The sequence below is a fragment of the Bubalus kerabau genome, chromosome 8, assembly GCF_029407905.1.
Source record: "Bubalus kerabau isolate K-KA32 ecotype Philippines breed swamp buffalo chromosome 8, PCC_UOA_SB_1v2, whole genome shotgun sequence".
Lineage (NCBI taxonomy): Eukaryota > Metazoa > Chordata > Mammalia > Artiodactyla > Bovidae > Bubalus > Bubalus kerabau.
In genome coordinates this window covers 3,892,327-3,964,415 of record NC_073631.1, presented here as the reverse complement: position 1 = coordinate 3,964,415, position 72,089 = coordinate 3,892,327, and the positions used below count along the sequence as shown (strand labels likewise).

Here is a 72,089-nt window from a genome sequence, read left to right as displayed (position 1 = left end):
TTCATTAGAAATATTTTTAAATAATTGAAACTTAAAGAGATAATATAATTATTAAAGTAAAAATGTACTACATTTTAATACTTTTCATTTTACAGGGAACTCTGCTTAAGTGTCAGTCTTCAAAGGCTATGAAGTAATAATGATCTATTTAAGCAGAAATGTTACAAATAAAATTTATAGCTCATGAGTTGAGAATTCTTTAGCTTCAGTGAAGCATTGAAAGAAAAAAAATTGCATGGCACATTTAAAGGATAGATTTTAATTGCATATTTATTTCATTCAGATTAGATACTTGAAGAGTACCATGGCTACATCAGTTTCTCTCAGTCCATAAGAAGATAAATTCTTAAAAGCAGAGTGACTATTTTTAAAAGATGCTACGAAGACCTACAATTCCAGTAATAACAGACAAGGTGATTCAGACAAATTATCTCACCAAGGACAACTAGCACACCTGGGCATGATGGTTAGTTCTGTGTGTCAATATGACTGGGTCCTGAGGTGGCCACACATTCAGTCAAACATTATTTCTGCATGTGTCTGTGAAAGTATTTCTAGGTAAGGTTAACCTTTGAATCAGTAGACTTAGTAAAGCAGGTGGGTGGGTCTCATCCAACCCAGTGGATCCCTGAATAAAAAGCTTAAGAAGAAAGAATTCTCTCTCTCTGCAATTTTTTTTTTTTTTTTTTTTTTTTGAGCTGGAACATCAGTCCTTTCCTGCTGTCAGACTCAGACCAGGACTGGAATTTACACCATTAGGTCTCCTGGGTTCTCCAGATTGATGACTGCATATCTGGACTTCTCAGTCTGTATAATATATGCACTGCTGCTGCTAAGCCGCGTCAGTCGTGTCCGACTCTGTGCGACCCCACAGACGGCAGCCCAACAGGCTCCTCCGTCCCTGGGATTCTCCAGGCAAGAACACTGGAGTGGGCTGCCATTTCCTTTTCCAATAATATATACACTAGGCAAGTAAAAATAAAATGTGCACAGAAGTATTAAATGCATCATCAGACAGCTAACAAAATAGAGAATGACTGGGTCAAAGGCTTCCCTGGTGATGCAGAGGTTAAAGCATCTGCCTGCAATGCGGGAGACCTGTGTTAGATCCCTGGGTTGGGAAGATCCCCTGGAGAAGGAAATGGCAACCCACTCCATTATTGCCTGGTAAATCCCATGGACAGAGGAGCCTGGTGGGCTACAGTCCACAGGGTAGCAAAGAGTCGGACACGACTGAGGGACTTCAGTTTCACTTTACTGGGTCAAGAGTCAGAGCAAGGAAAAATTTAAATATTTTTAAAAACAGTTAACCAGAAACAAGTTTATTCAAGTGAGAAATTGAACACAGAGTAGATGGTCTTACCTCACCATTCTGCAGTGAGATATACAAAGGCCTAAGGCCAGAGTTACACACCTAAGACCAACACAGACATGGGATTCCTTTTGGACATATGAAAACTGAAGATGGACTACTCTGATGACTATCATTACCCACCATAGACTCCAGAGGACCAACATCTGGAAACACTATTTCTCTGCATGGACACCTGAGGGGTTGTGTAGCTTTTTTGTCAGCATGAAGCACTAGGATTACAAATGTTGAATTCTGGGATCTAATAGCAGGAGGAAATAGGATTGTATATTTCGAGGTGATATCGAACAACCTTTGTCTAGATAATATCTCAGCTTCCAGTTATTTGACCAATGCAGAAAACTTCAGTCAATACCTGAAGTGACATAAGGTTTTACCTGATGTGTTGGTCCCCATGAACCTAGAAGAATTACAGAATTTCTATTTAAAAGCAGTTAGCATTAACTTGGATCTTAAGTTACTTCTACAAATAATTTCTGAAAGAATGGTACATAAATTGGTACACAATTAAAAATAACCAGCATGCAGGGAAATAAGCAAGAATCAACAGAAAAGATTTACACAGAAATGTATTGATTGACCAGAAATATTTTTCAGGTTTTCTGTAAGATGTTATGAAAAAAAAACCTGAACACACTTTTTGGCCTACCCAACAGAAAAGACAGACACCAGCAGAATTTTTAGATATTGAAATTACAAGAGCTACATTTGAATCAGTTCTAATGAGATGGATGAAACTGGAGCCTATTATACAGAGTGAAGTAAGCCAGAAAGAAAAACACCAATACAGTATATTAACGCATATATATGGAATTTAGAAAGATGGCAACAATAACCCTGTGTACGAGACAGCAAAAGAGACACTGATGTATAGAACAGTCTTATGGACTCTGTGAGAGAGGGAGAGGGTGGGAAGATTTGGGAGAATGGCATTGAAACATGTAAAATATCATGCATGAAATGAGTTGCTGGTCCAGGTTCGATGCACAATACTGGATGCTTGGGGCTGGTGCACTGGGACGACCCAGAGGATGGAATAGGGAGGGAGGAGGGAGGAGGGTTCAGGATGAGGAACACATGTATACCTGTGGTGGATTCATTTTGATATTTGGCAAAACTAATACAATTATGTAAAGTTTAAAAATAAAATAAAATTTAAAAAAATGAAATTACAAGAGCTAGAATTTAAGATAATTAAGCTAACTATGCTCAGTAACTATCTCCATATTTTTAATAATTTAAAAAAATTATTTTCTATTGGAGTATATGTGTACAGCAGAGCAACTCAGCCATACATACACATGTATCCATTCTCCCCCAAACCCCAATCCAGACTGCCTCATAACATTGAGCAGAGTTCCCTGTGCTATACAGTAGGCCCTTGTTGGTTATCCATTTTTCTCCATTTTTTATTTATTTTTTAATTGAAGGATAACTGCTTTACAGAATTGTGTTGTCTTCTGTCAAACCTCAACATGAATCAGCCATAGGTATACGTATATCCACTCCTTTATGAACCTCCTTCCCATCTCCCTCCCCATCCCAACCCTCTAGGCTGACACAGAGCTCTTGTTTGTGTTTCCTAAGCCATAAAGCAAATTCCTGTTGGCTATCTATTTTACATAATGTAAAGTAAGTTTCCATGTTACTCTCTCCAAACAGCTCACCCTCTCCTCTCCTCTCCCCATGTCCATACATCTATTCTCTAATCTGTTTCTCCATTGCTGCCCTGAAAATAAATTCTTCAGTATCATTTTCTAGATTTCGTATATATGCATTAGTATACAAGATTTATCTTTCACTTTCTGACCTACTTCACTCTGTATAGTAGGCTCTAGGTTCATCCACCTCAACAGAACTGACTCAGATGCATTCTTTTTTATGGCTGAGTGATATTCCATTGTGTATACATACCACATATTCTTTATCCATTCATCTGTTGATGGACATCAAGGTTGCTTCCATGTTCTAGCTATTGTAAACAGTGCTGCAATGAACAGTGGGATATATCTGTCTTTTTCAGTTTTGATTTCCTCAGGGTATATGCCTAGGAGTGGGATTGCTGGGTCATATGGTGGTTTCATTCCTAGTTTTTTAAGAAATCTCCATACCTTCTTCCATAGTGGCTGGGTCAATTCACATTCCCACCAAGAGTGCAAGAGTGTTCCCTTTTCTCCACACCTTCTACATTTATTGTTTGTAGACATTTTGATGAGGATCATTCTGGCTGGTGTGAGGTGATATCTCATTGTAGTTTTGATTTGCATTATAAGGGAAGTTATGACCAACCTAGATAGCATATTAAGAGGCAGAGACATTACTTTGCCAACAAAGGTCCGTCTAGTCAAGGCTATGGTTTTTCCAGTGGTCATGTATGGATGTGAGAGTTGGACTCTGAAGAAGGCTGGGCACCGAAGAATTGATGCCTTTGAACTGTGGTATTGGAGAAGACTCTTGAGAGTCCCTTGAACTTCAAGGGGATCCAACCAGTCCATCCTAAAAGAGATCAGTCCCGGGTGTTCATTGGAAGGACTGATGCTGAAGCTGAAACTCCAATACTTTGGCCACCTCATGCGAAGAGTTGACTCATTGGAAAAGACCCTGATGCTGGGAGGGATTGGGGGTAGGAGAAAAAGGGGACTACAGGGGATGAGATGGCTGGATGACATTACTGACTCCATGCACATGAGTTTGGGTAAACTCCAGGAGTTGGTGATGGACAGGGAGGCCTGGCATGCTGTGGTTCATGGGGTCACAAAGAGTTGGACACAACTGAGTGACTGAACTGAACTTAACTGAATAATGTGTGATGTTGAGCACTTTTTCATGTGTTTATTACCCATCTGTATGTCTTCTTTGGAGAAATGTTTATTAGGTATTTTTCCCACTTTTTGATTCAGTTGTTCTTTTTTCAGGTATTGAGCTTCATGAGCTGCTTGTAGATTTTGGAGATTAATCCTTTGTTAGTTGTTTCAGTTGCTATTATTTTCTCCCATTCTGAGGGTTGTCTTTTCACCATGCTTAGAGTAAACTTTGCTGTGCAAAAGCCTATAAGTTTAATCAGTTCCCATTGTTTACTTTTGTTTTTATTTCCATACTCTAGGAGGTGGGTCATAGATGATCTTGTTTTGATTTATGTCATGGGGTGTTCTGCCTATGTTTTCCTCTAAGAGTTTTATAGTTTCTGGTCTTACATTTACATCTTTAATCCATTTTGAGTTTATCTTTGTGTATGGTGTTAGGAAGTGTTCTAATTTCATTCTTTTATATCTAACTATCCAGTTTTCCAAGCAACATTTATTGAAGAGGCTGTCTTTGCCCCATTGTATATTCTTGCCTCCTTTGTCAAAAATAAGGTACCCATGGGTGCATGGGTTTATTTTTGGACTTTCAATATTGTTCCATTAATCTATATTTCTGTTTCTGTGCCAGATCTATACTGGCATGATGACTGCAGCTCTGTAGTATAATATGAAGTCAAGAAGGTTGATTCCTCCAGCTCCATTCTTCTTTCTCAAGACTGCTTTACCTGTTCGGGGTTTTCTGTGTTTCTATATGAATCATGAAAATTTTTGTTCTAGTTCTGTGAAAAATGTCATTGGTAATTTGATAGGGATCCCGTGGAATCTGTAGATTCATTTGGTAGTACAGTCATTTTCACAATATTAATTCTTCCTATCCAAGAACATGAAATATCTCTCCATCTTTTTATGTCATCTTTGATTTTTTTTAATAAGTATCTTATAAGTTTCTGTGTACAGTCTTTTTTCTCCTTAGGTAACTTTATTCCTAGATATTTTATTCTTTTTGTTTTTGCAATGGTGAATGGGATTGATTCTGTAATTTGTCTTTCTGATTTTTCATCGTTAGTATATAGAAATGCAAGTGATTTCTCTTTATTGATTTTGTATCCTATGACTTTACTAAATTCACTGATTAGCTCTAGTAATTTTCTGATACTATCTTCAGGGTTTTCTATGTAGAGTATCATGTTATCTATAATGAGTGAGAGCTTCGCTTCTTCTTTTCCTATCTGGATTCCCTTTGTTTATTTTTCTTCTCTGATTGCTGTAGCTAGGGCTTCCAAAACTATGTTGAATAACAGTGCAGAAAGTGGACATCCTTGTCTTCTTTCTGATTTTCAGTTCAGTTCAGTTCGGTCGCTCAGTCGTGTCTGACTCTTTGCGACCCCATGAATCAAAGAACACTGGGGCTCCCGGTTCATCATCAACACCCGGAGTTTACCAAATTCATATCCATCGAATCGGCGATGCCATCCAGCAATCTCATCCTTTGTCATCCCCTTCTCCTCCTGCCCCCAACACCCTCCCAGCATCACGGTCTTTTCCAATGAGTCAACTCTTCGCATGAGGTGGCCAAAGTACTGGAGTTTCAGCTTCACCATCAGTCTTTCTAATGAAAACCAGGACTGATCTCCTCTAGGATGGACTGGTTGGATCTCCTTGCAGTCCAAGGGACTCTCAAGAGTCTTCTCCAACACCACAGTTCAAAAGCATCAATTCTTCAGTGTTCAGCTTTCTTCACAGTCCAACTCTCACATTCATACATGACCACTAGAGAAACCATAGCCTTGACTAGATGGACCTTTGTTGGCAAAGTAATGTCTCTGCTTTTGAATATGCTATCTAGGCTGGTCATAACTTTCCTTCCAAGGAGTAAGCATCTTTTAATTTCATGGCTGCAGTCACCATCTGCAGTGATTTTGGAGTCCAAAAAAATAAATTCTGTTTCTACTCTTCCCCATCTATTTCCCATGAAGTGATGGGACCAGATGCCATGATCTTCATTTTCTGAATGTTGAGCTTTAAGCAAGCTTTTTCACTCTCCTCTTTCACTTTCATCAAGAGGCTTTTTAGTTCCTCCTCACTTTCTGCCATAAGGGTGGTGTCATCTGCATATCTGAGGTTATTGATATTTCTCCCGGCAATCTTGATTCCAGCTTGTGCTTCATCCAGCCCAGCATTTTTCATGATGTACTCTGCATATAAGTTAAATAAGCAGGGTGACAATATACAGCCTTGACGTACTCCTTTTCCTATTTGGAATCAGTCTGTTGTTCCATATCCAGTTCTACCTGTTGCTTCCTGACCTGAATATAGGTTTCTCAAGAGGCAGGTCAGGTGGTCTGGTATTCCCATCTCTTTTAGAGTTTTCCAGAGTTTATTGTGATCCACACAGTCAAAGGCTTTGGCTTAGTCAATAAAGTAGAAATATATGTTTTTCTGGAACTCTCTTGCTTTTTCTATGATCCAGCAGATGTTGGAAACATTAAATTTGGTCTCTGGTTCCTCTGCCTTTTCTAAAAGCAGCTTGAACATCTGGAGTTTCACGGTTCATGTGTTGCTGAAGCCTGGCTTGGAGAATTTTGAACATTATTTTACTAGAGTGTTGGATGAGTGCAATTGTGCAGTAGTTTGAACATTTTTGACATTGCCTTTCTTTGGGATTGGAATGAAAACTGAACTTTTCGAGTTCTGTGGCCACTGCTGACTTTTCCAATTTTGCTGGCATATTGAGTGCAGCACTTTCACAGCATCATCTTTCAGGATTTGAAATAGCTCAACTGGAATTCCATCACCTCCACTAGCTTTGTTCGTAGTGATGCTTTTTAAGGCCGACTTGACTTCACATTCCAGGATGTCTGGCTCTAGGTCAGTGATCACACCATTGTGATTATCTGGGTCATGAAGATCTTTTTTGTACAGTTCTTCTGTGTATTCCTGCCACCTCTTCTTAATATCTTCTGCTTCTGTTAGGTCCATACCATTTCTGTCCTTTATTGAGCCCATCTTTGCATGAAATATTCCCTTGGTATCTGTAATTTTCTTGAATAAATCTCTAGTCTTTCCCATTCTGTTGTTTTCTTCTATTTCTTTGCACTGATCACTGAGGAAGGCTTTCTTATCTCTCCTTGCTATTCTTTGGAACTCTGCATTCAAATGGGAATATATTTCCTTTTCTCCTTTGCTTTTTGCTTCTCTTCTTTTCACAACTATTTATAAGGCCTCCCCAGACAGCCATTTTGCTCTTTTGCATTTCCTTTCCACGGAGATGGTCTTGATCCCTGTCTCCTATACAATGTCATGAACCTTTCTGATATTAGGGAGATAATTTCAGTTTTTTGCCATTGAGAATAAGGTTTGCTGTAGGCTTATCATATATGGTTTTTACTATACTGAGCCATGTTCCTTCTTCCATTTCTTTGAAGAGTTTTAATCATAAATGGGTGCTGAATTTGTCAAAGGCTTTTTCTGCATCTATTGATATTATCGAATACTATTTATATTTCAATTCGTTAATATGGTGTACCACATTGATTGAAGAATCCTTGCATCCCTTGAATAAACCCAACTTGATCATGGTGTATGAGCTTTTTGATATGTTTCTGAATTTTGTTTGCTAAATTTTTGTTCAGGATTTTTGTATCTATGTTCATCAGTGATATTGGCCTGTAGCTTTCTTTCTTGTGTTTTCTTTGTCTAGTTTTGGTATCAGGGTGATGGTGGCCTCACAGAATGAGTTTGGAAGTGTCCTTCCTCTGTGATTTTTTTGAAAGAGTTTTTGAAGGATAGGCATTAGCTCTTCTCTAAATATTTGAAACAATTCTGTGACGCCATCTGGTCCTAGGATTTTGCTTTTTGGGAGATTTTTTATCACAGCTTCAGTTTCAGTGCATTTGGGTTGTTCATAATTTCTATTTCTTCCTGGTTCAGTTTTGGAAAATTCAATTTTTCTAAGAATCTGTCCATTTCTTCCAAGTTATCCATTTCATTGCAATACCATTGTTCATAATACTCTCTTATAATCCTTTGTATTTCTGCATTGTCTGTTGTAACCTCTCTTTTTTCATTTGTAACTTTATTGATTTGAGTCTTCTCTCTTTTTCTTGATGAGTCTGGCTGAAGGTTTGTCAATTTTGTTTACCTTCTCAAAGAACCAGCCTTTAGCTTTATTAATCTTTAGTATTGTTTCTTTAATTTCATTTACTTTTATTTCTGCTCTGATCCTTGTGATTTCTTTACTTCTGCTAAATTTGGGTTTTGTTGTTGTTTGTTATTATTGTTCTATTTTCCTTCCAGTTGCTTTAGGTGTAAAGTTAGGTTATCTATCTGATCATTTTCTTGTTTTTGAAGTGGGGTTGTATTGCTATAAACTTCCCTCTTAGAACTGCTTTTGCTTCATCCCATAGGTTTTGAGTTGTCATGTTTGCATTGTCATTTGTTTCTATAAGTATTTTATTCCCCTTTTAATTTTCAGTAACCTGTTGGTTATTTAGAAATGTGTTTCTTAATCTCCATGTGTTTGTGTTTTTTTTTGCAATTTTTTTATTGTAATTAATATTTACTCTCATAGCATTGTGGATGGAAAAGATGCTTGATATGGTTTCAATTTTATCAGATTTACTGATTTTTGATTTGTGACCCAAGATGTGGTCTATCCTGGAGAATGTGCAATTGAGAAGGTGTATTCTGTATTTGAATAGCATATATATCCTGAAGATATCAATGAGCGCCATCTCATCATATGTATCATTTAAGACATCTTTCTTTATTAATTTTCTGTTTTGATGACCTGTCCTTTGGCGTAAGTGGGGTTTAAAGTCTCCTACTATTGTGTTACTTCCTATTTCTCCTTTTATGTCTGTTAGTGTTTGCCTTATATGTTGAAGTCGCCCTATGTTGGATGTATAGATATTTACAATTGTTATGTCTTCCTCTTGGATTGATCCCTTGATCATTATGTAGTGTGCTTCCTTATCTCTTGTAATATTCTTTATTTTAAGATCCTTTTTGTCTGATATGAAGATTGCTACTCCAGCTTTCTTTTGATTTCCATTTGCATGGAATGGATTTTTCCATCCTCTCACTTTCAGTCTATATGTGTCTTGAGGTCTTAAGTAGACAGCATATATATGGGTCTTGTTTTTGTATCCATTCAGCCAATCTGTGTCTTTTGGTTGGAGCATTTAATATGTTTACATTTAAAGTAATTATTGATATATGTTTTCCTATTGTCATTTTCTTAGTTGTTCAGAGTTTGATTTTGTAGATCTTTTTTCTTCTCTTGTATTTCTTGACTATATGTCTCTTTAACATTTGCTGTAAAGCTGATTTGGTGGTCCTGAATTCTCTTAAATTTTGCTTGTCTGAAAAGCTTTTGATTTCTCCATCAATTCTGATGGAGAAGGAGCCTACTCCTCTTGCAGGATAGAATCATCTTGTTTGTAGATTTTTCCCTTTCAGTCCTTTATATATATCCTGCCATTCCATTCTGGCCTACAGAGTTTCTCCTGAAAGATCAGCTGTTAAATGTATGGGGTTTCCCTTGTATGTAACTTGTTACTTTTCCCTTGCTGCTTTTAATATTCTTTATTTGTGTTTAATCTTTGCTAGTTTTATTAGTATGTTTCTTGGCATATTTCTCCTTGGGTTTATCCTGTATGGGACTCTTTGTGCCTCTTGGACTTGATTGACTATTTCCTTTTCCATGTTGGGGAACTTTTCAGCTATAATCACTTCAATAATTTTCTCATGATTTCTTTTTCTTTTCTTCTTCTGGGACCCATATAATTCAAATACTGCTGCATTTGATATTGTCTCAGAGGTATCTCCAGAGAAAGCAATGGCAACGCATTTCCAGTACTCTTGCCTGGAAAATCCCAAGGGCAGAGGAATCTGGTAGGCTGCAGTCCCTGGGATCACTGCGTGTTGGACAAGACTGAGCAGCTTCACTTTCACTTTTCACTTTCATGCATTGGAGAAGAAAATAGCAACCCACTCCAGTGTCCTTGCCTGGAGAATCCCAGGGATGGGGGAGCCTGGTGGGCTGCTATCTATGGGGTTGCATAGAATCAGACACGACTGAAGTGACTTAGCAGCAGCAGCAGCAGAGGTATCTCAGACAATCCTCAGTTCTTTTCATTCTTTTTACTTTATTCTGCTCTAGAATATATTTCTACCATTTTATCTTACTGTTCACTGATTCGTTCTTCTGCTTCAGATATTCTGGTATTGATTCCTTCTAGAGTAGTCTTAATTTCAGTAATTGTGTTGTTTGTCTCTTTATGTTTATTCTTTAATTCTTCTAGGTTTTTGATAATTGATTCTAGCATTTTCTCCATTTTGTTTTCAAGGTTTTTGATCATCTTTACTGTCATTATTCTGAATTCTTTTTCAGGTATTTTGCCTATTTTCTCCTCATTTATTTGGACTTCTGTGGTTTTAGTTTGTTCCTTCATTTGTACAGTATTTCTCTGCAATTTTTTTTCTTTTTTTTTTAAACTTATTGTGTTTGAAGTCTCCTTTTCCCAGGCTTCAAGGTTTTGTTTTCTGCCTTTCTAAAATTGATGCAGTGGTTTGTGTAAGCTTCCTATAGGGTGAGATTTATGCTAATTTTTTGTTTGTTGTTTTTCCTCTGATGGGAAATGCTGAGTGATATGGTAATTCTATCGGGTGATGACTGGGTTTGTATTTTTGTTTTGTTTGTTGTTTGGATTACGTGTCCTACACAGGGTGCTACTGGTGGTTGGGTAATGCTGGGTCTTGTATTCAAGCGGTTTCCTTTGTGTGAGTTCTCACTATTTGATACTCCCTGGGATTAATTTTCTGGTAGTCTAGGGTCTGGGAATCAGTGTTCCCACTCCAAAGTCTCAGAGCTTAATCTCTGGCCAGGAAAAAAGATTCTATAAATGGTTTGTTATGGCATTAAGTGAAATTAAAACACAAACCCAAAAATGAGAAAACAAAAATGCACCTCAGGCTAATGACAGTTACAAAATCAGGTAAATAATCATCAAAATAATAGAATATACACATAAACCCAGTATATCAATAAGCAAAATCAAAATAATCAAACAAAAATAAAGTACAATAGATTGATCTGATGAACAAAGGTAATCAAAAATTATATCTACCAGTTAAGAACAAAACTAACTAAAACACAAACTGAAAAACAAAACTAAAGCAAAGTGCCAACTAGGGAATAAGGTAATGAAAGCAAAACTAACATATATGTTGAGAGGAAAGGAAAGAAAGAATAGATATGCAAAGCTAAATAGAGGTAGATAAAGAAGGTTTATATACACTAAAGATTAACTGCAAGGGGAAAATAACAGTAGGAAAAGCAAACAAAGGAATAAATGTAGACAAAAATAATATTAGTCTTTAAAAAATTTAAAAAGGAATAGAAAAAAATTAAAAAAAAGAGGAAAGTTCCAAAAAACTGCAAAAATGCAACCTAGAGACAAAGGTTTATAACAATAATAAATGTGATTTAAAAAAGAAAAGAAAAGAAAAACTCAAAACCTTAATTTATATTTCATAGCACCAATAAAATTAACAACTACAAGGGAGGAGGGGAAATGGCGGGGGTGGGGGGAGAGGGGTGCGGGCGGAGAAGAAAAGAAAAGAAAAATTCAAAAGAAATTCCAGAACAAGTCAAAACATAAGAATAATAAATGCTTTTCTTGAGTCACTGCTGTCAGGATCCTTTCCCTTACTGGGAGTCACAGTCCATCTCACCTTCCTTGGGTGCCCTCCAACTATGCTGGTCTCTGGACCTGTTGTGGGGGCAACTCAGATTCTAATCTGGCCCTATTCCTGTGTGTCCTTGCCTCCAATGTCCACAGCTATCGGAACTAGTGTGTTTTCTTCTGTGGGAGCTCTCAATGTCCTTTTATATATTTGTAGACACAGAGACTGCCTAGTTGATCATGTGGATTTAATCTGCAGCTTCTACAGCTGGTGGAAAGTTTTTGGGTTTTCTTCCTTAATTTCACTGCCCCTGGGTTTCAATTGTGGTTTTATTTCCATCTCTGCATGTGGGCTGTCCACTGGGGTTTGTTCCTAAGGCTATCCTGGAGGACCTGGGTCTGCCCAAGTGAAGGCCAGGTGCAGAGGTGGTGCAGCTGCTTGGGGCACAGGGGTTCTGGCAGCATAAGGTACTCAGGGGAGTTACCAGCTAGGAAAGCAGGAATATAGTGCTCTAGAAGGGTATGGCAATCACTATTGGCCAATACACTCCAGTATTCTTTCCTGAAGAACCCCATTAACAGAGAAGCCTGGAGAGCCACAGTCCATGTGGTCATAAAGAGTCAGACACAACCTAGGCGACCTTGCATGCATAGATGCAAACCTTTTTTTTTTTTTTGCCTGTGGCAGCTCTGCCCCAGTTAGAGTTGAGCATGAAGGTGGCATAGCTGCTTAGGTAATGGGGTCCCTCGCAGTGCCAAGAATGCAGGGACACAGACTACCTCAGCTGCTGGAGTTATGGCCCTATCAGTGTCTTTTTTCATGCCTCTGGTAGCTGGCAATGAGAGGCCTCTTTGACTAGTCTTTCTCCATAGTTCCACCCATTCAGGCACATAGAGGGCTCCCTTGCCTGGGGTCCTTCTCTGTTGTTCAGTATGTCAGATACATAGAAGGTCCCCCCTGCCCCGGCTCTGTAGATGGGTGCTCAGCCACTTAAAGGGGCACTGGGTGGGGTCCTACTCTGTAGTTCCATGCATCAAGCACTTGATGGGCCAGCCTCTCTATTGGCCAGCTGCTGATGCTGGCATATGGGGAGAGAGAGGCTATGGTGATGGCTTCACCCCCTATGGGTGACTCAAAAGTATTACCTTGCTTCCATGGCTGCCTGGCTTTCCTCCACAGGTATTTCACACCACAGTCTCCTCCCTCAGGCTCTCTCAGTCTTTCTCTCCAAAGACAACAGCAGCCCTCACCCTGGAATTGTTCCACAATTCCTAAGCTCCAGCTACCAGCTGCTGTGCATTCTAGGGAACCCATGTCCCTGTCTGGGGTAAGTATGGCTGCAGCAAGAACTGTCTGATTCTCATTCCATTTAGGCTGCCACCAATCGGCTGTTTCACTCTCAGCTTTAAATATTTCTCCTCTGACTCAGACAATTGTGCCAATGTAGGAATTGGACCCCTGCTTCAGTTTCCCCACCCACCGAGGGCAGGTCCAGTTCTTAGTAACACTCCTGTTTTCCCCCCAGTTCCTTCATCCTACCGAGTTTTGCTTGGTTCTATGTATTTTTTTCTGCTGGTCAGGTACTCCTATCCACTTTCAGCTGGTGTTCTACATGCACTTCTCTGTCTGAAGATGTATTACTGATGTATCCTTGGAGAGAGATGTACTCCACATCCGCTCAATCCTCTGCCATCTTGTCCTCTCTCTATCTCCATATTTTTTAATTAAAATTATTAAATTTTAAATTAAAATAGCTAGTTTTACCTTAAATTCAACTATAGTATTTTAAAAAATAATTAGTTAAAGAAAATAAGAGACTGGGTGAATCTATTAAAAGGCAATAATTTAAATTATGATCTCAGATGGTAAGCTTAACAACATATTGTGTTAGTCACTCAGCCATGTCCAACTCTTTTCAACCCCATGGACTTTAGCCCACCAGGTGCCTCTGTCCATGGAGTTTTCCAGGTGAGAGTAGTGATGTAGGCTGTCATTTCCTACTCCAGGGATCTTCACAGCCTGGGAATTGAACCTGGGTTTCTTGTATCACAGGCAAATTCTTTACCAATCACATATTAGAAGATTTAAACATAGATATAACCTAAAATATGTCAAAGAATTTAGAATAATAGGCTGATTTGGGAAAAAACAAAAACATATATGAAAGAGGTTAAAAGGACAAGCAAAGAGAATACGAGGAGAAAAACTGACAAATATTTAATTGACTTTTAGTAGGAGCCCCACAAAGGGAGAAGAGAGAGAATAGAGAATAGGTCATATGTGGGCTGATCAGAAGGCACCAGTCTATAGAGTCAAGAAGCTCTAAGCGTAAGAATAATTGAAAATGCATAAAAACATATCTAAGAACATTTGTAACATAATTATAAAAAAAAATTACAGAGAAAAAATGTATTAAAGAAGCCAAAGGCAAAACACAGATTATCTTAGAAGGGACAAACTTTAACTAATCTGACTCTTAATGAAACTAATACAACACAAATAGTTTAAAGTGGTGAGAAAATAATCTCCAGACCAGTAAAAATATTCAAGAGTGAAAGATACTAACATTTTCAAGGAAGGAAAAAAAAAAAAAACAACACTGAGGGAAATTGTAAACATCCCATCCACAATAAAAAATATACTACAAGATATTTTTCTTAAGTCAGAGAAATATAATTCCAGATAAAAAGCAAGAAATTCAGGAAGAAATGAAAATAATCAAAATAGTAAAACATATTATTGTGATTGGAGATAAACACATTAATATCTAAATTTTAACTGGTTAATACATTAAAGTAATATAATACAAATATCTTGCTAGTAAATAACTATACCTATATGTAAACATTTATGTATGCTTATATATGTGTGTTTGTGTGTAAGTATACATATATATCCACTATATATATGTAAGTATATATGTAACTATATATGTAAGTATACATATATATCCACTATATCTGTAGTTCTTTCCTTCTACTTTTTATATAAAACTAATTTGTATATGTATTTTCCAAAGTGAAAATAAATTTAGCAAAAAATGTCCCTCACTTGGGTAAGGATGATGGGGCAGCCATTTCCCCAAGCCCCATAATGTGGAGCAGACGGGAACAAGAAAACTGCTAGGCCCCCTCCATGCATCCCAAAAAAGTGGCTTTCCCCAGGTTAACCTATGCTTGAGACCCCCTCCCAATCTACCAGGATAGAGCCCTCATCTTGGCAGAAGAAGTATATGGAATAAATCAGGTTTATATACTACAGAAACGGGCAGAGAAAGAGAGAACAACACAGATCAGAAAATGCAGAGTAAGATGTTAGATTTATAATGAATTATCTAAATATCTGTGGTGGCTATGAAGTACACTCAAAATTCCAATGAAAAGGCGATTCTTAGACTGAATAAAAAAGCCAAACTAATTACTCTATGCTAGTTTAATGAAACATACCTCAATCATAACAATGCAGAATGCTTGAATATCAACAAGAGAAGATATAATCACTTAAACTTAGCCACAGTGAAATACTTATATTAATTTCAGGAAAAAAAAAATAAGCAGAAAGCATAACAGTATTAAAAATAAAAAATGTTCTCATTTATCCTAATTAATTCAGCAGAAATGTGTTGCAATTCTAAAGTAGTATGCATCTAAAAACATAACCTCAAAATAAATAAAGCACGGAAGTTGACAAATACAAGCAGATAAAACAAATCCACAATCATATGGAGGGATTTCTTTTTCTTTTTTTTTAGTATCTGATATAATAAAAAATACAAAATATTTCTAAAATATTTAAGATTTAAACAGTACAATCAATGTTCCTAATAAACAGGCAAACAGACTCACAAATATAAAACACACATTCTGACCAAGCACATGAAAAATCTCTGAATATTTATTAGGTCATATTCCTTTTTATTTAAATTTATTTAAATAAAATAAATTTATTACCCAAATTTATTTAAATTAGAAATAAATAAGACAGTATGGATTTTTTTTAAATTAAAATGTACAGACTTTAAACTGGAGAAGAAAATGGCAACTCATTCCAGTGTTCTTTCCTAGTAAATCCCATGGATGGAGGAGCCTGGCACGCTACAATCCATAGGGTTGCAAAGAGTCAGCCATGATTTAGTGACTAAACACCAAACAGACTCTAAATAACACTAGATCAAAGAAAACTGAACTGAAAATAAGAGAAATGCCACACTCCAAAAAGTGTAGTAAACTAATAACGTTTAGAGGGTAATTTTTAAATTAATATGCTTATATTAGAACAAAAAAGAGTCTGAAAATCTTCAAAAATAGGGGAAAAATAAGATAAAATTCAAAGAGAGTAGAAATACATATATATTTACTCAAATATATACATGTATATATACTCAAAGTACATATATATATACTCAAAGAGAGTAGAAATACATACAAATACATATATATATATATATATATATATATATATATACACGCAAAGAGTAGAAATACATACAAATATCTGAAATGAATAAGGGTACATCACTTCAGTGCATGCAATTATAAAACCAAAAAAATAAAATGGATAAGTTTATATCTTCATCCCAATTAGTTAAAATATATATGAAATTACAAACGTCTCTTACTAAGACTGACTTGTGAAAACTAGGCAAATTTTAATTTGCTTATAATTTTTCATTTGAATAAGCAATCACACACAGATAGACAGACACATACACATAGACAAGCATATACACACATGTGCACACACACACAATCCCTAGTTTTCAGTGGTTTCCCTGGCAAGCTCTACCAAACATGCAAGGACAAAGCATTTTCAACTTGCATAATGATCTGTACTAATAAAGGAGTAAGTGAACACCCCCCAATTCATATTTATATTTGCTTCTCAACCTTGATACAATTATTTTTTTAAAAAGTCCCCTCTTACTTATAAATTGAGTGCAAAAATGTTAAATAAATGTTTAACAAAGGAAATTTAATTATCTATGAAAAAATAATATAGCATGAACAAGTTCCACTTATACTTGCTAAGAGAAGCTGGATTTAAAGTAGTAAATTAAGTGATGCTGGGAAAACTGGACAAAGTAATTGTAAAATAATGGATCTAGAACACTTACTAACACTATATACAAAGATAAACTCAAAATGGATTAAAGATCTAAATACAAGACCAGAAATATGAAACTCTTAGAGGAAAACCTAGGCAGAACACTCTTTGACATAAATCACAGCAACATTCTCTATGTCCCACATCCTACAATAATGGAAAGAAAAACAAAAATAAATGAATGAGATCTAATTAATTTTAAAAAGCTTTTGTACAATGAAGGAAACTACAAACAAGGAGAAAAGACAATCCTCAGAATGGGAGAAAATAATAGCAAATGAAACAACTGACAAAGGATTAATTTCCAAAATATACAAGCAGCTTATGCAGCTCACTACCAGGAAAACAAACCACCCAATCAAAAAGTGGACAGAAGATCTAGACAGACATTTCTCCAAAGAAGTCATGCTGCTACTGCTGCTGCTAAGTCACTTCAGTCATGTCCAACTCTGTGCAACCCCATAGACGGCAGCCCACCAGGCTCCCCCATCCATGGGATTTTCCAGGCAAGAGTACTGGAGTGGGTTGCCATTGCCTTCTCTGAGAAAACATGCACATGGCTAATAAACACATGAAAAGATGATCAGCATTGCTCATTATTAGAGAAATGCTAATCAAAATTACAATGAGGTATCTCCTCACACGGATCAGAATGGCCAGCATCAAAATATCTACAAACAATAAATGCTGGAAAGGATGTGGAAAAAAGGGAATGCTCTTACACTGTTGGTGGGAATGTAAATTGATACAGACACTATGGATAACACTTTGGAGATTCCTTTAAAAAACTAGAAATAAAATTGCAATATGATCCAGCACTCCCACTTTTGGGCACAGACACTGAGGAAACCATAACTTAAAAAGACACATGTAGTGTTTTTTGCCGAACTATTTGCAATAGCTAGGACATGGAAGCAACCTAAATGTCCATCAACAGATGTCTGGATAAAGAAGTAGTGGTAGATATACACAGTGGAATATTACACAGTCATGAAAAGGAATGCATATGAGTCAGTTGTAATGAGATTAATGAACCTCGAGCATATCATACACAGGGAAATCCATCAGAAAGAGAAAAACAAATACTGTATATTAAGGCATATATATGGAATCTAGAATGATGGTACTGATGAACATATTTTCAGTGTAGCAATGGAGATACAGGCATAGAGAACAGACTTATGGACACAGGAGGGGAAGAGAGGATGTGATGAATAAAGAGAGTGATAAAGTAGCATTGATGCTTATACATTGCAATATGTAAAATAGATAGTGGAAATTTGCTGTATGATGCTGGGAGATCAAACCTTGCACTCTGTGACAAATAGAGGAGTGGAATGGACTGGAAGGTGGGAGGGTGGCTTAAGAGGGAGGGGACATATGTATGCCTATGGCTAATTCTTGTTGTTGTATAGTGGAAACCAACACAATATTATAAAGCAATTATCCTCCAATTTAAAATCAATTTTAAAAATATGAAACATAAAAAAGTAGTATTTTTTTTTAAAAGCCTGATAACAAGTCTGGGTACAGATTATGTAAGAGATGGAGATCAGCTGACGCTTACAACTTTACTTGCTTATGGACTGTGTCCTCTCTAATTCATCGTTGTCTCTGTTTGGCTAGTTGTTTATTATTCTCATTATTACCTCTGGAGGAAATGATCCAGTAAAGAGATGATCCACCTAAAAGGAGAAGTAAATCATATCAGATGAGATCAGTTGTTCAGACGTGTCTGACTTTCTGCGACCCCATGAATGGCAGCACGCCAGGGCTCCCTGTCCATCACCAATCCCTGGAGTTCACTGAGACTCACGTCCATTGAGTCAGTGATGCCATCCAGCCATCTCATCCTCTGCCGTCCCCTTTCTCTCCTGCCCCCAATCCCTTCCAGCATCAGAATCTTTTCCAATGAGTTAACTCTTCGCATGAGGTGGGCAAAGTATTGGAGTTTCAGCTTTAGCATCATTCCTTCCAAAGAAATCCCAGGGCTGATCTCCTTCAGAATGGACTGCTTGGATCTCCTTGCAGTCCAAGGGACTCTCAAGAGTCTTCTCCAGCACCACAGTTCAAAAGCATCAATTCTTCAGTGCTCAGCCTTCTTCACAGTCCAACTCTCACATCCATACATGAACACAGGAAAAACCATGGCCTTGACTAGACGAACCTTTGTTGGCAAAGTAATGTCTCTGCTTTTGAATATGCTATCTAGGTTGGTCATAACTTTCCTTCCCAGGAGTAAGTGTCTTTTAATTTCATGGCTACAATCACCATCTGTAGTGATTTTTCAGCCAAGAAAAAAAGTCTGACACTTTTTGCACTGTTTCCCCATCTATTTCCCATGAAGTGGTGGGACCGGATGCCATGATCTTCGTTTTCTGAATGTTGAGCTTTAAACCAACTTTTTCACTCTCCACTTTCACTTTAATCAAGAGGCTTTTGAGTTCCTCTTCACTTTCTGCAATAAGGGTGGTGTCATCTGTATATCTGAGGTATTGATATTTCTCCCAGCAATCTTGATTCCAGCTAGTGTTTCTTCCAGTCCAGTGTTTCTTATGATGTACTCTGCATATAAGTTAAATAAACAGGGTGACAATATATAGCCTTGACGTACTCCTTTTCCTATTTGGAACCAGTCTGTTGTACCATGTTCAGTTCTTTTTTTTTTTTTTATTTTTTACTTTTTTTTTAATTTTATTTTATTTTTAAACTTTACATAACTGTATTAGATTTGCCAAATATCAAAATGAATCCGCCACAGGTATACATGTGTTCCCCATCCTGAACCCTCCTCCCTCCTCTCTCCCCATTCCATCCCTCTGGGTCGTCCCAGTGCACCAGCCCCAAGCATGCAGTATCGTGCATCGAACCTGGACTGGCAACTCATTTTATACATGATATTTTACATGTTTCAATGCCATTCTCCCAAATCTTCCCACCCTCTCCCTCTCCCACAGAGTCCATAAGACTGTTTTATACATCAGTGTCTCTTTTGCTGTCTCGTACACAGGGTTATTGTTACCATCTTTCTAAATTCCATATATATGCGTTAGTATACTGTATTGGTGTTTTTCTTTCTGGCTTACTTCACTCTGTATAATAGGCTCCAGTTTCATCCATGTTCAGTTCTAACTATTGCTTCCTGACCTGCATATAGGTTTCTCAAGAGGCAGATCAGGTGGTCTTGTATTCCCATCTCTTTCAGAATTTTCCACAGTTTATTTTGATCCACACAGTCAAAGGCTTTGGCGTAGTCAATAAAGCAGAAATAGATGTTTTTCTGGAACTCTCTTGCTTTTTCCATGATCCAGTGGATGTTGGCGATTTGATCTCTGGTTCCTCTGCCTTTTCTAAAACCAGCTTGAACATCAGGAAGTTCACGGTTCACATATTGCTGAAGCCTGGCTTGGAGAATTCTGAGCATTACTTTACTAGTGTGTGAGACGAGTGCAATTGTTCGGTAGTTTGAGCATTCTTTGGCATGGCCTTTCTTTGGGATTGGAAGGAAAACTGACCTTTTCCAGTCCTGTGGCCACTGCTGAGTTTTCCAAACTTGCTGGCATATTGAGTGCAGCACTTTCACAGCATCATCTTTCAGGATTTGGAATAGCTCAACTCGAATTCCATGACCTCCACTAGCTTTGTTCATAGTGATGCTTTCTAAGGCCCACTTGACTTCACATTCCAGGATGTCTGGCTCTAGGTCAGTGATCACACCATCGTGTTTATCTGGGTCGTGAAGATCTTTTTTGTACAGTTCTGCATATTCTTGCCATTTCTTCTTAATATCTTCTGCTTCTGTTAGGTCCATACCATTTCTGTCCTTTATTGAGCCCATCTTTGCATGAAATGTTCCTTTGGTATCTCTGATTTTCTTGAAGAGATCCCTAGTCTTTCCCATTCTGTTGTTTTCCTCTATTTCTTTGTATTGATTGCTGAGGAAGTCTTTCTTATCTCTTCTTGCTATTCTTTGGAACTCTGAATTCAGATGTTTTTATCTTTCCTTTATTCCTTTGCTTTTCACTTCTCTTCTTTTCACAGCTATTTGTAAGGCCTCCCCAGACAGCCATTTTGCTTTTTTGCACTTCTTTTCCGTGGGGATGGTCTTGATCCCTGTCTCCTGTACAATGTCACAAACCTCATTCCATAGTTCATCAGGCACTCTATCAGATCTAGGCCCATAAGTCTGTTTCTCACTTCCACTGTATAATCATAAGGGATTTGATTTAGGTCATACCTGAATGGTCTAGTGGTTTTCCCTACTTTCTTCAATTTAAGTCTGAATTTGGCAATAAGGAGTTCATGGTCTGAGCCACAGTCAGCTCCTGGTCTTGTTTTTGCTGACTGTATAGAGCTTCTCCACCTTTGGCTGCAAAGAATATAATCAATCTGATTTTGGTGTTGACCATCTGGTGATGTCCATGTATAGAGTCTTCTCTTGTGTTGTTGGAAGAGGGTGTTTGTTATGACCAGTGCATTTTCTTTGCAAAACTCTATTAGTCTTTGCCCTGCCTCATTCCGTATTCCAAGGCCACATTTGCCTGTTACTCCAGGTGTTTCTTGACCTCCTACTTTTGCATTCCAGTCCCCTATAATGAAAAGGACATCTTTTTTGGGTGTTAGTTCTAAAAGGTCTTGTAGGTTTTCATAGAACTGTTCAACTTCAGCTTCTTCAGCATTACTGGTTGGGGCATAGACTTGGATTACTGTGATATTGAATGGTTTGCCTTGGAAACGAACAGAGATCATTCTGTCGTTTTTGAGATTGCATCCAAGTACTGCATTTTGGACTCTTTTGTTGACCATGATGGCCACTCCATTTCTTCTGAGGGACTCCTACCCGCAGTAGTAGATATAATGGTCATCTGAGTTAAATTCACCCATTCCAGTCCATTTGAGTTCACTGATTCCTAGAATGTCGACATTTACTCTTGCCACCTCTTGTTTGACCACTTCCAATTTGCCTTGATTCATGGACCTGACAGTCCAGGTTCCTATGCAATATTGCTCTTTACAGCATCGGACCTTGCTTCTATCACCAGTCAGGCGGCTGTGCCGGGCCTGCCATAGCACAAGCGGCTATGCTTGGCAGGGGGCCACCCCACGTACAAGGTCAGGGGCAGAAGCTGGGAGGATACCATTCCCGAATGGCAGCGGCCAAGAGGAGTTACCCCACGTCCGAGGTCAGGGGCAGCGCCCGAGAGTACCAGACTGTGATGGCACAGGAATGGCCAAGAGGAGCTATCCCATGTCCGAGGTCAAGGGGGGGGGGGTGGCCGAGAGGAGATACCCAGCGTCCGAGGTCAGGGGTGGCAACGAGAGGAGTTACCCCGGGTCCGAAGTCAGGGGCGGCAGCCAGGAGGAGCTACCCCACACCCCTAAGCCAGAGGCCAGGGGCGGCAGCTGGGAGGAGCAACCGCTCGACCGAGGCCAGGGGCGGTGGCCGGGAGGACCAACCCCACATCCAAGGAGCCGTGGCTGCCTGGGCACAGGAGGGCCTAGAGGAGCTATTCCAAAATGAAGGTCAGGAAGGGTGGCGGTAAGGAGGGTAAGGAGCAATGGCTGCGCTTTGCTGGAGCAGCCGTGAAGAGATACCCCACCCCCAAGGTAAGAGAAACCCAAGTAAGACAGTAGGTGTTGCAAGAGGACATCAGAGGGCAAACACACTGAAACACTACTCACATAAAACTAGTCCATCTAATCACACTAGGACCACAGCCTTGTCTAACTCAATGAAACTAAGCCCATGACCGTGGGGCAACCCAAGACAGGCAGATCATGGTGGAGAGATTTGACAGAATGTGGCCCGCTGGAGAAGGGAATGGCAAACCACTTCAGTATTCTTTCCTTGAGAACCCCATGAACAGTATGAAAGGGCAAAATGATAGGATACTGAAAGAGAAACTCCCCAGGTCAGTAGGTACCCAATATGCTACTGGAGATCAGTGGAGAAATAACTCCAGAAAGAATGAAGGGATGAAGCCAAAGCAAAATAAATAAATAAATAAATCATATAGTAGTAATCAAATAGTCTCTACATAAGCAAATTCAAAGAACAATTTCATGATCACATAATAGATGAAGGAAATTTATTTGATAAAAATATATTTCCATTCATGACACAACTTTTTAGAAAATTGAGAAGAGGTAAGAACTTTCTTAATCTGATAACGTGCATACAGAAAAACCTGAAATGTTGAAAGCTTTAAATTTGAGACAAGAACAAAATGAGGGTGTTTGACTGTAACACTTGACATCCACATTTTGTTAGAGAGTTTTGTCAGTGCAATTAAAAAAGAGAATAAATAAATAAATGAATACATGGGTGAGAGACTGAATGTTGAAAGGGATGAAATTAAGCAATCATGTATCTCTAAGAGATGCATGAAAAATATGTGAAATTCCTTAGGATGTGTATTGGGTACACTGACAATTTCATTTACAGATGAGTTAATAGAATTATTATGTTTAATAACTGCATATGGGACAATTTATAAATAATAGACGTATACAAGCAAAAAAATTAAAAATGAGAAGTTAAGAAACATAATTTTCAATAGTTTCAAAATGTCAAAAGCATTTTAATGAAAAATTTTAATATTGGATGCAAAGTGTGAAGAAAACTACGAAATAACATTGAAATAATTAAAGACATAAAATGAAAAGTAGACCACATTCTTGCATTGGTAGTTTCAGTGTTTTAAGAAAGACAATTTTCTTCATATTGACCTATAGATTTGATGCATTTTCATCCAATAGCTCTAATGAGCTGACTCCAAAATGTACATGAAAATTCTGAGGACCAAGAAAACTTAAGGTAGTTTTGATGGAAAACGAAAGTGAAAGGATGAAGTCTTCTTGATATGAAATCTTATTACAAACCTACAAAATTGAAAGAGCTGATAAAAACAAAAACAAGGAGAAACAAATGAACCGATAAAGAAGAACTGAGACTCTCCAAATAGATTCACATGTAGATGAATATAGATTTATGAAGAAATCAGCAATGCAGAATATTGGAGACAAATTTTTTTTTCTTCTCCTGTAACATTGTATGTTGAAACTGTTCAAAATAATGATTTGATAATTGTATATAAAATTACCACAATAGTAAGTTTAGCTAACATTCATTACCTTACATACATTGTTGTTCAGTTAGTTGCTCAGTTGTGTCTGACTATCTGTGACCCTATGGACTGCATCACGTCAGACTGTCCTTCACCATCTCCCAGAGCTTGCTCAAACTCATGTCCATCAAGTCGGTGATGCCATCCAACCAGCTTATCCTCTGTCATCCCCTTCTCCTCCTGCCTTCAATCTTTCCCAATGCCAGGGTCTTTTCAAATGAGTCAGCTCTTCACATCAGGTGGCCAAAGTATTGTAATTTCAGTTTCAGCATCAGCCCTTCCAAAGAATATTCAGGGTTGATTTCATTTAGGATCGACTGATTTGATCTCCTTGCAGTCCAAGGGAATCTCAAGGGTCTTCTCCAACACCACAGTTCAAAAGCATCAATTCTTTTGACATTCAGCCTTCTTTATGGTCCAACTCTCACATCCATACATGACTACAAGAAAAACCATAGCTTTGACTACATGGACCTTTGTCAGCAAACTAATGTCTCTGCTTTTGAATATGTTGTTTAGGTTCGTCATAGTCTTCCTTCAAAGGAGCAAGTGTCTTTTAATTTCAGGCTTCGCTGATAGCTCAGTTGGTAAAGAATCTGCCTGCAATGCAGGAGACCCCAGTTCAGTTCCTGGTTTGGGAAGATGATAGCTTAAGGTGAATGATGTCGGATTTGTGATCTCAGAAGAAGAAAATTTAGCCTAGGGACCAGGGACCAGGCTTGATTACTTAGGAGCTTTTGTGTAGCACACTTTTATCAAAATAAGAAGAAGGACAGAGAAAGCTTCTGACACAGACAGCAGAAGGGGATGGAGAGTGCCCCCTTCGCTAGTGTTAGCAAGGGAGTTATATACTCTTTTATTTACTTATTACAAAAAACAAAAATAATGTCTCAAGGTTGTAAAGATCTTACTAGACCCACTTCCATAATTTAAATTATAAAATAATAGAATTCAGTTCAGTCGCTCAGTCGTTTCCGATTTTTTGTGACCCCATGAATCGCAGCATGCCAGGCCTCCCTGTACATCACCAACTCCAGGAGTTCACTGAGACTCACGTCCATCGGGTCAGTGATGCCATCCAGCCATCTCATCCTCTGCTGTCCCCTTTTCGTCCTGCCGCCAATGCCTCCCAGCATCAGAGTATTTTCCAGTGAGTCAACTCTTCACATAAGGTGGCCAAAGTCCTGGAGTTTCAGCTTTAGCATCATTCCTTCCAAAGAAGTCTCAGGGCTGATCTCCTTCAGAATGGACTGGTTGGATCTCTTTGCAGTCCAAAGGACTCTCAACAGTCTTCTCCAACACCATAGTTCAAAAGCATCAGTTCTTCAGCACTCAGCTTTCTTCACTGTCCAACTCCCACATCCACATGACCACTGGAAAAACCATAGCCTTGACTAGACGGACCTTCGTTGGCAAAGTAATGTCTCTGGTTTTCAATATCCTATCTAGGTTGGTCATAACTTTTCTTCCAAGGAGTAACCGTCCTTTAATTTCATGGCTGCAGTCACCATCTGCAGTGATATTGGAGCCCCCAAAAATAAAGTCTGATACTGTTTCCACTGTTTCCCCATCTATTTCCCATGAAGTGATGGGACCAGATTCCATGATCTTCATTTTCTGAATGTTGAGTTTTAAGCCAACTTTTTCACTCTCCTATTTCACCCTCATCAAGAGCCTCTTTAGTTCCTCTTCAATTTCTTCCATAAGGTTGGTATCATCTCCATATCTGAGATTACTGATATTTCTCCCAGCAATATTGATTCCAGCTTGTGCTTCTTCCACCCCAGAATTTCTCATGATGTACTCTGCATATAAGTTAAATAAGCAGGGTGTCAATATACAGACTTGACAAACTCCTTTTCCTATTTGGAACCAGTCTGTTGTTCCATGTTCAGTCCTAACTGTTGCTTCCTGACCTGCATACAAATTTCTCAAGAGGCAGGTCAGCTGGTATGGTATTCCCATCTCTTTCAGAATTTTCCACAGTTTATTGTGATCCACACAGTCAAAGGCTTTGGCATAGTCAATAAAGCAGAAATAGATGTTGTTTTTTCTGGAGCTCTCTTGCTTTTCTGTTGATCCAGTGGATGTTGGCAATTTGATCTCTGGTTCTTCTAAAACCTCTGGTTTTCTAAAACCAGCTTGAACATCTGGAAGTTCACGGTTCACATATTGCTGAAGCCTGGCTTGGAGAATTTTGAGCATTACTTTACTAGTTTGTGAGATGAGTGCAATTGTGCAATAGTTTGAGCATTCTTTGGCATTGGTTTCTTTGGGACTGGAATGAAAACTGATTGTTTCCAGTCCTGTGGTCACTGCTGAGTTTTCCAAATTTGCTGGCATATTGAGTGCAGCACTGTCACAGCATCAACTTTCAGGATTTGAAATAGTTCAACTGGAGTTCTATCACTTCCACTAGCTTTGTTCGTAGTGATGCTTTCTAAGGCCCACTTAACTTCACATTCCAAGATGTCTGGCTCTAGGTCAGTGATCACACCATCATGATTATCTGGGTTGTGAAGATCTTTTTTGTACAGTTCTTCTGTGTATTCTTGCCACCTCTTCTTAATATCTTCTGCTTCTGTTAGGTCCATACCATTTCTGTCCTTTATCTAGCTCATCTTTGCATGAAATGTTCCCTTAGTATCTCTAATTTTCTTGAAGAGATCTCGAATCTTTCCCATTTGGTCGTTTTCCTCTATTTTTTGCATTGATTGCTGAGAAAGGCTTTCTTATCTCTTATTGCTATTCTATGGAACTCTGCATTCAAATGCTTATATCTTTCCTTTTCTCCTGCTTAAAGAAAAAAGCGTTTTATATGACTAAGACTAAGGAATGTAGAGAGAGGAAAAAAAAAAAAATTGTTTGTCCTTTCCTCCTCTTTGTGAACCTCAGACCCCTATCTCTGCTCCAAGAGCCCCAGACCTCTTTCTCCTCCTCGGGGACCTCAGACTTCTTATCAACCTTCCTAGGAATTTACTGTCAAAGATCTTCTGTTGAAGGAATGGCTGCCCTCTCCAGGATTCTTGGGCTTCTCTGGTTCAGCTGGTAAGGAATCTGGCTGCAATGTGGGAGACCTGGGTTTGAGCCCTGGGTTGGAAAAATCCCCTGGAGAATGAAAGGCTACCCACTCCAGTATTCTGGCCTAGAGAATTCCATGACTGTATAGTCCATGGGGTTGCAAAGAATTGACACAACTGAGTGACTTTCACTTTCAGTTGTTACTTTTATTTTCTTGTGACAAAAACTTTTGAAATGTACTCTCTTTGCAACTTCCAAATATTCAATACATTATTGTTAACTACAATCACCACACTGTGCATGTCAGAACTTGTTTATCTTATAACTAAAATTTTCTACTCTTTGACTATTTCAGCCATTTTCTATTCCCCTCACCTCTGACCCAATCTTTGGTAACCACCCATCTGTTCTCTCTTACTATGAGCTATTTTCTTAAGTGAGTTCATACAGTATTTTGTCTTTCTCTGTCTGAATTTTGCTTAGAATAATGCTCAATACTTTTCAGAATCATCCATATTGTTGAAAATGACAGAATGTCCTTTTTATGGCTGAATTTCACACACACACACACACACACACACACACATATTCACATTTTATTTACTCATTAATCCATCAGTGAACATTTAGGTCATTCCATCCTTGTCCTGGTTATTGTAAATAATGCTTGAATGAACCTAAATAACCATTTCCTTTTAAACGATATCCAAAAAGTCCAATAAGTAAGTGAAGAGGTTCTCAACACTACTGATCATCAGGGAAATGCAAATTAGAACTTCAATGAGATATCACTCACACCTGTTAGAATGGTTATATCAAAATGACAAAAGATAAAGTGTTGGCGAGAATGTGGTGAAAAGGAAACCCTTGTACACTGTTGCTGGGAATGTAAATTAATGCAACCACTATAGAAACTAGTATGAAGGTTCCTCAGAAAATGAAAAAGAGAACTATGATATGATCTAGTAATTTTACTCTTGGGTATATTTTCAAAGTGAATGAGATCACTATTTTTAGAGATATCTGTACCCACATGTTTATTTAGCCAAGACATAAAGGACTGTTTTCATTAAATGGTACTCCAACATTGGATATAATTCCAAACTGGTTATAGCTACATATATCAAAAATGATAAAGCTTAACAAATAAATGAATATTTTTTCATCTATAACTGGGTAAACTATTTTATATAACACAAAAAAACAGCAAATATAACTTTAAAATTTAATATGCTTAACTACATCATTAAAAATTCTTTGTCAAAAGACATTATTAGGCTGTAAAAATTAAATCACAGAGCAAGAGAATATATTTGAAATTTAAAAAACGAATGTCAAGAAGGTCATAACATAATGTGTAATAAATTCTAAATACATACGAATCAAACAACTCAATTGAAAAGTGTGTAAGAGACTTCAACCATCATTTAACAAAAGAGAACATACCAAAAAGATCAATAAATTTCACTTATAACTAAGGACATGACAAGTAAAGCTGCAGTGAGATATCACTGGTGAATACTTACTAGAGTGGCTGAAATTGGCATGTAATAGTGTGAAATTAACTAGCAATGTCATGACTTAGCAAGAATGTGGAAGAAAAGAAACTTAGCAACAGCTAGCAGGACTATAATTTGGTCCAATTATCTTGGAAAACCATTTGACCGTACTTAATGTATGAACAGATACATTTTCAATGACCCAACAAATGTAAAGGTATAAATCTGACAGAAATAAAGGCAAGGATTTATCCGGGGGTCCAGTGGTTAAGAATGTGCCTCAAAACACAGGGGACTCGGGTTAGGTCCCTGGCTGAAGAAACAGAATCCCACATGCCTCTCGGCAATTAGGCCCAAGAATTGAAGCTGCTTAACCCACGTGTTCTGCAAATAGAGAATCCCTGCACAACAAAGATCTTGTGTGCTTCTACTAAGGCCTGAGGCAGTCAAATAAATAAAAAAAAGTATTATTTAAAAAGAAATGAAGGCCCAGAGTGCCAGGCTGGGATGGCGCAGGAACAGCCGAGAGGAGCTACCCCACGATCGAGGCCAGGGTTGGCAGCTGGGAACAGCAACCCCACGTCCAAGGAGCAGTGACTGTGCAGGCTTAGGAGGGGCTAGAGGAGCTGTTAAAGGTCAGGAGGGGTGGCGGTGAGGAGATACCCCCTCATCCAAGGTAAGGAGCAGCAGCTGCGCTTTGCTGGAGCAGCCGTGAAGAAATACCTCACATCCAAAGTAAGAGAAAACCAAGTAAGACGGTAGGTGTTGCAAGAGGGCATCAGAGGGCAGACATACTGAAACCATACTCACAGAAAACTAGTCAAACTAATCACACTAGGAACACAGCCTTGTCTAACTCAGTGAATCTAAGTCATGCTCATGGGGCCACCCAAGATGGGCAGGTCATGCCGGAGAGGTCTGACAGAATGTGGCCCACTGGAGAAGGGAATGGCAAACCACTTCAGTATTCTTGCCTTCAGAACCCCATGAACAGTATGAAAAAGCAAAATGATAGGATACTGAAAGAGGAATTCCCCAGGTCAGTAGGTGCCCAATATGCTACTGGAGATCAGAGGAGAAATAACTCCAGAAAGAATGAAGGGATGGAGCCAAAGCAAAAACAATACCCAGTTGTGGATGTGACTGGTGATAGAAGTAAGGTCTGATGCTGTAAAGAGCAATATTGCATGGGAACTTGGAATGTCAGATCCATGAATCAAGGCAAATTGGAAGTGGTAAAACAGGAGATGGCGAGAATGAATGTTGAAATTCTAGGATTTAGCAAACTAAAATAGACTGGAATGGGTATATTTAACTCAGATGACCATTATATCTACTACTGCGGGCAGGAATCCCTCAGAAGAAATGGAGTAGCCATCATGGTCAACAAAAGAGTCCGAAATGCAGTACTTGGATGCAATCTCAAAAAAGACAGAATGATCTCTATTCGTTTCCAAGGCAAACCATTCAATATCACAGGAATCCAAGTCTATGCTCCAACCAGTAACACTGAACAAGCTGAAGTTGAATGGTGCTATAAAGACTTACAAGACCTTTAAGAACTAACACCCAAAACCAATGTCCTTTCCATTATAGGGGACTGGAATTCAAAAGGAGGAAGTCAAGAAACACCTGGAGTAACAGGCAAATTTGGCCTTGGCATATGAAATGAAGCAGGACAAAGATTAACAGAGTTTTGCCAAAAAAAAAAAAAAAAAAATGCACTGGTCATAGCAAATACCCTCTTTCAACAACACAAGAGAAGACTCTACACATGGACATCACCAGATGGTCAACACTGAAATCAGATTGATTATATTCTTTGCAGCCAAAGATGGAAAAACTCTATACAGTCAGCAAAAACAAGACCAGGACCTGACTGTGGCTCAGATCATGAACTCCTTATTGCCAAATTCAGACGTAAATTGAAGAAAGTAAGGAAAACCACTAGACCATTCAGGTATGACCTAAATCAAATCCCTTATGATTATACAGTGGAAATGAGAAATAGATTTAAGGGCCTAGATCTGATAGAGGGCCTGATGAAATATAGATGGAGGTTCGTGACATTGTACAGGAGACAGGGATCAGGACCATCCCCATGGAAAAGAAATGCAAAAAAAGCAAAATGGCTGTCTGAGGGGGCCTTACAAATAGCTGTGAAAAGAAGAGAAGTAAAAAACAAAGGAGAAAAGGAAAGATATAAGCATCTGAATGCAGAGTTCCAAAGAATAGCAAAAAGAGATAAAAAAGCCTTCCTCAGCGATCAATGCAAAGAAATAGAGGAAAACAATCGAATGGGAAAGACTAGAGATCTCTTTAAGAAAATTAGAGATACTAAGGGAACATTTCATGCAAAGATGGGCTCGATAAAGGACAGAAATGGTATGGACCTAACAGAAGCAGAAGATATTAAGAAGAGGTGGCAAGAATACACAGAAGAACTGTACAAAAAAGATCTTCATGACCAAGATAATCACAATGGTGTGAACACTGACCTAAAGCCAGACATCCTGGAATGTGAAGTCAAGTGGGCCTTAGAAAGCATCACTACGAACAAAGCTAGTGGAGGTGATGGAATTCCTGTTGAGCTCTTTCAAATCCTGAAAGATGATGCTGTGAAAGTGCTGCACTCAATATGCCAGCAAATATGGAAAACTCAGCAGTGACCACAGGACTGGAAAAGGTCAGTTTTTATTTCAATCCCAAAGAAAGTCAATGTCAAAAATGTTCAAACTATCGCACAATTGCACTCATCTCACATGCTAATAAAGAAATGCTCAAAATTCTCCAAGCCAGGCTTCAGCAATATGTGAACTGTGAACTTCCAGATGTTCAAGCTGGTTTTAGAAAAGGGAGAGGAAGCAGATATCGAATTGCCAACATCCACTGGATCAATGAAAAAGCAAGAGAGTTCCAGAAAAAACATCTTTTTTTGCTTTATTGACTATGCCAAAGGCTTTGACTGTGTGGATCATGATAAACTGTGGAAAATTCTGAAAGAGATGGGAATACCAGACCACCTGACCTGCCTTTGAGAAACCTATATGCAGGTCAGGAAGCAACCGTTAGAACTGGACATGGAACAACAGACTGGTTCCAAAGAGCAAAAGGAGTACGTCAAGGCTGTATATTGTCACTCTGCTTATTTAACTTATATGCAGAGTACATAATGAGAAATGCTGGGCTGGAAAAAGTACAAGCTGGAATCAAGATTGCCGGGAGAAATATCAATAACCTCAGATATGCAGATGACACCACCCTTATGGCAGAAAGTGAAGAGGAACTAAAGAGCCTCTTGATGAGGGTGAAGTGGAGAGTGAAAAAGTTGGCTGAAAGCTCAGCATTCAGAAAATGAAAAGCATGGCATCCAGTCCCATCACTTCATGGGAAATAGATGGGAAACAGTGGAAATATTGTCAGACTTTATTTTTTGGGGCTCCAAAATCACTGCGCTGGTGACTGCAGCCATGAAATTAAAAGATGCTTACTCCTTTGAAGAAAAGTTACGACCAACCTAGATAGCATATTGAAAAGCAGAGACATTACTTTGTCAACAAAGGTCCGTCTAGTCAAGGCTATGGTTTTTCCTGTGTTCATGTATGGATGTGAGAGTTGGACTGTGAAGAAGGCTGAGTGGTGAAGAACTGATGCTTTTGAACTGTGGTGTTGAAGAAGACTGTTGAGAGTCCCTTGGACTGCAAGGAGATCCAACCAGTCCATTCTGAAGGAGATCAGCCCTGGGATTTCTTTGGCAGGAATGATGCTAAAGCTGAAACTCCAGTACTTTGCCCACCTCATGTGAAGAGTTGACTCATTGGAAAAGACTCTGATGCTGGAAGGGATTGAGGGCAGGAGGAGAAGGGGACGATAGAGGATGAGTTGTCTGGATGGCATCACTGACTCGATGGATGTGATTCTGAGTGAACTCCTTTTGTTGATGATGGACAGGGAGGCCTGGCGTGCTGCAATTCTTGGGTTCACAACGAGTTGGACATGACTGAGCGACTGAACTGAACTGAACTGAATATGCCAAGGACATATTTGAGAATGTTCATGAAAGTTTACACAAACATCCATACAGTTCAGTTTATTTCAGTCACTCAGCCATATCTGACTCTTTGTGACCCCAAGGACCACATCACACCAGGGTTCCTTGTCCATCACCAACCCATGGAGCATACAACTCATGTCCATCGAGTAAATGATGCCATCCAATCTTCTCACCCTCTTTTGTCCCCTTTTCCTCCTGCCTTCGATCTTCCTAGTTCAGGGTGTTTTCAAAAAATCATTTCTTCATATCAGGTAGTCAAAATATTGGAGCTTCAGCTTCAGCATCAGTCCCTCCAATGAATATTCAGGACTAATTTCTTTTAGGATGGACTAATTTCTTTTAGGATGGACTGGATAGATCTCCTTGAAGTCCAAGAGACTCTCAGGAGTCTTCTCCAACACCACAATTTGAAAGGATCAATCCTTCGGTGCTCAGCTTTCTTTAGAGTCCAACTCTTACATCCATACGTGACTACTGGCAAACCATGACTTTGACTAGATGGACTTTTGTTGGCAAAGTCATGCCTCTGGTTTTTAACCTCCTGTCTAGTTTGGTCATAGCTTTTCTTCCAAGGAGTAAGTGTCTTTTAATTTCATGGCTGCAGTCACCATCTGCAGCGATTTTGGAGCCCCAAACAATAAAGTCTTTCACTGTTTCTATTGTTTCCCCATCTATTTGCCATGAAGTGATGGGACCAGATGCCATGATCTTAATTTTCTGAATGTTGAGTTTTAAGTCAACTTTTTCACTCTCCTTTTTCATCAAGAGGCCCTTTAGTTCTTCTTCACTTTCTGCCATAAGTGTGAGGGTGGTGTCATCTGCATATCTGAGGTTATTGATATTTCTTCTGGCAATCTTGATACCAGCTTGTGCTTCATCCAGCCTGGCATTTCTCATGATGTACTCTGCATATAAGTTAAATAAGCAGGGTGACAATATACAGCCTTGATGTACTCCTTTCCCATTTTGGAACCTCTCTCTTGTTCCACGTGCATTTCTAACTGTTGCTTCTTGACCTGCATACAGATTTCTCAGGAGGCAGGTCAGGTGGTCTGGTATTCCCATCTCTTTCAGAATTTTCTAGTTTATTTTCATCCACATAGTAAAAGGCTTTGGTGTAGTCAATTAAACAAAAGTAGATGTTTTTTTTCCTGGAATTCTCTTGCTTTTTTGATGGTCCAGCAGATGTTGGAAATTTAATCTTTGATTTCTCTGCCTTTTCTAAATCCAGCTTGAACATTTGGAAGTTCACGGTTCATGTATTGTTGAAGTCGGGCTTGCAGAATTTTGAGCATTACTTTGCTAGAATGTGAGATGAATGCAACTGTGCAGTAGTTTGAACATTCTTTGGCATTGCCTTTCTTTGGGATTGGAATGAAAACTGACCTTTTCCAGTCCTGTGGCCACTTCTGACTTTTCCAAATTTGCTTGGCATATTGAGTGCAGCACTTTCACAGCATCACCTTTTAGGATTTGAAAGAGCTCAACAGGAATTCCATCACCTACACTAGCTTTGTTTGTGGTGCTGCTTCCAAAGGCCTACTTGACTTCACATTCCAGGATGTCTGGCTCTAGGTGAGTGATCACATCAACATGGCCATCTGGGTCATGAAGATCTTTTTGTACAGTTCTTCTGTGTATTCTTGCCACCTCTTCTTAGTATCTTCTGCTTCTGTTAAGTCCATAGCATTTCTGCCCTTTATTGCGGCCATCTTTTCATGAAATTGCCCCTTGATATCTCTAATTTTCTTGAAGAGCTCTCTAGTCTTTCCCATTCTATCATTTTCCTCTATTTCTTTGCACTGATCACTGAGGAAGGCTTTCTTATCTCTCTTTGCTGTTCTTTGGAACTCTGAATTGAAATGGATATATCTTTCCTTTTCTCCTTTGCCTGTAGCTTTTCTTATTTTTCAGCTATGTGTAAGTCTTCCTCAGACAACCATTTTGCCTTTCTGCATTTCTTTTTTATAGGGATGGTCTTGATCACTGCCTCCTGTACAATGTCACGGACCTCCATCCACAGTACTTCAGGCAATCTGTCTATCAGATCTAATCCCTTGAATCGATTTGTCCCTTCCACTGTGTAGTCATCAGGGATTTTTTTCATGAAAATATCACAATATCTTTATATATTCTACTGCAAATATCCATTAACAGTAGCATATATAAAGATATTGTGGTATTTTCATTAAATGGAATACAAACAACACACAAACTTTATAAATTTTTAGAGCTAGCACCTTCATTGTACAATTTAGTTGTCATCAAGTCCCACAGATGATAGTAAGTAACAGTGCTTAGGAATTGGAAATGAATGTCATTAACATATATTGCAAACTTTAGGGAAGTTAGAAGGAGTAGTGATCATTAAGGTGCATGTGAATAGCTTCACAGTTTCAAGGTGCTTTCATTTAACTGAGCAACAGATTATACCAAGGTTCTGGTCATGATTAATGACATCATACACTTATGTTTATACACTTTTAAGTGTATAAATTACATTTCATAATTAAAATGTTAAAACATAAGAACACAAATATAATGATCCCTCGGGTATGTGAGGGCATATCCTTAGTTAAGGAACCACCAAGACATGAGTGTCTTGGGCCATAGGTTTGCTGGTATTTTGTCCCTGAACAACAATCTTGCTGCTCCTCTCCTGTTACATAGTAATCTTATTCTCTTGTTTGTTGGATGAAGTTGGAGAATGGCATTGACCCAGTTACATGGTTGAACACTCATTGGTTTCAATCCAATCAAAGTAATATTCTTAGTATCTAAATTAACATAATCAAAAGTAAGCCATTCAAAACACAGAATTTTTAGGGCTAAAAGAATTGAATAAGAAATTGAAATCTGATCCAATTAAACTGAACAGTGAAGGAGATCTGTTGAAACTGTCATGAAATACCATTCCTTGATCATCTGAAAAAAGCAACCAGAAGTTGTGAACTTGAAGCCTGAAATTGTCATCACATATCTTCCTTCCAGATGTGAGAATCCACTCTTAGGAGAAAAAAATGTCTGGGACACTTGAAGAGGGAAAGAAACTCAGTCCTTGCAAAGCTGCTGGTACAAAATCAAAGCAAACCGAAAGCCTACCCTTCCTATGGACTTTACATTTTTGTGAGTGATTCAGTTCAATTAATTTGTTTTTAAATTTGTTTGCATTTTTATCTTTTTGATTACTTGTAATATTAAAATCCCTAATTGACAAATAAGAGTAACAAAATTGCATGTGATTAAGACATTATCATCTGATGTGATTGAAAGAATAAATAGAAAAAATATTTTGAATTAAATATATATTTATAGGAAGGAACATGGCTCTGACATTTAAATCTCTTTCAGACTCATCTGGGGATAGAATTGGAGCAGAGTGGAAAATGTGACGTGGGTAAGGGCATAACCTCTTTTGATTTTACTTTTTTAACCTAGGAAATGAGGTTAAGATTAGAAACCTATCCCATTGGGTTTTCTGATAGTAGCATTATAGTTCAGCAGTTAGGATCATGAACAAAGAAGCTGAATAAATTTGGATTTTAGTTCCAGCTGTAAAATGTAGGTAATGATAATCCTGAGGTCATAAGGGCTTTACAAACACTAAAGGAGATAATATTTTATGCAAAGCATTTTGTAAGGTATATACTGTGCTGCTTTGTGCTTAGTCACTCAGTCTTGTCTGACTCTTTGTGACCCCATGGACTGTAGCCCACCAGGATCCTCTGTCCTTGGAGATTCTCCAGGAAAGAATACTGGAGTGGGTTGCCATTCCCTCTTCCATGGGATCTTCCCAATCCCAGGGATCAAACCTATGTCTAACAAAAATTCACTACTATTAGTTGCAGTACTATCTCATGAACAGAATGAAGCAATTTGGCTTATATATATACCAAAACACTTTCTACCTCAAATTGCATAATCAGCAACTTATGAAACTAGGAATTGGGAAAAATAAGGAAATTCAAGGTAAAGTTCAATATTTTGTGTGTTTGTCAAATGGCTGGATCTACGAGGATAGCAAAATTAAGAAAGAAATCCCTCTGTTGTCTGCATCATGTTGATTCATATGAAATGACCATTTCTATCCATCAAAGTGGTAACATAGATGTTGACCTACCCATTTAGTTTTAGAAGGCAGCTTGCTAACTTAAGTCTGTCTGGAAAGAGATCACTGTCAACAGATGGTACTAAATTAAAGCTGTCAATTCCAATATGACCCCTGAAGAAGGAAATGGCAATCCACTCCAGTATTCTTGCCTGGAGAATCCCATAGACCAGGGGTGCCTGGAGGGCCACAGTTAGTGGGATTGCAAAGAGTTGAACACGACTGAAGCAACTGAGAATGCATGCATGCATTCCAATATAACCTGTGTTAGTCCAACCAAAACACCACTGCCCTGAAGCCCTCTGCCAAGGGCTTAATTCTGCATTAAATTGAGTTTGAATTTATCTTAATCTTATATCTGCTCACATTTAATGGATAAGAATAAGTTTTCTCATCATCCTAATAATACAATTATTTCATGTTCAAATCAACATGTTTGCTTATATACTACAAGATACCAGAGTGTCAATGTTTAAATTGCATAAAAATGCTTAAAAGAATGACTGGAGTTTTTATTTTTCAACCAATCAGTACAGTCATTTATACAGCAGAAAGCCTACTTTAACACCATGCCCTAAATCAGACAATCATAGGAACCATTTCCACCTATTTATTGTTATTTCTATGGTAGCTAGAATGTAGCTTGTATTGCTGTTTTATTATTACATGAAGTCATATAAAATTTTGGGTGAGAAAGGAATTCTTAATAATTACAGTTTTAATTTAAATAGAAGGAAGGAATAGATGAGAGAAGCCTATTCTGAACTATTGAATAAGCTTCTTTCCTATGCTTCATGAATTTGTGCATAATTTGTGTGTTGCAAAATGTATATAATTCATTTACCTCTTCTGAAAAACTTTATTCAATTTCTCAGTTTTCATATTGTCAGTTACATCACACACTTAATGAAATAATAGGTATTGACTTCTATAATATATTTCCTAAGGTTCACTTGATGGATTTAATTCAGAAACATCTATGCTTTTACAAATAATCACAGTTGGGAAAAGGTTAAAATACAGATCTGCAAAGTCCCAATAGCATCTTAAATTTTTGCAATAGCAATCCATGAAATTTGTTTTAATGCTCATAGGCGTCCCTATGATATTTGCCATTAAGTTCATTTTTACTTTAAAATTTATGTGAAAATAAAATGTTAAAAAATGTATAATTATAATAAAATTTAAAAACTGATCATTAAACAAATAAATAAATACAGTCCATATAATTTCCTTTTAAAAGTGTGATTATTGGATAATAATAGACTAGTCTCAAAAACTTATCTTAATCCTAAATCTGCTCATATTTTTGGAAGAGGAGTAAGGATTTTCACCACCTTCATAATACAATTATTTCATGTTCAAATCAACATTTTTGCTTATATACTTATAACATATCAAACTGTCAATGTTTAAATTGCATAAAAAGTGCTGAAAAGAAAGACTGGAGCTTTTACTTTTCAACCAATCAATAGAGTCGCTTACACACAAGAGAGGGGAAGAAAATAAATTTTTTAGTGAATTTAAGATACAGAACACAGATGCTGTAATGATCCAAAGCCTAAGAGATGAGATAATTTTTTTGTAGTTAAAGAATAGCCTCATAGGAAATAGAGCATGCAGGCCCCATCAGGTGCATTTCTTGAGCATTGTATTCATGTAAGAAGTCTTAGCAGAATATTGCTCGTCGAGTAGACTAAATTTTTCTATTTCTGTCTGCAGTGTGTGCTTTCTCTCAGAGGTAATAATGCATTCCAGTTGGAGCTGAGCAAAGAGTCTTAAATTCCTCTTCACTGATGATAAAGACACTATTGATTCAGTCTTTATTTATTCTTCATGATTAATTGATAAATTTAATTTAAATTGATATTCAAATGAATGCTAAATAGGCATGAAGCTACACAGAAAAACACAGCAATCTATATTTACTAGGATTTCACCTGAAACACATGTAACAAACGATGGCAATGAAGTTTTACAGGATTGAAGACTAGCAACATTCTGTCTTATGGTATATTTTCTAATTTTTATTTTTAACATCAGTTATAGTCTTTTCCAGGCAAAAGTGTGTATTTTAATGTTAATGAACTCAAATTCCTTTATTATTTCCTTTTTATGTCAGCTTTTGGGATCATGCTTAGAAATCCATCCATAAATACAATGCTTCCTAGTATTTTACCTCACATGAAATATTTCATCCTCCTGGATTTATTTTAATTAAAAATGAGGCAAATAACTAATTTTCTTTTAAAAATTAGTAGTCCATTTTATATAATCATTTTATGAATGAAATATCATCTTTCACTGACTTTAATGTAATAAAGCTTATCAGAGATTCAGTCCACCCATCAATGGCATATTTATTCTCTCTGGGATAATTATCAGACTCAGTACTAAGTTCTGGGTATACAAAGTAAGCAGTGGGTATATCTCCTTTTAAGAATGTCACCATGTGGAGGGGATTCACCTCTGCCCAGTGTCACACAGAGGGACGTTGAAGGATAGCATATTAAAATGGAACCTGACCTAGAGAGGGCATGAGGTATAATCTAATGGATTAAGCTCAATAATCAAAGAGGGATGTTGCTGTGGAAAGGTTTCAGGCACAGGAACTCACCCACAGAGATGCCCTGTGCTGGGAGGGAGATGGTCTAATAATGAAGCTGTAGGAGAAAAGCTAGCATGTCTGGAGTGAGAGAAGGAGGGGCAGATGGTTCAGGAGAAGCTGAAATGTGTACAAGTGCTAGGTCACCACAGCATGCGGGACAACCATGTGAGTCTCTTCAAAACCCCACACTAAACTGAAGGCCATGGAAGGGTGTTAATCATGGTTAAATGGCCAAGATTTCCTGAGGAATGGTGATTCTAGAACCCATGTCAAGGGCAGGAGGGGGCAAGTTGGACAGAGGCTACAGTGACATGATGACATAATGGACTAGGAGGATGACAAAAAAATACATAAACACTACTAGATGGATTTCAGGATGCTTAAGAATTGACAAAAGAATGACAGACTGGACACCAGAAGTAAAGCTGTGTAGGCAGGAGCACTGGAGTTTAGATTTACATACATACGTGAATAATGTCATTCACTGAGGGAACATGGTTTAGGAAGAAAGAAGATACAGACTATGATTTAGTCTTAGCTGACTTCTAGGAGACTTTGAGTCATCTGAAACAGAGGTTGTCATATTTTGTCTATAAAAAGCTGAATAGTAAACATTTGAGGCTTTGTGAACCACATACGGTCACTGTGTATTCTTCTAATCATTTATTTTTATATAGCTAAAATCCTTTAAAAACCCAAAAACATAAAAAAACAGAAATAGAAAAATGGGTGCAGGATTTGAGCTGTGGTCTTCAGCAACCACTGTAGGTGGAGTGAAGATAAACCCATATGATCTAGAAATATGGCTGTTCAGCTCAAAGTATCACAAGCCAGCATTTGTGTAGCAAGTGAAGCCAGGGATACAGATGACTCAATTTAGAAAAAAGATTATAAAATGAAGAGAGAAGAGTGATCAACTGAGCTTTGGAGAACTCTGACACATCTAGTCAAGAAAAAGAAGCTAACAAAGACACTAGAAAGACTATCAGAAAAGTGGTAAGAAAGTCCAGGGAGATAGTTTTTATATGTTAACTCCTCAACAGCCTTCAATGCTGATGCAACGAAAAGTGTGTACTAAATCCTAGAGCGATACTTGATAATGAATGGCTTCTGATATAGTAGAAGAGGAACCCCTCCCCGATTACATTAAAAACAGATCCATTTAGGTTTAGATATAGGAGCAGAAGGTTCCTATCTACAGAATGGCTTTCATTCCTTGCTAAGGGAGAAGACTTGTAAGGAGTGGTATAATAGGTTTCAAGAGAAAAAAAAAGAGAAAATTAATTGGCTTGCTGGGGAGTTTTGAGTGTCTATATGAAGTTCCATAAATTTATGGAAGTACCTGTCTTTATTTTTATGATATTTTCTAGGACTGCATTTAATGCTCTGAGGTAGTGCAAATATTAAGGAAAAACAAATGAGCAAGAGGATATATGCATTTATCCTTTAGCCAGCAAACTCCTAAATAAATACTGGTAAAAATGCAAAATGACATATGTTCAAAACTATGAGATATGGCACTAGTTTTGACAGAAAAGTCCTGAAAACAGTTATCTTTGATACTGTGGAATAGATTTGGGTACATCCATTCAGGGGAGTGTTATGCAGTTTAAAAGAATGTGATTAGGAAGAACTTTATATATGGATACATTTTTAAACTAAAAGAAAACAAGCAGGTCAGTGTCTGGAGAGAGGCATGCATTCTAGTTGGCCAGTATCACATTAACTTGCTGACCAAAAGCTCAAATCAATATTCCCCCAGTCTCCAAGCTGTCAAAACTGTAACACTTTCACACCCTTACTTCCAACTGGGACTCTGCTTTTATTTCACTTAGATTAAGAAAATCTGAAGAGAGACCTTCAAGATTGCAGAGGAATAAGATGGAGAAATCATACCCTACCCCTGCAAACCCATCAAAAACTCATCTGCATGTGGAACAACTCCAATAGAACACCTTCTGAAAACTAGCAGAGGACCCCAGACTTCCAAAAGGGCAAGCCAGTCTCCTCAGAATGAGGTACGGCAAAAGATAAAGATAAAAAGGGAGACAAGGGATTTGGCAATGAGGATGAATCTCCCAAGGGATGCACCCAGGGGAGGGAGTCACAAAGAAGGAAATGTTTCACACACTGGGAAACCCCCTCAGAGGCAGGGCTGGGGGAAGCTTCCCACACCTCAGAGGGGAGCACATTGACAAGTGCAGCAACAGGTACTTTAAAGGCAAGGCAGAAAATTCACAGCAGAGATTTTTATCAAACAGCACTTCCCAGCCAAGAAGTGGCTCACACTCTCATGCCCACCCACAGTGAGTGGGGCTGGGTACTCAGGCTAAGGGTTCAGGAATTGGACGTCAGGGAGAGAACTGGGGTTGATCACAGTAAAGACATCCTGAAAGAGCTAATGTGACACAGCTGAGGGAGTCCAGGGAGAAGCCTGGGAAAACAAGAGAAGCACAAGATCATTCCTGTGGGAATACTGTAACATCACACACTAGTAGAACAAAGGACCCTGCCTTAGTGAATGTCAAAGGGGGATGAGCTGGCTGTAGTCTGCAGCTCCCGAGGTAGAAAACCTGTGTAAGTGCCAGAAGTGGAAGGCAGGGACCCCAGGGATCACAGCTACTGCCAATCTGTGAGTGGATGTGGGTCGCTGCTCACATTTCCCTGGGAGCCTGAGCAGCTTGGCTCTGCCAAAGATCCCACAGCTTGGCAACCAGCTCCCATGGGGAAGTTCACAATCCACCTGAGACTGTGGCAACCTCCCACAGGTCCCGGCCACAGTGAGCATTCCACATATACCCAAACTATGTCTGCCTTCTTCCTCGCCCCAGCACAACTGAGCAAGTGAGCTCTAATCAGCCTCTACGTTCCGGTGCTCATGTTTGGATGGAGAACAGACACTGAAGAGCAACCTGCAAGCAGAGGTGGGCCCAAAATTGAAGCAGAACACCAGGGGCTGAGGGAGCAAAAGAGTGAAGGAGAAGTCACCCCTGGAGCATAGGTACAGTGGATTAAATGCCCACAATTAGCCAAACACTGTGGGCTTTAGGGGAAACTGTAGACTTTGAAAGAAAGTACAAGCTAAAGCAAGGAAAGACCTGAGTCTGAGCTGACCCCATGCTGCCCACAGCAGGTCCAGAGACCTTCATAGAAATATTGGAAGACTTTATGAGTAGGAAAATTGATTAGACCAGGAAAATGGAGGAGTCACATGGACATTCTTCTCATTACCATTCTCTAGATAATTTTCCACCCCATTTTTTTCCTTTTTCATATTGTTCTAATGGTGTTCTTTCTTTGTCACTCCCTTAATTTTTATGTTTTTTAACCTACTTTTTTCCTTTCCAAAACACCTTATTTTTAAATAAATTCATTTTTACCTATTGTTACAATACTGCTTAGTTATAGTGCATTTTTTTCATGTTTTTTATTTTGTATTTTTTGCAAGTATAATTTTTAGTATTCATTTTCACTTAGTGGTTTGATTATTGGCTTAATTTCTCTATTTTTTTGACTCCTGTTTTCATTTTTTTTTTTCTCTCCTTCTTTTCTCTTTGTAATTGTGTGAATCTCTTTGGGTGTCCTTGGCATTTAGTATAGTCTCACCATTAGTCTTGGGGTTTTTGTCTTCTGTGTTATGTGGCTGGTGAAGTCTTGATGCTACAGTAAAGGATTGGACCTGAACCCCCAAGGTGGGAGGTCTATATCTAGGGCTTTGGGCCATCAGAGAACTCCTAACCCTATGGGACATTAATAAGTGAGAGCTCTCCCAAAGGCCTCTATCTAAAAACTTAAGATCAACCCCACCAAAAGGCCAGCAAGCTCCAGTGCCAGATGCCTCATACCAAACCTTTAGTAAAACAGAAACACAAACCTACCTATTAGCTGAAAGACTGCCCAAAGCCATACCAAGTCATAGACACACCATTGGACATGGCATTACTTTTCAGAGAGATAAGATTCAGCTCCATACACCAGAACACAGACATAAGTCCCCTCAATGAGTCCCCTCAGTGCCATTCACAAGGCACTGGTCCAACCCCACCCATAGTGAGCAGTCTTCACGGTTAAGAGGAACAACAACCTTTCAGCCTGCAGGTAGAAGATCCTAAACACAGTAAATTAAACAAAATTAAAAGACAGAGAAACATGCAGAAGATGAAGGAACATGGTAAAAACACATAAGACAAAACAAATGAAGAGAAAATAAGTAGTATACTAGAAAAATAATTCAGAGTAATGTAGTAAAGATGATTCAAAATCTTGGAAATAAAATTGAGGCACAGGTAAACAGACTGGAGGCACGGATTGAGAAGATACGAGAAATGTTTAACAAAGAGCTAGAAGACTTAAAGAATAGTCAATCAGCAATGAACAATACAATAACTGATATTAAAAATACATTAGAGGAAATAAGTAGCAGAATAACTGAAGTAGAAGAATGGATAAGTAAGCTGGAAGATAGAATGGTGGAAATAACCAAAGCAGAGCAGAATAAAGAAAAAAGAACAACAAGAAAGGAGGACAGTTTCAGAGATCTCTGGGACATTAAATGTACTAACATTCAAATTATGCAATTCCCAGAAAAAGAAGACAAAAAGAAATGTATGAGAAATTATTTGAGAAGATTATAGTAGAAAATTTCCCTAACATGGGAAAGGAAATTGTCATCCAAGTCCTGGAAGCACAGAGTCCCATACAGGATAAACCCAAAGAGAAACACATAAAAATGCATATTAGTCAAACTAACAAAAGCTTAACATAAAGAGCAAATATTAAGAGCAGCAAGGGAAAAGAAACAAATGACATTCAAGGGGGTCCCCAAAAGGCTAAGAGCTGACCTTTCAACAGAAACTCTGCAGGCCAGAAGAGAGTAGCAGGATATGCTTAAAGTGATGAAAGGGGACAAAAAAAAAAAAAAAAAAAAAAAAACTGCTACCAGGATTACTCTATATCACTCAGATTCAAAGGAAAAATCAAAAACTTTACAGACAAGCAAAAATTGACAGAATTCAGCAGCACCATATCAACTTTACAACAAATATCAAAGGGACTTCTCTAGACAGGAGACACAAGAGAAAGAAAAGGCCTACAAATCCAAAACCCAAACAATAAAATAAATGGCAATAGAATCATACATATCAATAGTTATCTTAAATGTAAATGGACTAAATGCTCCAACCAAAAGATACAGATTGCCTGAATGAACACAAAAACAAGACCCCTATATATGCTGTCTACAAGAGACTCACCTAAGACCTAGGAACATATACAGATTGAAAGTGAGGGTCCAGAAAAAATATTCCATGCAAAAGGAAATCAAAAGAAAGTAGAAGTAGAAATAGTCATATAAGATAAAATAGACTTTAAAACAAAGACTGTAGAGGCAATGAAGGACACTACATAATGATCAAGGGGTCAATCCAATAAGAAGATATAACAATTATAAATATATATGCACCCAACATAGGAATCCTACAAGTCAAATAAACATCTTATGAGAATTTTATTGATCCCTACTTTGATTGTTCCAGTAGCTGAATCATTTTCATCTTGCTGGAATCAAGAAGGGCAGCACTTAACAAACCTAACTCTTCTCCCTTATCAAACCACATTCTTCTCCTGACTTCCAAAACATCACTCTCCCTTGATTTTCTTTAATTCCACCTCACTTCCCTTTATTGGATTCCCCATCTCCCCTATTTTTAAACCAGTGGTCCTTTCTTGACTGCAAATTATAATCAATTGAGGAATTTACTTTTAAATTTCCAGTTGCCAGGTCACCCAAGACCCATCTGAGGCAACCATGGTTTCGCAAACTCCTCAGAAGATTCCAATATGTAACCAAATTTGGGAATCTCTGATGGATGAAGGAATGCCTAAGAGGCAACACCAGTGGTCTATACTGACCACAACCCCTCTGACCCATCTCTCTACCTCTCCTCTCTACTATTCCCCAACTATTTCTCCTTAAACACACTGGGATCTTAACTGTGTCCCAAACACTTCAAGTGCCCACTCATCCCAGGATCTCAGCACTTCCTTTGAACACCATCAGTATGACCGCCACTTCCTTCAGATTTTGAACCTAATATTGCCTTAGCAGATGTCTCTTCCTGTCCTGTATAAAATTGCTACATCCTCCACCCACAGTTCTCCCTACCAGGTATCATCACAAGACATGTGTATTAGGTGTGTGCTTATTGGTTATCTCTTTCACCAGAGTGCAAGTTTCATGTGGAAGCCATTTGGTCAGTTGTCTGTTTTGCTCACTGATTAACTCTTAATCAGTAGCAGGATCCATAAGAGAGCAGGAGATACTCTAAAATATATGTAAAATTTATAAACAAATGGCTTAACTTCTCTTTCTTTATGTAATTTTTACATTTTCTTTGGTTTATATTATCATAAACAGTGTCAAGTTCTTATAGTTCTCTTCCTTCCTCTTTAATAATGATATCAGATAATTAATTTTTCAACAGTAAAGTCCTGATCCTTTTTCACAAATTTTGTTTCTTAATGTTCTGTTACTGAATTTTCCATGCTCAGCCTTTATATTTAGTCCTATGATATCAGAGAATTATGTTTTCAACAGTAAAGTCCTGTTCCTTTTTCACAAATTTGTTTCTTAATGTTCTTGTTACTGAATTTTCCATGCTCAGTCTTTATATTTAGTCCTATGATCTAAGACTTGCTTTAAGAAATACCTGATGGAAAAGGTCTTTCTATTCTATCTCCTACTCTCAGTCATGGGTGTTTTGTATGCTTTAGTTATATACTAGTAATTTCACATTGCAACCAAATGTAATAAGTATATTATTTTTTATAACTTACTGAATTTTTCCTTTTTCTGATAGATTCAACCAAAACTGCTGCTGCTGCTAAGTCACTTCAGTCGTGACTGACTCTGTGCGACCCCGTAGACAGCAGACCACCAGACTCCACTGTCCCTGGGATTCTCCAGGTAAGAACACTGGAGTGGGTTGCCATTTCCTTCTCCAATGCATGAAAGTGAAAAGTGAAAGGGAAGTCGCTCAGTCGTGTCCGACTCTTCACGACCCCATGGACTACAGCCCACCAGGCTCCTCCGTCCATGGGACTTTCCAGGCAAGAGTATTGGAGTGGGTTGCCACTGCCTTCTCTGTCAACCAAAACTAGTCTAAATTTAAATTATATAATTAAGCCAATATTTCTCATTGTACAGCAAGTACAGTCATTGGGAAAGACACTGATGCTGGGAAAGATTGAGGGTGGCAGGAGGAGGAAGCAACCAAGGATGAGATGGTTGGATGGCATCACTAACTTAATGGCCTTGAGTTTGAGCAAACTCTGGGAAATAGTGAAGGACAGGGAAGCTTGGTCACAAGGAGACAGACATGACTTAGTGACCAAACAACAGAAAGTAGAGTAATTGCAGTCATAATAGTTAAAAATAGCCTTATGTCTTTTAGGTGAACATAGGTTGAAATGAATCTTCCAGATAACAGGTTAAACATTTTTATTGTTACTAAATGCATTCAATTGTTCCTGTTTATATTCAACTATTACCCTTTCTTATAGCTCATGTGAATGTGTGAGTGTTTTCCACTTCAGTTATGTGGATAGTAAGTCTCAGATTCTGCCTCCACATCACCACTCAGGCCATTGTGAAGTAACCAACTAACCTGCAACTCTTGTTTGTGTTCTTTCTGAACCTGGGTGGTTTCTGTATCATTATGTGTGTGTGTGTGTTTGTGTGTGTGTGTGTGTGTGTGTTTGTGTATAGACACAGATAGACAGACAGAGACAGAGTCAGAGAGAGACAGAGAAAGAACAAAAGAAAGAGAAATATAAATATATTTTATAGGAGCCAAAGTTCAAAATGAGATGATATGAATATTTGAATTTTGAGCTTAAAAAATGAACATGATCTATCCATACATAGGGGTTTCCCAGGTGGTTCAGTGGTAAAGAATCCACCTGCCAATGTACAAGACATAGGAGATGTGAGTTTGATCCCTGGGTTGGGAAAATCCCTTAGAGTAGAAAATGGCAATCCACTTCAGTATTCTTGCTTGGAAAATTGCATGGACAGGCTGCAGTCCATGGGGTCACAAAGATTCAGACACAGCTGAGTGACTGAGCACATAGCACATCCACACAAATGAAAGCTACTTGGTAATTAAATGGTGATGTAAGTTTATGTTTTGTTTGTATGGCTATGTGTCCACAATATATAGTTATATTAAAACAGTAATATACAAAACAACTTAAATATAAAAATCCCATTTTTTGAAAGTCCTGTGTATATGGATATCTGATAGAAAAGAGTTAAATTTATACATTATCATGCCAATTTGTTTTTCACATGCTTATAAATAGTATTGCTTTCTCCTAACTACCTTCCTGTAATATTTGCATGATTGTCCAACAAACTTGAATTATTCTCAGTATCAAGAGATAAAATAAGAGCACTTTTATTAAGAGTAGGCTACAAACAGATAATTAAATTACCAATGCACAAGTTAAATTACAAATCAATTTCTTAGGGAAGCAGGATTAGTGTACAATAATTTAAAATTTTTCCTTTAAATGTAAAACATTAATTCCCAATTTCAGTTGGACTTAATCTTCAAAATCTCCAAAGATGTTTTTCACAATAAAATGTAGGAAATAAAGAAAAGGAGAACATATGTATTCATTTGCATTTTTTGCTTTTATTTTTGGGGAGGGTTGGCAAAGCAGTATGACAAAAAGTAAGAAACATATCCATCAAAAATAAGAGAACATATTTTTTCATTATTTGTACATGATATGATATAGCTAAACACCAAAAATAAAAGAAAATAATAGAACATGTCAGAATCTACTAAGGTGATAAATTATAGAATCAGTTCAGTTCAGTCAGTCATGTCCGACTCTGTTACCCCATAAATCGCAGCACACCAGGCCTCCCTGTCCATCACCAACTCCTGGAATTCACTCAGACTCACGTCCATCGAGTCAGTGATGCCATCCAGCCATCTCATCCTCTGTTGTCCCCTTCTCCTCCTGCCCCCAATCCCTCCCAGCATCAGGGTCTTTTCCAATGAGTCAACTCTTCGCATGAGGTGGCCAAAGTACTGGAGTTTCAGCTTTAGCATCATTCCTGCCAAAGAAATCCCAGGGCTGATCTCCTTCAGAATGGACTGGTTGGATCTCCTTGCAGTCCAAGGCACTCTCAAGAGTCTTCTTCAACACCACAGTTCAAAAGCATCAGTTCTTCACCACTCAGCCTTCTTCACAGTCCAACTCTCACATCCATACATGAACACAGGAAAAACCATAGCCTTGACTAGATGGACCTTTGTTGGCAAAGTAATGTCTCTGTTTTTGAATATGCTATCTAGGTTGGTCATAACTTTCCTTCCAAGGAGTAAGCGTCTTTTAATTTCATGGCTGCAGTCACAATCTGCAGTGATTTTGGAGCCCAGAAAAATAAAGTCTGACACTGTTTCCCCATCTATTTCCCATGAAGTGATGGGACCGGATGCCATGAGCTTCATTTTCTGAATGTTGAGCTTTAAGCCAACTTTTTCACTCTCCACTTTCACCTTCATTGAGAGGCTTTTAAGTTCCTCTTCAATTTCCGCCATAAGGGTAGTGTCATCTGCATATCTGAGGTTATTGATATTTCTCTGGGAAATCTTGATTCCAGCTTGTGTTTCTTCCAGCCCAGCATTTTTCATGATGTACTCTGCATATAAGTTAAATAAACAGGGTGACGATATACAGCCTTGACGTACTCCTTTTCCTATTTGAAACCAGTCTGTTGTTCCATGTCCAGTTCTAACTGTTGCTTGCTGACCTGCATACAAATTTCTCAAGAGGCAGATCAGGTGGTCTGATATTCCCATCTCTTTCAGAATTTTCCACCGTTTATTGTGATCCACACAGTCAAAGGCTTTGGCATAGTCAATAAAATAAAAATGAAGGCCTGCCCATATGATATGTGGAGAAGTCACTGGCAACGCACTCTAGAACTCTTGCCTGGAAACTCCCATGGATGGAGGAGCCTGGTGGGCTGCAGTCTGTGGGGTCACTGAGAGTTGGACATGACTGAGTGACTTCCCTTTCACTTTAAACTTTCATGCATTGGAGAAGGAAATGGCCACCCACTCCAGTGTTCTTGCCTGGAGAATCCAAGGGACGGAGGAGCCTGTTGGGCTGCCGTCTTTGGGGTCGCTCAGAGTCGGACATGACTGAAGTGACTTAGCAGCAGACTTAGCAGCAGCAACCTGCCCTTATGATACGTTGGGGTACTCTTTACCCCAAACGATATATATATTAACTAAGAAAAAATAATGCAGAAGAAAATAATCACTATCCTTCAAGAAATAATCACAAAGAAAACATGTATGTTCAGTGTATTCTTTACATTCATATTACTGTCACTCTATTTCAGAATGTCAGGGAAAAAAAAAAAAACTTTATCGTTAGACTATCCAAAGTTGTCAAGACTGAGTAATCCTCGGGTATCTAATGAATACTGTAAGTGTTTTAAATAGGCCAATTTAATTTGTCCAATGGCACAAGAATGCTGTCATCCACTGAAAACCTTGTAATTAAGTTGAGGTCTATTTTAGTCCATTAGCACAAAATGCATCACAGAAAACTAAAGCAGATCAGCCCTGTGTGTTGCTGTGGCTAATGAGACTTCTTTTGGTTTGAAATTTATGTGCTTTATTCATTATTTAAATAATCCTGTTGGATATAACATGCTGTTTGGTTTCTCTCGCTTTGTATTTTCAGCGACTTCCTGGAACACTGTAAATATGTGATGCAGAGTTCAGTACAGTTGTTGATAATTCCAAATGTCAGAGATCCAAATAACGATCTGCTAATGAAAAAAGGAAAATCACCTCAGCAAGATTTCTCATCATGTGATTCTGGAAATCAATGTTTGGAGATGTTTCTATAAAATCACAAAATTTCTTATGTATCTACTTTGAAATAAATGTGATTACAGTGTAATGTTTTATGGATTTCAGATAAAGTGTAGACTATTTATATTGAGTTGTTATTCTAGTTAATCAACTTTGAGGAAAAAATTTCTTATGAGCTTCATTTTATAACATCTTTCAAATTTTAAATTGAAAACACTTGACAAGTTAAAGAATATAAAATACATTAATCTTTCATAATTCTGCTGTATGTTTCATCTGTGTATAAATTCAGTTCAGTTCAGTCGCTCAGTCATGTCCTACTCTTTGTGACCTCATGGACTGCAACACACCAGGACTCCCTGGCCATCACCAACTCATGGAGTCCACCGAAACCCATATCCATTGAGTCAGTGATGCCATCCAACCATCTCATCCTCTGTCACTCTCCTCTCCTCCTGCCCTCAATCTTTCCAAGCATCAGGGTCTTTTCAAATGAGTCAGCTCTTTGCATCAGGTGGCCAAAGTATTGGAGCTTCAGCTTCAGCATCAGTCCTTCCAATGAATATTCAGGGCTGGTTTCCTTTAGGATGGACTGTTTGGATCTCCTTGCAGTCCAAGGGACTCTCAAGAGTCTTCTCCAACAGCACAGTTCAACAGCATCAATTCTTCGGCACTCAATTTTCTTTATAGTCCAACTCTCACATCCATATATGACTACTGGAAAAAACATAGCTTTCACTAGACGGACCTTTGTTGGCAAAGTCATATCTCTGCTTTTAATATGCTGTCTAAGCTGGTCATAACTTTTTTTTCCAAGGAGCAAGCATCTTTTAATTTCATGGCTGCAGTCACCATTTTTGGAGCAGTGATTTTGGAGCCCTAAAAAATAAACTCAGTCTGTTTATTTGGAAACTCACTGTTTCCATTGTCTCCCCATCTATTTGCCATGAAGTGATGGTACCAGATGCTATGATCTTAGTTTTCTGAATGTTGAACTTTAAGCCAACTTTTTCACTCTCCTCTTTCACTTTCATCAAAAGGCTCTTTAGTTCTTCTTTTCTTTCTGCCATAAAGCTGGTATTATCTGCATATCTAAGGTTATTGATATTTCTCCTGGTGATCTTGATTCCAGCTTGTGCTTCATCCAGCCCAGTGTTTCTCATGATGTACTCTGCATATAAGTTAAATAAGCATGGTGACAATATACAGCCTTGACATACTCCTTTCCTGATTTGGAACCAGTCTGTTGTCCCGTGTCCTAACTGTTGCTTCCTGACCTGCATACAGATTTCTCAAGAGGCTGGTCAGTTGGCCTGGTACTCCCATCTCTTTAAGAATTTTCTACAGTTCTTTAGAGTTGTATATAAAGCATATTGTTTAGAAAAAATTACAGTCTGCTTTTTAAACCTAACATAATGGCATATCTTTGAAGTATTAGTCACTCAGTTGTATCCAAGTCTTTGAGACTCCATAGACTGTAGCCTGCCAGGCTCCTCTGTCCATGGAATTTTCCAGGCAAGAATACTGGAGTTGGTTGCCATTTCCTTCTCCAGGGGATCTTCTCAGCCCAGGATAAAACCCAGGCCTCCTGCATTGTAGGCATAGTCTTTATCATCTGAACTACCAGAAATATTAAAAACAACTACCTATACATATTTGGGAGAGGATAGAGTTTTTATCTATAAAAATTTATCTTATAATTTCAGAAAGTACTTAAAAGTAGAAAAACTTTTAAAATTAGCCTGCTGCTGCTGCTAAGTCGCTTCGGTCATGTCCGACTCTGTGCGACCCCATAGACGGCAGCCCACCAGGCTCCCCCGTCCCTAGGATTCTCCAGGCAAGAACACTGGAGTGGATTGCCATTTCCTTCTCCAATGCAAGAAAGTGAAAAGTGAAAGTGAGGTCACTCAGTCGTGTCCGACTCTTAGCGACCTTATGGACTGCAGCCTACCAGGTTCCTCCATCCATGGGATTTTCCAGGCAATAGTACTGGAGTGGGTTGCCATTGCCTAACTCATTGCTATTCTCCAGCGTTCTTGCCTGGGGAATCCCATGAATAGAGGAGCCTGGTGGGCTACAGTCCATGCATCACAAACAATCATACATGACTGAGCAACTAACACAATATCAACAACACTGCTACTCAAAAATATCCCCAGCTAAAACTCTGATGTATGTTTCAGACATCTTTCTCTATATAATATACATTTGAATGTGACCATGTGTGCATGAACATGTGAATGTATTTGATATTGAGAAGGTGACAGGCAGGAAGGCCAGGGGTCTCCAAACAGAGGAAATAGACTACAACTGTCAGGCATTTTTATCTCTCTATTAAATGGCAGGAGGAAACAAACAAGTGTTAGATTTTTTTCCCCCTTCTCTGTATAAAGTTAAAAGGAGGTTTCTCTTAAAATTTTCTGTTGCCATGATGACACTTGGCTCTACCTGAACTTAACTTTTGTCAAACCTTGAGCTAACCAATGCATTTTTCTTATGGAAATGTTTGTCTATGTTAATGTTTGTCTATGTTAATGTACTACGTTTGTCTATGTTAATATACTATGGACTTATCCTAGACTCTGTCTACAAGTAGGTTCGCCTAAGACTCAGAACCTACTTGACAAACCAGTATGTTTTACTCATACATTGTTGTCCTACTCTATGTTAATGAAACTATATATTTTCCTGGAAATCTACTTTTCTTCAAGATACATGTGAATGTTTTTATGGCCCGAGATGACTCACCTTGTGCCAATGTTATCTCAAAATGCATTTTGTGGGTGAGGGGCCTCGTGTCATTCTCTGAGTTTTGAGACATTCCCTTTTTCTAATTAGCAGACTGCTAGTAGCTATATACGAAGAAGGCAATGGCAACCTACTCCAGTACTCTTGCCTGGAAAATCCCATGGACGGAGGAGCCTGGTAGGCTGCAGTCCATGGGGTCGCTATGAGTCAGACACAAATGAGGGACTTCACTTTCACTTTTCACTTTCATCGATGGAGAAGGAAATGGCAACCCACTCCAGTGCTCTTGCCTGGAGAATCCCCGGGATGGCAGAGTCTGATGGGATGCTGTCTATGAAGTTGCACAGAGTTGGACACAACTAAAGTGACTTAGCAGCAGCAGTAGCTCTATATAACATCTGGCTAAAGACTAGCAGGGGGGCACTCTTTCTGTCCCCTTCTGATGTCTATGTCAGAAGTTTTCTCTATATGTTTTATTTTTTAATAAAACTTTATTACACAAAAGCTCTGAGTGATCCAGCCTTGTCACTGGCCCCGGATTGAATTCTTCTTCTAAGGAGGCCAAGAATCCTGACATCTTTCGTGGTTCAGCAACAACCTTTCAATATTAATGATGTACTATACAAAGTTGAAACATCTCCTCTAGAGACCACATTATATTAATGTGTCATAATATATTCACCAATGTGAGAACTACAGAATATGAGATCAATAGAAAACTTCAGATTTGATATGTAAAAAAATGCTGAATTAAAAATTTTCATGTGAAATCCTTTATTCAGAATCAAATTATTTTTTTAAGATTAAATATATAGGAATGGACATATTTCTAGTAACTCCAGTTATTTGATTATCTGATGTACCAAGAGTCGGACACTACTGAGCGACTAATGCTTTCACCAATATTTAATAAACCACAAGTATCTAAGTACATTTGATGAATTCTGATAAGTGATTTATGAGAACTTTTATTTTTGTACACCTTATCATATAACCTGTGGAAAACTTGACAAATTTTAAGGGTCCTTAGCAGTGCATCAAAATCTATTGTCCTCAGACCACTATCAATGCTGGATATCTTTTCTCAAGTATCTTTGCTAATTGAGGTCTTCCCTGGTGGCTCAGATGGTAAAGAATCTGCCTACAATGCAGGAGACCTGGGTTCAATGTCTGGATTGGGAAGATTCCCTGGAGAAGGGCATGGCAACCCACTCCAATATTTTTGCCTGGAGAATCCCCATGGACAGAGGAACCTGGTGGGCTATATTTAATGGCCATTTAATAGAGTTTCATCATTGTGTATGTGTGTGTTTGCTTTTTCAACATGCCATGGAGTACATGGGATCATAGTTCCCTGACTAGGGATCACACCCTAGCTCCTGCTTTGGAAGGCTGGAGTCTTAACCACTGTATCTCCAGGGAAGTCCCTCATCATTGTCTCAAGTTTTTTTCCTTTAGTTGCAAGGTAATTTGATATTTATTTTAAAAATTTTTATGAAACAAGTATGCATTCCTTGTTTATATTTTTCCTGTGTTCTTACTGAAGATGTTTGTCTTTCTCTAAATTTTTTAAGAACATGTTCATTAAGGGTGCCATTCTTGTGTGTTGCATTCTCTCTTGAGGTTGTCACATGAATTTATATTGTGATGATTGCAATTTTTGATGTACGATGTTTAGGGCATTATTTTTCATATTCATCAGGAAGTCTGTTTATGCTTTGAGACCATAAAAGTACTTGACAGTATCTTACTTTATGGTTTACTGTTATTTCCTTTTTACCCATTTTCTATATTTTTAAACAAGGAGTTTCGAACAGGCTTACTCATTTTTGTTTATGTATTCTTTTCCAAGCAACTTTTCAAAATGTGCTTATTGTCTGCATAATTTATTTTGTCCTATTTCTAAATACTATCTATTTTTATGATACAATAAACAATAATATCCATGTTAATCAAACTTTATGTATTTAAGAGTACCCTCAACAAGAAAATATTAGGTTCTATATTCTTTAGCTCATCAGTGGTATGATTAAAATTAGAAGGTAAAGAGATTTGGCATCTGTATACATCATGATGCAGTCTCCACTGATCTCAGAAGCTACAATGATTTATTAACAATGTATTAATAATTTATTAACAACTTATTAATAATTTATTAACAATTAAAGGGTAGTTAGTAACTGATTTTTTCCCGGTGTGAGAACTAGAACCTTCATTCTACTTATCAACAAGGATGTGTTCTATTCAATATCTATCTGTATATACTGACATGCAGAGGGCTCTTTAAGTCAGAATTTTATAAAAACAGGGAGAAATTGACTGAATACAGTTTGTGGTGAAAACAGTCTGTGGTGAAAACTCCAGATGATTTGTTTTAAGGACTCAAAATGAACCGCAGGGGATTCAGTGTGTTGAGATATGTCTCTTCAGTTCTCTCTCATTAAAGAACTAATGATGTTTATTAATCACGGTGGCTAGGATCTTGCTCAGTCTGAATTTCTTTATTTTCTAGTACCTGATGGTAAAACCAGGATATAAGTTTCTTCTCTCAGGTCCCTCATTTACAATTTCAAGCAATTCTTAGATTTTCTTGATGACCAGGGGCTTATCTAGGTAATGATGCACCACTCTGTCTTTAAGAGCAGAGTGCAAGAGACTGCCTTCTCTTTGGCAGCTGTATTTTACCCACGGGATCAGCCACTGGCAGTGTGGCCATGAGTACGGTGGGAAGATGATCTGCCTCCTTTGCACAAGTGGTCACTTCTTGTGTACTGTCTCCAGCAAAAAAGGTCCCTGATGGCTTTACACTGACATAGTTTGTATGAATGTGGCATCAGCAAACATCCACCAGTCAGTAACTTTGCCTATCATTTTATGAGTTACAAGGCCAGCTTTTATTTTTCCTAGCAAATATGCTGGTTCTGTTATTTAAATTGGAGTAGTAGGCTTATAAGAGTATTGCTTTGGTCAGAACTCAGCACTGCCTTAAACTGTCTTGAATGAGCAATGAATTCTCAGGCATCATTATTGCTCTGTGTTCACTGACAGCTCATATTATTAAAGAAAATGGTTTCTATTCCTTTTTGTCAAATAAAAATGGCTCTCTAATATGTCAAGCAGTTGCTTGTTTTGAATAACTGTCAGATTTGCCATCACTACTAGATTAAGGTCAAAGTTGACAACTGAGCAGATATTGATAACATTTCCCAATAAGTAGAGGGTATGATCCTGACAACCTACTTTACGATGGGATCTTAGTTCTACTTGATTCTGCCTAAGGACTTAAACATTGTACTCATCGGGGATATAACTGCTAAAAGTATAAAAAGTGAAGTTTGACATTTAACAGAGATTAAGTTCTTTAAAAACATTCTATCTACCATGTTTGTAGTCTTGAATACCATTACAAATGCAAGTCAAGTGTCTAGAAATATTTAATCCATGTGTATCTAAGGGAGAAGCAGTAATTTCCAGAGTATGTTTGTTGTAAGCATACATCTGTTGGTTACACATGCTAGCTAATCCTATCTTGGGATTGATTATGTAAAAAACTTACACCATATGTCATTATCCTAGAATATTTGGGCAAGTTCATTAAAATTTTCAGATGTCCTTTATAAAAAATAAAAATGCTTTTGTTTGTAAAATTAAAAACAGTGATTTTTTAAAAATACATGTAAATTGTGTTGAAGATAGATATTTGTGAATTATACACTGATGTTCACATTCGTAGTTGTTCAACTGAAACTTGTTCAAAGTCACCTCTAAGACACAATTGACTTTCATGCAAATGTCATTCAAGATTTAAAAGCAAAAGGGAAATGTTTCACAAATTAAATGAAGAAATTCATTTACAAGTGGTTCAACACATCTGTTGATTGAATTACTCTCAACAGGGTGGCTTCATTTCCAAGGTAACAGGACTTGCAACAGAGTAAATAGAGAACTCTTCCACCCACCCAAAAAGATAACTGTAGCACACACACTTTATTGCTAGAAAAACTATACATTCTTTGAGACCAAAGTATACTTTATTTTTATTTTCTTATTTATGATCTCAAACACTTATAAACATGTTTCTGAAATAATCTTGAAAATCACTATTTTTCAAACAAATAAAGATATTTTTTAAATGTTACTGAAATTCCACCTCTATTATAAGCTGGATTCATTTGTTTTATTTGTATCTGAGATAAAATATATATATATTCAATAAATGCAATCATAATTCAGAATAAGTTTACAAAGTTCTCATTCACAAAAGCTTGTCCTCCAAAACTTCCTGAAGGCTGTGGATTTCACAGGATCCATAGTGGGTAACAGTTCCTCCATCCAGTTCTCTCTCTTTGATTGAAATACCAGGAGAATCCCTGGACTGCAAAGGATTCAGTAAGTAGAACTTTGTCAAAATGAATGAACTTTCTCAAAAGGAATATTCAGTTAGGCAGTATATATTTGAAGCAACTCCAGTCAGAGCTGAGATACTTGAATGTTCTTGTATTCTTAAAAATACCAACAGAACTTAGTTTTATTTTTATTTTCCACTGGTCTAAGCTTTATTGGAGAAGGAAGTGGCAACCCACTCCAGTGTTCTTGCCTGGAGAATCCCAGGGATGGCGGAGCCTGGTGGGCTGCCCTCTATGGGGTCGCACAGAGTCGGACACGACTGAAGCGACTTAGCGGCAGCAGCAGCAGTCTAAGCTTTGCATGCTTACCAACATTGTATAAGAATTTAGAATAATCCAATTAGATGATTTTAACCCTATCAATATGCTAATGGTACAAATTAGTGGATAAGAATATCTGAATTTAATGAATAGGCCCTTACATATCAGGTTTTATCTTTTGTTTTATTAAGTTTACTTTAAAAGTTCAATTTCTACAGTTTTATTCTCTATTATAAAGATTTAGGAGGAAAATTTACTCACACTTTAGCATTATTATAGTATCTCACATATTAAAACTATTTACAGAAATTTATAAATCATAACAACTAGAAGTATTTATACAGAGAAAAGCTCTTAGTATACAGAGAAATTCTAATATAATTAATTTATTTATAATCATTAAACAATGATTGATAAGTATTTCACTGTTCATAGCAGAATTCATCTATTATAATGACAGTTATTACATTGAAAGAAATCAGTTTCTTTTCGAAAACTTAAAGATGCTCACTATGTACATCAGTATACACAGGCCCCACCCAGGACCCTAAAAGAGACTGTGAGGAAATAATTTTCAACCTTTACTTCTTTTTTGGGGGAGTCTCTTAACACTTTTTTTCATTTGACACAAAATTCACATAACATAAAATTAACTGTTCTCAAGTGTACAATCCAGTGGTATTTTGTGATTCACAATGTTGCACAACCATCATCTCTTTCTAGTTTCAAACATTTCATTACCCCAGAAGAACACTCCACACCTATTAAGTACTGCTTTCTCCCCTCTCCTGGTGAACTATAATATGCTCTCTCTGTGGATTTGTCTCTGCTGGATGTTTCATTAAAAAAAAAAAAAAAAAAAGGTACAATATAAAACCTTTTGTTTCTGTCTTTTCTTACTTAGCTTAACATTTTTGAGTATCATCCAAATTATGGCACATATATATACTTTATACTTTTTGTATCTGAATAATATTCCATTATAATGATATACTACAGTTTGTTTATCCATTCATCTGCTGTTGACAACTAGAACATCTGAGGCATCTACATTTTGCTTTATTAATGATGCTGTCATAAACATTTGTACATAAGTTCTGTAAGGACATACACATTTCTTTTGAGTATATACCTTGGGGTGGAATTACTGACTTATATGATAGTTTTATATTTAATTTTTTGAGAAACTTTCCAAATGTCTTTCATAGTGGCTTAACTATTTTACATTCTCAACAGCAATGTATGAGGATTTCTATTTCTCCACATCCCTGCCAACATATTATTTTATAATGTTTTGAATTGGTATATCACTGTGGCTTTGAAATATGTTTACTTAGTCACCAATGATGTTAGGAATCTTTTTATGTACTTCTTGAACATTTACTTATCTTTCTGTAGAAATGTCTATTTCTAAGTCCTGTTTGTTTATTTGAGTTGTCTTTGCCTTTTTTTTTTAATCAATTTGTGAGTTTTTTTTTTTTTTTACATTATTCTGTATACTAACTCTTATCAAGTATGTTATTTTCAAATATGGTTTCCCATTTGAAAATATGTTCTCTCATTACTTTCTAGATGTGTCCTTTAATTCCCAACACCTTTAGTTGTTGTGAAGTGAGTTTATCTATGTTTTACTTTTATTGCTCAAAAATCTGGTGCTAAATTTAGAATCCATTGCCAAATCAGAAATAAAAAAGACTTACCCCCATTTTCTTCCGAGAGTTTTATAGCTTTAGTTCTTATATTTAGCTTGTTGACTCATTTTGAGTTAATTTTTATGTGTAGAGTGCTAAGATTTCAACTTTTTTCTTTTGTATCCACCCCTCCCCTGCCACTGGAGAGCCTTGGCACTTCTATTGAAAATTAATAGGCCATAGATATTTGGGCATATTAAACTCTCAATTCTAGTTCATTGATCTATATGTCTACCCTTATGCTAGTGCACACTGTTTTGAGTACTATAGCATTGTACTAAGTTTTAAATCAGAAAATATGAGTCTTCCAACTTTATGTTTTTCAGCATATTTTGGCCATTTGAGACCTTTTGTAATTCCATATGAATGAGCTACTTATTAGTAAAAGGATACAATTGGTAGGAATCATAAAACAGTCATAGAGTAAGTGAGGACAGAATCTTGTGTTGTTTCTTATCTGAATAAGATGACATCTTCATATACTGAATTTAAAGGTTGTTGATAACTTGGGTTGTAGCTATACTAAAAATGATTTTAACAAAATCCATTTTGAGGAGACATTATAAATAGTCTGCTTATCTTATTTTCAGATTATGGCTTTTTGATTATACTGTTAGTCCTAAGGAAGGATTTGTGATGTTTATTTTAAAAGCTTTGAGACTCCCAAGTAAACATTGTACTATAATTACATCTGGTGAAGAATAAGTGCTGTAACAATGTGCTAGCCAGAAATTAGAACTGTCTTAGCTAGTTCTGAGTACCACACCACATGTGCAGGACACTCCTTGGCACAGTCTTCTCATGAGCCCCTTGATTGCATAAAAAATTCCTTCCCAAGCACTTGCACTGCTGGTTCTATGAGGTAGCAAAATACAGAATAAATTGAAAGCATTCTTGGACTTCCCTGGTGATCCAGTGGTTAAGATTCTGTGCTTCCACTGAAGGGGACAAAGGTTTGATCTCTTGTCAGGGAAGTTCTACATGCTACACAGAGCAGTCAAACATAGATGAATAAATAATAAAATCTCATTTATTAAAAAAGAAGTTTCTTCTCATATCTTGTCTTCATATCCCCTTATCTTCAGTTCATGCCATTAAAATAGTATGGAAAGACCATATAAATTTCAAATATAGAATGAGGGCCAAAGATTGTATAAGATAGACAAATGCAAAAATATATAAGAAAAGAGATTACCTTCAAGGACTGTCTGTATCACTTTAAGAGTTTATATCATATTCTTCAGTTCATTTCAGTTCAGTCACTCAGCTGTATGGACTGCAGCATGTCAGGCATCCCTGTCTATCACTAACTCTCAGAGCTTTCTCAAACTCATGTCCATCGAGTTGGTGATGCCATCTTATAACAACTTCTTCAAGATAGAAATGAGACATTTTAGAAATAGCTGCCACATTGAAGAAGAGTAGATCATCTTTCTGCTCTTCTACAATGTGGCTCAAATTTTAAACAGTCTGCCTGCAATACAGGAGGCCCAGTTTCCATCCCTAGGTCAGAAACATCTCCTGTAGAAGGGAAAGGCAACCCACTCCAGTATTGTTGCCTGGAAATATTAAGTGCTCAGTAAATATAAATATTTGTCAAATGAGTGTATGAATGAATACAATTATATTCAGGAGGTCACTGTGCCTGATAAATCACACTAAAATCTATATACAGAGATTTGAGAATTGCTTTGACCCTATAATTATAAAAGCAGATAAAGGCATCTTTGAGGAAAAAGGGCATCAGAAATCAAAGATAAAGTAAACTCAGAACATACATCAAGCCAAAGAAACTTTCTGAGAAGAAAACATAAAAAATTAAAGCACTTCCTGAAAAATAAGTTACAATAAGAGATATGACAGCATAGGAAGAGGAAAATGAAGAGTGACAAATTGATAAAGTATTAGAATGAAAGAAGCTATGATTAAACAAGCTATGAATTGAATTAACTACATCCATTGAACTAAAATGGTTGTACACTGGAGTATGGTTATAAAAGGCAAAAATAGCATATAATTTGGAACAAATTATTCATATTAATATTAATTTTGAAGTAAAATTAGGAAGAACATGGTTATGCTGCAATAAAAGTCTGATTATATGGCCCCATTCATGGCTCTCTTGTCACCTGTAATCTGAAAGTGTTTCTATATTTCCTTGTCTTTAATAATCTGGACATTTTTGAAGGATAAACACCAGTTCCTATATAGAATATGCCTCTATTAAGGTGTATTTCATTTCCCCATGGTTAGTTCAGGCTGTATATTTCTGATAGGAAAACTACAGAAGGGATGTATATCAGGCATCCCATGGGGGCCCATTCTCCTATTTCTGTCAGGTTCACTTTGACCATGCTGGTGAAGGTAATGGCTATTGAATTTATCCAAGGTAAAGTTGTTGACAAGTTTGTTATAATTAAGAAGCGTTCTGTGGGTCAATGCTTTGAAACTATATACATATGCTGTTCCTCACTTACATTTTACCCACAAGTTTTAACATTTGTTGAGTCCCTCCCTGGATGAATCATTCAACAGGAAAAATGAAGGAAGTGAGAGAAAGCCCAGTTATTCAGCTTGGTTCTGGCTACCTGGGTGCCTCTCCAAGGCTGGCGAGACTGAGAAAGGTAGATGGAAGGAGCAGGAATGAAAACGATGGTCCTAATGTCAATGTGTGTAATAGTTTGTGATATCTTGTTCCTTTAGGATCTCAGTTCCTTCAAGATCTGCCATGTTCTAGGGCAGAGATAGAAATTCATGCACCAGCAAGGAGGATAGAGCTTCTTCTGACTGTGGAAATAATGTAACAAGGTTCAGTTCAGTTCAGTCACTCAGTCGTGTCTGACTCTTTGCGACCCCATGAATCGCAGCACCCAGGCCTCCCTGTCCATCACCAACCCCCAGAGTTCACTCAGACTCACATCCATCAAGTCAGTGATACCATCCAGCCGTCTCATCTTCTGTCGTCCTCTTCTCCTCCTGCCCCCAATCAGGGTCTTTTCCAGTGAGTCAACTCTTCACATGAGATGGCCAAAGTACTGGAGTTTCAGCTTTAGCATCATTCCTGCCAAAGAAATCCCAGGGCTGATCTCCTTCAGAATGGACTGCAGTCCAAGGGATTCTCAAGAGTCTTCTCCAACACCACACTTCAAAAGCATCAATTCTTCGGTGCTCAGCTTTCTTCAGAGTCCAACTCTCACATCCGTACATGACGACTGGAAAAACCATAGCCTTGACTAGACAGACCTTTGTTGGCAAAGTAATGTCTCTGCTTTTCAATATGCTATCTAGGTTGGGCATAACTTTTCTTCCAAGGAGTAAGTGTCTTTTAATTTCATGGCTGCAGTCACCATCTGCAGTGATTTTGGAGCCCAAAAAAATAAAGTCTGACACTGTTTCCCATCTATTTCCCATGAAGTGATGGGACCAGATGCCATGATCTTTGTTTTCTGAATGTTGAGCTTTAAGCAAACTTTTTCACTCTCCTCTTTCACTTTCATCAAGAGGCTTTTGAGTTCCTCTTCACTTTCTGCCATAAGGGTGGTGTCATCTGCATATCTGAGGTTATTGAGATTTCTCCCACAGTCTTGATTCCAGCTTGTGCTTCTTCCAGCCCAGCGTTTCTCATGATGTACTCTGCATAGAAGTTAAATAAGCAGGGTGACAATATACAGCCTTGACGTACTCCTTTTCCTATTTGGAACCAGTCTGATGTGCCATGTCCAGTTCTAACTGTTGCTTTCTGACCTGCAGATAGGTTTCTCAAGAGGCAGGTAACAAGGTTAAGTAACCACAAACAGGGGTAGAATGACTGAAAAGAGGGAAATTGTGAGAATTTTTATTTAATATCTCTTTTTACCCTTCAGTAGAAATGACATTTATTTACAGAACATGACATGGAGGAATTTAATTCTAGAAAAGATGGGCACTATGGGCTGGATGGGTGCTAAGGATCCAGGGGTTTGTAAAGTGGCCCAGGGGGTGGAGATGTGTTAGCATCCAGGGAGGAAGAGGATGGAGAGGAAGAGATACTGAGATGTGGTCTAGTCATGAAAAGGGCCTCAGCCACCCTGAGCGGCTCTGAGCTGGATGCTTGTCCATTAGAGCACCCAGGATAAAGGTGAGGACCCAAGCCTATATCCATCCTCTGACCTATCACTGAGGCAAGCTGTATCTGGGAAAGGTTGTGACCCTGAGTGTAGCAGTCTTCTTTGTAGGAAGATAATCACCTGGATGAGAAACAGCACCAAGCTCCCAGCTGTCAATACTACAGGTTGTAGGTATGGTGGGTGCTTAGTCCTGGAGAGGGTGGGAAGTTTCTGGGGCACACAAAGGACCAAAGCCAAGAACACAGCCTTTCTGAAGTTCAGGAGGCTGCAGACACAGGGTAGGACATGCAGCAGGTGCACTATTCACTCTGCATCAGCTTTGCCTTGTTTGAGTGTTAGACTTCTTTTATGGGTGACCTATGACAAAACTGGTTCAAAATTGGGAAAGGAGTACATCAAGGCCATATATTTTCACCCCTGCTTATTTAGTGCCTATGCAGAGTACACCATGTGAAATGATGGGCTGAATGAAGCACAACCTGGAATCAAGATTGATGGAAGAAATATCAGCAACTTCAGATATGCTTGTGATAACACTGTAATGGCAGAAAGTGAAGAGGAAATAGACTCTCTTGATGAGGGTGAAAGATGAGAGTGGCTTGATATTCAGCATTCAAAAAACTAAGATCGTAACATTTGTTCCATCACTTCATGGCAAATAGATGGGCAAAAAGTGGAAACAGTGTCAGATTTTATTTTCTTGGGTTCCAAAATCACTGAAGATGGTGACTGCAGCCATGAAATAAAAATACTCTTTCTCCTTGGAAGTAAAGCTATGACAAACCTAGATGGTGTATTAAAAAAACAAAACAAAACAAAAAAACAGAAACAGAAACATCACTCTGCTGACAAAAATTCATATCGTCAAAGCTATATTTTTTCCAGTAGTCATGTACAGATGTGAGGGTTGGACCATAAAGAAGGCTGAGCCAGAGTTGATGCTTTAGAACTGTGGTACTAGGGAAGACCTTTGAGTGTCTCTTGAACAGCAAGATCAAACCAATCAATCCTAAAGGAAATCAACCCTGAGTATTCATTGGAAGGACTGATACTAAAGCTGAAGCTCCAATTCTTTGACCACCTGATGTGAAGAGATGACTCATTGGAAAAGACCCTGATGCTGGGAAAGATTGAGGGCAGGAGGAGAAGGTGCTGACAGAGGATGAGATGGTTGGAGGGCATCACCGACTCAATGGACATGAGTTTGAGTAAACCCCAGGAGATGGTGAATGACAGAGAAGCCTGGAATGCTACAGTCCATAGGATCTAAAAGATTCAGACACAATAACAAATGACAAAAGCAAAATTTTTGCTTTCAACACTTGTTTACAAAGTGCTAGCACCTGAATTTGCTATGTTTCTTGTAAATTAATTTACCTATAGCAGGGATCCAACTCTTGGATCCAACTCTATTTGAAAAGAAAAAAGCACAGATGAGAATTTTTAATACTGAGAGGATTGTGCAGAGAGGAAAACTGGGTCTGGGGAAGGAGGAAAATTACAATCTTCCTGTTGATTGGCTTAAGGGGTGAATTGTTATCTTCCTGCATAATAAATAAAATTCCAATATTTGAGGCCTCATAAACAGAGATGTGTCACTGAGAAATATTAGTTTCTGTGATGCTTAAAGGACAATCTGTTGCCATCAAGAGCCATTGACTATTAAATACTTAGATGAATTAAATAAGTGCTTATGAAATCTACAATTTCTAATCAGAAAATGAGGCAAAGATCTAAATGAACTTTTGACAAAGGCTCTTTATGGATTTTGTTTAGAAATCCGTGGGCATATCTGTTGAAATTAAAAACTGCAGCAATGTTTAAACTCGTGGTCATTCTTTCTTACTGCACTACATTTTGGAGAGAAGAGTTCTTTTAGTACATTTTAAAACAAATTGTAGGTTAAGTGTGTTTAATGAACTTTGGCCAATGTCTAATTCACCAGTTCTCCAGGATCATGCTCTTCTGACCTCTTTGCACTTTGTTAAAAATCATTAGACCCCAAAGAGTTTTTGTTTTATTGTATGAGTTTTATCTATCATTTATGTATTAGAAATAAATATTTTAAAAATATTCCTTTATGATTTCTTAAAAAATGAAAACAATAAAATGTTATATTACCATAATAAGCACATTTTTAAAGAAAAATAAGCAGACTTTTAAAACAAAAGTTTATACTGCCAGCCCTTCTTATTTGTATCCATGGGTCCAAGTTCATGGATTCTGCCAACCACAAATAAAAAATATTGAGGAAAAAAGGAAATAATTCCAGAATGTTCTAAAACACAAAGCTCAAATTTGTCACATATTGGCAACTATTTACATAACATTTACATTGTATTAGATATTATATGTAGCCTAGAAATGATTCAAAGTACACAGAAGGATGTCTGTAGGTTATGTGAGAATATTATGCTCTTATATATATGGGACCTGAGCATCTTGGGATTTTGGAGTATGGCACTGGGGGTCCTCAAACTAATCCCCTCAGACAAAAGGGATGACTGCATAATGAGAACAACAGCACTACTTTACATTTTTGCAAGTTTCTTAAATGCCCATCTTAAGAAAAGTCAGCTGGATTCTCATATGTGCTTCTGCATTCAATCATTTGCCATATGGTGTTTTGGTAGAGACATATGATGAAAACTCAGCCTTCTACAGATATATATTGGAAAAGGGATAATTTTTTAATTAAACTTTTTTATTTTGAGAAAATTGCAAAATCACACACGGATGTTAGAAATAATAGACGAGATCTTGTGCACCCTTAGATTCTTCAACGGTGACATCTTGTAAAACAATAGGACAATGTCACAGCCAGGAAATGGACTTTAACATGATGAGATCCAGACACTTCTGTTACTCAAATATCCCTCATGTTAACCATTTACAACTGTAGCCACATCCCTCCTTAATGTGGAGGAACCAATAATCTCTTCTCTGTTTCTCATATGACAGGCTAAGAGTATTATATAAATGAAATGCAAACTTTTGGGACTGGCTACTTTATGTAGCATACTTTTCTGGAGATTCATTCAGATTGTTGCTTGTATCAATAGTTTATGGCTTTTATCGCTGAGTAAAATCTGTGGTATAAATTACCACAGTTTGCTTTGAAGGATATCTGGTTTGTTTCTGGTAATGGTGGTAGTTTAGTCACTCAGTTATGTCCAACTCTATGCAGCCCCAGGGACTATACACACCAGGCTCCTCTGTCCATGTGATTTCCCAGGCAAAACTACTGGAGTGGGTTCCCAAGGATCTTCCTGACCCAGAGATCGAACCTGTATCTCCTGAATTCTGGGTTGATTCTTTACCAACTGAGCCACCAGGAAAGCCTGGATTGTTTCTAGTTTGGGGCTATTACGAATACAACTTCTAGAAACATTAGTGTATAACTTTGTCAATGCAAGTTTCCATTTCTCTGAGATTAATGAGTCATATGGTTGGAAAATGTCTCATTTTTTAGAAAACACCAAACTGTTTTCCAGAGTGGCTATACCAGTTTACATTCCAAATGGCAGCATATGAGAAACCCAGTTTCTGTTTATCCTCATAAGCATTTGCTGCTGTCACTTTTTTTTTTTTTTTTTTTTAGCCATGCTGAAAGTGATAGCTTACAGTGAATGGTGTCAAATTCCTGATCTTGGAAGTAGATTTAGCTTCAAGACCAGGAACCGGGCTTGATCACTCAGGAGCTTTTGTGTAACAGAGTTTTATTAAAGTATGAAAACAGACAGAGAAAGCTTCTGACATAGACATGAGAAGGGGGACAGAGAGTGCTCCCCTCGCTAGTCTAAGGAAGGGAGTTATATACTTCTTAAATTAGTTATTACAATAAATCAAAAGAATGTCTCAAGATTGTAAAGATCTTACTAGACCCACTCTCATAATTTACATTTTAAGATAACTGGATTAGCCAAAAGATTTTCGGGAAAGGAAACTGCCCTCAAGGATACATTGTTGTTATATAATACTTAGTACAGAGTTTAAGTTGTTTGTTGCATAATCATCAGTTCCAGGCTTAAAGAAAGAAAAGAAAAAAAGAAAAAGTTTTATGTGATAAGACTGAGGAATGTAGAGGGAAAAAAAAAAGTCCCAGACCCCTTTCTCATACTCAGGGACCCCGGACTTCTTATCAACCTGCCTAGGAATTGACTCTCTCAAAAGGTTGAAGAAATATCTTATTCTGGTTTTAATTTGAATTCTTTTAATGGCTAATGATGCTGAACACCATTTCACATGCTAATTTGCCATCTCTACATCCTTTTCATTGAAATATCTGTTCATGCATTTTTGTCTGTTTACTAATTGGACTGCTTCTTCTTCTTCTTCTTTTTTTTTTTTTTAACTGTTGAGTTTAGAGAGTAACTTATGTATTCTTGGTGTCTGTTGGATATGCAATTTGCAAATATTTTCTCCCACTCTGTAACTTGTCCTTTCACATTCTGAACAGTATATTTGGCAGAATGAAACTTTTTAATTTTCATGAAAATCCAACTTTTCAATTTTTATTTTATGGATTACACTTTGGTGTGTAAGTCCAAGAGCTTTTATATAGTTTAAAACTTTCTTATCTTGAAGACTTTTCACCATAATTATTTTTTTCAGATAGTATATTGTTTTACCTTTTACACAAGTCTGTGATTCATTTTGAATTAATTTTTTATATAACATATTTGTATAATAATATTCTATGGGATTTGGATTGAGCTACATTTTCTTTTGCCTGTGGATGTTCAAAACCATTGTTGAAAACACTAACATTTCTACTAGACAAATCTGCACTTTTGTCAGACTTGCACAATGTATTTCTTGGGTCTATTTCTGGGTTCTCTTTTCTTTTTCATTTATCTATGTATCTTTCCCTCCAGTAATAACATGCTTTCTTAGTTACTATAGGTATATAATACATCTTCAGCTTAGGTAGACTGATTCCTTCCATTTTATTCTACTTTTTTCAAATTTACTTTAGCTATTCTAGTTCCTTTGTTTTTTGATATAAGTTTCATAATAATATTGTTTCTACTTAGAAAACCTATTGCTGATATTTGGATAGGAATTGTATTATATCTGTATACAATTTTCGGTGAATTGACATTTTTACTGAATAAGTCATCAAATACATTCATGTCTCTCCATTTATTCATATATTTTATATTTTTTAATTAGTGTTTGCAGTTCCCAGTATATAACTGGAGCACATGTTTTGTTAGAATTACACAGATGGCACAATTTACCTCACTGTAAATGGTAGTGTCAGGCGAGTGTATGCCTCTCGGTTCTGTCTCGTCACAACAAAGATTTGGAGTGATGGACATTAAAGCCCTTGGCACATCACAGTTCTCAGGTCTTGGACAGTCCTTGTTATGGCTCTTAGACAAATCAGTGTTACAGCTCTATTTTATTTAGAAAATAGCAAGAGAATCCATCCTCAAGGTGTGAGGGCATGCTGACCCAAAGATGCGAAGAGAAGAGAGTAGGGCAGCGGGCCAGCACATGAGGGGGGGGGGGGGAGAGAGAGAGAGAGAAAGCACGCTTTGGCTCCTCTTCTTATATGTTTTTTTTTCCTCCCCCTGGGTCTGCCCTATGTAAATCGGGCTAGTCAGGAGTGCTGTTTGTCCTACTTGAGGTCCTCACTCAGGTCCTTGGACCTTCCTTTGACCTTCCTTTTTTTTCGCTGGCTTTTCCCTTCCTTGTCTTTTAGCCACCACCATTTTGGATTCCTGTTTCCTATTCTAACTACCTAACATTCCCCCTCAAGAGATGAGAGGCCCAATTCTCTGGGAATAGGGGCATCAAGGTCTTTCTGGCTACTTCCTGCTGAACTGGGATGTCGAGGAGTATTGGGCCTTCCCCTCTTGCTAGTCTCAAGCCTCAGAGTCCTTATAGCAGTGTCCATCTAAGGGTGAGTGATATTTTCCGTGGTTGGCTGTATTTTTATATCTTTGTTGAACTGGCACTGCATGCTGTAGCTTGTTGACCTGGGCAAAGACAAAACAGGTTAGACAATCAATAATACATGGAACAATCATAAGCAACATCAATATAGTACAACAAGGACTAGTAGGGGCATTAGCCAATTCCAAATTCCCATTGCCAGGATGGCTCAAGTCTCTCCCTGTTCAGGGATCAGAAGATCTACCTCCTGTCTGTTTCAGAGTACAATCTCTGTCAAGCTGTGTTGGCTGTTTAGAGCTATCCTGAGAAATCTTATCCCTAGAAACCAGATTTTGAGGGTGTTCATTAGAATGGCACTCATTTGTAGTCTGAATAGGTATCTGAGATCTCCCAGGGGCTCACAGGTGTATTGAGTGTCATCCTCTGTTTCCTTCTATGGCTTGACTCATGAGTAGTGAATCCAGGAGTCATGTCCTAGTACCTTGACTGCCATGGGGCTAGAAAGTATTACAGGGTAGGGGTCCTTCCATGTGGACTGGAGTTGAGCCTTTGGAGACCCATCTTTCCAGATTTTAATTAGGACTTGAGTCCCTGGAGCATATAGTGGTGACTCCTTAGAATCCTTTGGGTCCTGGTTCATACCCCATAAGCATATATCCTGTTTGAATTGTCCAGTGGCCATGGTATAAGACTGGAGGGTCTGAACTTCTGGATATAGGAAGAGGTCATTGACATAAAAAAAAAAAAAAAAGTCTCCCATATAGCATTTCATAAGGTCTAAGACCAACCTGTTCCTTAGGGGCAATATAGGTGTGAAGGAGAGCCATTGGTAAAGCCTCCTTCCATCCCAGGGAGGTCTTTTGGGTTATCTATTTTATTGCTAATTTTAAGAATTGGTTGGCTCTTTCTACTTTTCCTGAAGACTGAGGCCTCCAGGCACAATGGAGATAATAAGTAATGCCCAATACTTTAGAGACCCCTTGGGTGACCTTATAAGTAAATGATGTCCCATTGTCATTTTGTAATGACCTGGGCAGACCAAACCTTGGAATGATTTCATGGAGCAGTTTTTTTTACCACCCCCTCAGCCTAGAGCTCCCCTGGTGGCACAGATGGTAAAGCGTCTGCCTGCAATGCGGGAGACCGAGGTTCGATCCCTGTGTTGGGAAGATCTCCTGGAGAAGGAAATGGCAACCCACTCCAGTATTCTTGCCTGGAGAATCCCATGGACGGAGGAGCATGGTAGGCTACAGTCCATGGGGTCGCAAAGAGTCAGACACAAGTGACTGACTTCACTTCACTCACTTCACTTTCAGCCTTCTCAGTCCAGGTGGAAAAACCTTCAATCCATCCTGTGAATGTATCTCTTATGACTAATAGGTATTTATACCCTTGAGAAACTGGCATCTGGGTGAAGTCCATCTGCCAGTCCTCTCCTGGGTAGGCCCCACGTTGTTGGATGGGCTGGGCCAGCTGGGATCTTCGAGCTCCTTGGGGGTTGTTTAACTGGCAAATGGGACAAGAGGAGGCCTTATAGTTGTTTGTAGCCCTGTTCCTCTGAAGGACCTTTCTAATAATCTTTGGAGGGCCTTTTCTCCTAAATGAGTGGTGGCATGTAAGGAGTTAACCAACTTCCATTGAGGTTCCCAGGTAGAAAAAGGAGTCCCTGCTTTTGGAACCACTCCATATGATCTTCTTTAAAGCTCTCACTCTTGGCTTTAAGAGTTTTACCTTCTATATATGAAGGAGTTTCTGGCAAATTAGTCTGTGGAACTAGGTTGGCAACCCTTATTAGGTCATTGTTCTGTAATGCTGCTCTCTTAGCTGGCTGATCAGCTACTTGGTTCCCTTGTGCAACTTCCGTGTTCCCTTTTTGGTGTACTTTACAGTGGGAGACTGAAACCTCAGTGGCAGATGGACTGCCTCCAAGAGTCTAAGAATTTGATCACCATATTTGATTGGGGACTCTCACGTGGTCAAGTGGCCCCTTTCTTTCCAAATAGCAGCATGCGCATGTAGCACCAGAAAGGCATACTTGGAGTCAGTGTAAAGGGCTATTCTTTTTCCTTTTCCCAGTTCTAAAGCTCAAGTCAAGGCTAAGAGCTCAAATAATTGGGCTGAAGTACCTGGTGGCATAGGCTTAGCCTCTATGATCTCAAAATTGGAGACTACTGCATATCCAGCTCTTCTTTTTCCATCTAAGACAAAGCTGCTTCCATCAGTGAACCAGATTTTCTCAGGATTGGTCAGAGGATCCTCCGACCATCCCTCTCGGGGTTTTGTCTAGTGGTCCAAGGTTTCTAGACAAGAGTGGAAGGGAAGAGAGCCCTCGTGGGTAGGCAAGAGGGTGTCTGGGTTGAGAACCTCACAAGGGGATATAGTGAGGCCTGGATTTTCCATCAGCATGACTTGATATCTGAGGACTCTTTGATCAGACATCCATAAATGGCCTTTCTCATTTAGGAGTTGTTTTACTTGGTGACTGGTAAAAATAGTTAGTTTGCCCCCAAAGGAGAGTTTTAAAGCATCTTCTATCATGACTGCAATAGCTGTAAGATTTCGAAGGCAGGGGAGCCAGCCTCGGGCGGTTGGATCTAGACTCTTGGATAAATAAGCTACAGGCTGGGGCTCAGATCCCAACCTTTGAGTTAACACTCCCAAGGCTATTCCCTCTCTTTCATGGA

The 72,089-nt window shown here is 38.1% G+C and overlaps 1 long non-coding RNA gene across 1 annotated transcript; it reads left to right on the top strand.

The window, feature by feature from the left end:
• The first annotated feature begins 35,542 nt into the window (after positions 1-35,542).
• On the top strand, positions 35,543-50,524 carry LOC129658482 (uncharacterized). Its single transcript, XR_008717360.1, has 6 exons — positions 35,543-35,795; positions 36,021-36,066; positions 41,221-41,403; positions 42,154-42,386; positions 46,243-46,349; positions 50,156-50,524. It is a non-coding gene; the product is annotated as an uncharacterized LOC129658482 (long non-coding RNA).
• Positions 50,525-72,089: the final 21,565 nt, after the last annotated feature.